The 72089-nt window shown below is 39.6% G+C and overlaps 1 long non-coding RNA gene across 1 annotated transcript; it reads right to left on the reverse strand.

Moving 5' to 3' along the window:
* Nucleotides 1–23818: 23818 nt before the first annotated feature.
* LOC132659995 (uncharacterized) lies at nucleotides 23819–44787 on the reverse strand. The gene is made up of 2 exons (XR_009601125.1): nucleotides 44696–44787; nucleotides 23819–27656 (listed from the first exon to the last, which is right to left on the reverse strand). It is a non-coding gene; the product is annotated as an uncharacterized LOC132659995 (long non-coding RNA).
* Nucleotides 44788–72089: the final 27302 nt, after the last annotated feature.

The following is a 72089-nucleotide window of genomic DNA, read 5'->3' on the forward strand; positions in this document are numbered from 1 at the left end:
ACATTTTACTGTTACCAGTTCTATTTACCAAAACATTTGTTTTAGCTCTTATTGTTCCTCTTCATATTCACATTAGAACATCAGGAACACTGAATAGTCAGATATTTTTTATCATCCTAATATCTGAAGCAATGTCTTACTACATGTATAATTGAACATTTAGAATATTTTTGTTGTGAAACACAAGATTATATAAGCCATCTTATCCATTTTATGGAATAAGAAACCAAGGCCAAGAAACACAAAATATTTAGTACAGACAGTGCTAAATCTCTGGTTTTCCATTGCAGTATTTATTTTTTCATGAGTAATAATCTAAAGCTATATAACAATTTTGTTTCAAGATAATCATAAAGAAAAAAACTTAAAACTAATTCAGACTGAGGAAATTAAGAAAAATATCATAATCATATTTGGACATATTTTCTATAAAATAGGAACATTTCATTAGAGATAGAAAATAGAAACATTTAAACGACATTACTCAGACATTTGCTTTTTCTTTTTAAATGAGATTTCTTTGCAAAAAGTTCCCTATCTTTTCTTATTCTCTCCACTTGTACATATCTTATGTTCCAAGCACAGGAGAAAATGCAAATGATGCCTTATCCATGAAGTCTTCCCAAACACCGCAATTTGTTCTTGCATTACACTCCATATTTTCATCTACTCACACTGTACTATAATTATGTGTTCATATTTCAGTCTTCTCTATCAAAATGTGAGTTCCCCTAGGGAAGGAAACACATCATTCATTTTTGTATCTCTGGTGCCAGCACTATGGTAGGCATTCATTGGTATTTGCTAAGTCACTCAATATACGAATGACTGACCCAGAAATTCCACTCCTGGCCATATATCTGGAGAAAACCATAATTCAAAAAGATACAGGTGCCCAAATGTTCACTGCAGCACTACTTACAATGGCCAGGACATGGAAACAATCTAAATGTCCATCAGCAGAGGAATGGATAAAGAAGATGCAATGTGGTACATATATACATGGAATATTCAGTTCAGTTCAGTTGCTCAGTCGTGTCCGACTCTTTGCGACCCCATGAATCGCAGCACGCCAGGCCTCCCTGTCCATCACCAACTCCCGGAGTTCACTCAGACTCACGTCCATCGAGTCCGTGATGCCATCCAGCCATCTCATCCTCTGTCGTCCCCTTCTCCTCCTGCCCCTAATCCCTCCCAGCATCGGAGTCTTTTCCAATGAGTCAACTCTTCACATAAGGTGGCCAAAGTACTGGAGTTTCAGCTTTAGCATCATTCCTTCCAAAGAAATCCCAGGGCTGATCTCCTTCAGAATGGACTGGTTGGATCTCCTTGCAGTCCAAGGGATTCTCAAGAGTCTTCTCCAACACCACAGTTCAAATGCATCTATTCTTCGGCGCTCAGCCTTCTTCACAGTCCAACTCTCACAAAAAGGAACAAAACTGTGCGATTAGCAGAGACATAGGTGGACCTGGGACTATCATACAGAGTGAAATTAAGTCAGAAAGAGAAAACAAACATCATATATTGATGCATACATGTGGAATTTAGGAAAATGGTATAGATGATCTTAGTTGCAAAGGAGAAAGAGAGACACAGACAGAGAGAACAACCATATGGATACCAAGGGGGAAAGGAGGAGTAGGGTGCATCAGGAGACAAGGGACTGACATATACACACTACTATGTATAAATAGGTGGCAAATGAGATACAATTGTATAGCACTGGGAATTCAAGGCTCTGTGGTGACCCAATGGAAAGGAAAACCAAAAAACGAGGGGATATATATATGTATAGCTGATGTACATGGATGGATGTGAGAGTTGGACTGTGAAAAAAGCTGAGCACCGAAGAATTGATGCTTTTGAACTGCAGTGTTGGAGAAGACTCTTGAGAGTCCTTGAACTGCAAGGAGATCCAACCAGTCCACCTTAAAGGAGACCAGTCCTGGGTGTTCACTGGAAGGAATGATGCTAAAGCTGAAACTCCAGTACTTTGGCCACCACATGTGAAGAGCTGACTCATTGGAAAAGACCCTGATGCTGGGAGGGATTGGGGGCAGGAGGAGAAGGGGACGACAGAGGATGAGATGGCTAGATGGCATCACAGACTCGATGGACGTGAGTCTGAGTGAACTCCGGGAGTTGGTGATGGACAGGGAGGCCTGGCGTGCTGCGATTCATGGGGTCACAAAGAGTTGGACACGACCGAGCGACTGAACTGAACTGAACAGCAGAAACTAACAACACTGCAGAAAAACTACACTCAAATAATGTGTGTATGTGTGTGTGTGAATGGTTGCTTCATAGTAATTTTCCAAAGTATTCTTGAGCTTTTTACATATAGTTTTTTCAAAGCATTCTCAATGTGAATGAATATACTTACTGAAGGTTGTAGAATAATAAACCATCTATTTTCCCTCCCTCGTTCCCTGAGTATAACCCTAATTTCAGCTTCCAAAGAGGATTATTATAAGGCATTCACTTAGTAATTACACTTGAGCAAGCTATGGAATTTCAAATAGAGATATATTTAGGGCCACCACCCCCTTTATTATGCTGTCAAATTATTTCCAGTATGTTTCAAAGCCTAATAAAATGCACTAATTGATATTCTGATGGTTTAAGAGAATGAATGTAGCCCTCACATTTTTAATGAAATACCAGGAGATAATAAAAGTCCAAAGGAATAAAATACAGAATATTAATGATAAGAGCCAACAAAATATTTTATCCAACTGGGATTTCAGAACATAATAGAGATATAAAGAAGTTAGAGTACAAACCCAGGTCATAATACCAGAAGACAAGAAATTAAAAACTGGGATGAAGGAGGAAATTATAAAAATGATAATGATAAAATGGAGAAATATGCCTAGATATTTCCTTTTCCATCCACATATATAAAACTAAAGAATATAATATCAAGAAAAATCATTAAAGGATATAGAATTTACCAGTAAGATTATGGGAGTAGAGTGTTCACTTTTTATTAATTTTTGGAGCTTTCAAAATATCACATAAACATTTATTACTTTTGATTATATGAAAATAAAATACATAACTGACAAATTGTTTAGTACTTATAGGTCTTAAGTATTGAAACATTTTCCTGAAAGAGGTTCTGAAATATCTATCCCTGGAGATTATTAGAAATAAGATAGAGACAGATTAGTTTGGAACAGGTCAAGTAGAACTTGCTTAAATGGTGACCTCTACATCTGCCTTCCATTCATAACGTCTATGATTGATTCTAAGCATTGTTTAAAACAGAAAAATTGCTGTTTTTAAGGAAACATAATCTAGCATGCAATAGAAATAGATTTTTATTTGAGAAACTAGTAAGGTCCATAAATTCATACCTTACTGCATTATCAAATAAAACTTTTTCCTCTTGCTTTCTGAGAGTTCTCTAAATTCCAAATTATCTTTCCTTTTCTCCTTTTCAAAAAATATCTATTTTGAAGAAACTCTGAAAAAATTATAATAAAAACACAAAAATTGATTATGTAATGCAAACCCCTGTGAGGTACAAGTGTAACCAGACAAAGGATAAATGCTCTTAGCCACACATAAACCTACATTTATAGAACACTCAGGATAAGAAACAATATCACGAACCAAAGAAATAGATATTTCCCTCACACCCCCAAACCACTACCTAATGGAAATACAAGAACAAAAAAACGAATCTCTGGTACATACACAGGTGGAATATTTTGGTGTTGTTGATATTTGACTATTTTGACCTAAACAAAAGTCAATTACATGTGACTCAATGCACAGCACGTTTATTTCCAAAAAGCAACAGCAAAATAATTATCATTATACAATATCACATTTCATTAAATAAATGGCATTAGTGTAAAAAATAATCTTAATGGCTGCAGGTGATCTTTCATCAAACCAGGTCTCCTGCATTATAGGCAGATTTTTACCATCTGAGCCACCAGGGAAGCCCTTAACGTAAGAAAACTATTCAGATAGCGACTTTTATAAGAATGTTAACATGCTCTCAGTAGCAACAGAGAAAATCAGCCAGGCAAAAATGTAGGATACATAATACATTTCAACAATAGATTCAAATTCCAAATGAGACTTGCTTAGTTAAGAGCTACTTTTCTAATTATTTTGCGTATTAACATTCAACTATTTTGCTGCATTTTTTTATTTCATAAGGTTGTATTGAAGTTTATAGCTTTAGTTGATAAAAATCCCTAAACCAGAGCACCATAGATATTTCACTCAGGATGAAAAGAACCAACCCTAAAATTATTCAGTTCAGTTCAATTCAGTCACTCAGTCGTGTCCGACTCTTTGCGACCCCATGAATCACCGCATGTCAGGCCTCCCTGTCTATCACCAACTCCAGGGGTTCACTCCAACTCATGTACATTGAGTCGCTGATGCCATCCAGCCATCTCATCCTCTGTCATCCCCTTCTCCTCCTGCTCCCAATCCCTCCCAGAATCAGGGTCTTTTCCAATGAGTCAACTCTTCGCATGATGTGGCCAAAGTATTGGAGTTTCAGCTTTAGCATTAGTCCCCAGCACCACAGTTCAAAAGCATCCATTCTTCAGCACATAGTCCAACTCATCCATACATGACCACTGGAAAAACTATAGCCTTGACTAGATGGACCTTTGTTGGCAAGTAATGTCTCTGCTTTTTAATGCTGTCTAGTTGTCAATGGCTGCAATCACCATCTGCAGTGATTTGGGGCAGGAATCTCTTAGAAGAAATGGAGTAGCCATCATGGTCAACAAGAGAGTCTGAAATGCAGTACTTGGATACAATCTCAAAAATGACAGAATGATCTCCATTCATTTCCAAGGCAAACCATTCAATATCACGGTAATCCAAGCCTATGCCCCAACCAGTAATACTGAAGAAGCTGAAGTTGAACAGTTCTATGAAGACCTACAAGACCTTTTAGAACTAACACCCAAAAAAGATGTCCTTTTCATTATAGGCGACTGGAATGCAAAAGTAGGAAGTCAAGAAACACCTGGAGTAACAGGCAAATTTGGCCTTGGAGTACAGAATGAAGCAGGGCAAAGGCTAATAGAGTTTTGCCAAGAGAACGCACTGGTCATAGCAAACACCCTCTTCCAACGACACAAGAGAAGACTCTACACATGGACATCACCAGATGGCCAACACCGAAATCAGATTGATTCTATTCTTTCTAGCCATAGATGGAGAAGCTCTATACAGTCAGCAAAAACAAGACTGGGAGCTGACTGTGGCTCAGATCATGAACTCCTTATTGCCAAACTCAGACTTAAATTGAAGAAAGTAGGGAAAACCACTAGACCATTCAGGTATGACCTAAAATTATTCGGTAATAAAAAAAATTAAGATTTTTTTAAGAAAATTTCTTAAAATTTCAAAATTTAGAAAAGACTTTTTTAAAGGAAAACTCTGGAAATGTGATGAGAAAATGTAGTTTTAAGTGAATGAATATTTAATATATTTAAAGTATGCAATAGAATCCTTCCTATATGGGGAGCTAGTTTACCTTTGTGGGTACGGCAGAACATACCATATACTCTGCTTTGTAGGAAACTAAAAACCTTCAGAGAGAGTTAAGAGGCTAGAGACAGGCAGTGCTTGTAAATTCACATATTGAGGGGCGCACGCTTTATTTAAAGAGTACTTCTACCTCATCTATCAGAATGCAGTCTGATTTCAGTTATGCTTTATCAGGTTCCTGTGCAATTGTTCTTTCTGCCAAAAGAGTATATCTCAGAACTTTCTGGCAAGATTCAGGCCCTGCCAGCAATTCTCAAACTGAAGTAATAAAGCCACTTGTTGATGTTTAAATCTCCAAAAGCTGAGGGCAGACAGGACACTAAATAAAAACAGAGAAAGAGGATATTGAACACAACACTCTATTTGTTAAGCAACTCACCATTATGACAAAGTTTGAACACTATTCAATATTCATTTTGATTTCTGACCTCTGCTGCTTTATTTTTTCACATATCTAAAAGCAAAACAGAATTTCTCTCCTGCCTGTTCTAAAACCACTTATTCTCATTCCGTTCCTTCTTTTGTAATATTTTTATTCCTGAAAACTTGATACATCCAAAATCTTTTCCCATATGTCCAGAAAGGCTGAAATCAGTCTCCCAACAATTACAGCAAAACAGTCCCCACTTGTGAGCCAGCAACGATCAACCTACCTAATCAAACATGCCTTGAAAGCAGAAAGCAGGAGAGAGAAAAGAGGATGAGGAGGAAAACGAGAAGGAAGAGAGGAAACAAAAATCACTGACAAAGCCCATTAAAACTTCCGCGGGAAACAGGAACAATCTGAGTAATCAAGTCCGACCTTTCTCAGTTCTTTTCATCCACGGTTCTCATGTAGTTTCACTTGTTCATAGGATGCCACTCGCAGATGCCTGGTCGTGGGGTTACAGACCAGGCTCCCCGGGGCCAAATGCCTGCCCCAGACCCGCAGCCCTGGGAGCCGTGGGCAGCAGCGCCGCACCTGCGCTTAACGATGGCGACCCGCCTACGCAGAGGCTGTGGGAACCGCAGTCTTGAGCGGGAGCAACGCGGCTGTGCTGGCCCCGCAACAACTCCTGCAAAGCAGCCCAGTAGCCCACGGCCTGTGCTCTAGCCTGCCGGCTCACACTTCTCCGCTGTGTTATTGAAGAACGACGTTTTCCTTTGCTTTTGAACCAGACTTTGTCTCTTTCTACTGACTGTGACAAGACTAGGCAGAAGGACCGTTGTTGGGGCCCAAATCGAAAAGGTCAGTAACAAAAGGAAATGTTGATAAAGCTGTAGGCAGATTCTTGTTTACTTGGATACCGCCGATCCAAAGTGGTCTAAGATAATTGTGCGGGCCTGCTAAGTCGATTCGATTGTGTCCGACTCTTTGTGACCCTATGGACTGTAATCCTCCAGGCTCCTCTGTTCATGGAATTCTCCAGGCAAGAATACTGGAGTGGGTTGCCATGCCCTCCTTGAGGGGATCTTCCCCACCCAGGGATCGAACCTGCATCTCTGGGGACTCCTCCACTGGCAGGCAGATTCTTTACCCTTGAGCTACCTGGGAATTAGAATCTGCCTGCTAACACAGGAGACACAAGTTCAGTTCAGTTCAGTTCAGTCACACAGTCGTGTCTTGACTCTTTGCGACCCCATGAATCGCAGCAGGCCAGGCCTAACTGTCCATCACCAACTCCCAGAGTTCACCCAAACTCATCTGCATTGAGTCGGTGATGCCATCCAGCCATCTCATCCTCTGTCATCCCCTTCTCCTCCTGACCCCAATCCCTCCCAGCATCAGAGTCTTTTCCAATGAGTCAGCTCTTCACATGAGGTGGCCAAAGTACTGGAGATTCAGCCTCAGCATCATTCCTTCCAATGAACACCCAGGACTGGTCTCCTTTAGGATGGACTGGTTAGATCTCCTTGCAGTCCAAAGGACTCTCAAGAGTCTTCTCCAACACCACAGTTCAAAAGCATCAGTTCTTCAGTGCTCAGCTTTCTCTACCGTCCAACTCTCACATCCATACATGACCACAGGAAAAACCATAGGCTTGACTAGATGGACCTTCGTTGGCAAAGTAATGTCTCCTCTTTTGAATACACTATCTAGTTTGGTCATAACTTTCGTTTCAAGGAGTAAGCATCTTTTAATTTCATGGCTGCAGTCACCATCTGCAGTGATTTTGGAGCCTGAAAAAGTAAAGTCTGACACTGTTTCCACTGTTGCCACATCTATTTCCCATGAAGTGATAGAACAAAATGCCATGACCTTAGTATTCTTAGCTTTAAGCCAACTTTTTCGCTCTCCTCTTTCACTTTCATCAAGAGGCTTTTAGTTCCTCTTCACTTTCTGCCATAAGGGTGGTGTCATCTGCATATCTGAGGTTATTGATATTTCTCCTGACAATCTTGATTCCAGCTTGTGCTTCTTCCAGCCCAGTGTTTCCCATGATGTACTCTGCATTTAAGTTAAATTATCAGGGTGACAATATAGAGCCTTGATGTACTCCTTTTCCTATTTGGAACCAGTCACTTGTTCCATGTCCAGTTCTAACTGTTGCTTCCTGACCTGCATATAGGTTTCTCAAGAGGCAGGTCAGGTGGTCTGTATTCCCATCTCTTTCAGAATTTTCCACAGTTTTTTGTGATCCGCACAGTCAAAGGCTTTGGCATAGTCAATAAAGCAGAAATAGATGTTTTTCTGGAACTCCCTTGCTTTTTCCATGATCCAGCGGATGTTGGCAATTTGATCTCTGGTTCCTCTGCCTTTTCTAAAAGCAGCTTGAACATCAGGGAGTTCACAGTTCACGTATTGCTGAAGCCTGGCTTGGAGAATTTTGAGCATTACTTTACTAGCATGTGAGATGAGTGCAATTGTGCGGTAGTTTGAGCATTCTTTGGCATTGCCTTTCTTTGGGATTGGAATGAAAATTGACCTTTTCCAGTGCTGTGGCCACTGCTGAGTTTTCCAAATTTTCTGGCAAATTTGCTGGTCATAACAAACACCCTCTTCCAACAACACAAGAGAAGACTCTACACATGGACATCACCAGATGGTCAACACCAAAATCAGATTGATGATATTTCTTGCATCCAAAGATGGAGAAGCTCTATACAGTCAGCAAAAACAAGATCAGGAGCTGACTGTGGCTCAATCATGAACTCCTTATTGCCAAACTCAGACTTAAATTGAAGAAAGTAGGGAAAAGCACTAGAACATTCAGGTATCACCTAAATCAAATCCTGAGGCTGTCTGAGGAGGCCTTACAAATAGCTGAAAAGAAGAGAAGACAAAAGCAAAGGAGAAAAGGAAAGATATAAGCATCTGAATGCAGAGTTCCAAAAGAATAGCAAGGAGAGATAAGAAAGCCTTCCTCAGCAATCAATGCAAAGAAATAGAGGAAAACAACAGAATGGGAAAGACTAGAGGTCTCTTCAATAAAATTAGAGATATCAAGGGAACATTTCATGCAAAGATGGGCTCGATAAAGGACAGAAATGGTATCGACCTAACAGAAGCAGAAGATATTAAGAAGAGGTGTCAACAATACACAGAACTGTACAAAAAAGATCTTCACGACCCAGATAATCACAATGGTGTGATCACTCACCTAGAACCAGACATCCTGGAATGTGAAGTCAAGTGGGCCTTAGAAAGCATCACTACAAACAAAACTAGTGGAGGTGATGGAATTCCAGTTCAGCTATTTCAAATTCTGAAAGATGATGCTGTTAAAGTGCTGTACTCAATATGCCAGCAAATTTGGAGACACAAGGGAAGCTCCTAAATTAATTACTTGGAACCAAAACACATTTATACAAAACACAAGGACTTCCTGTGAAGTCATATAAAGTTATAACTTCCCTCTTAACTCTGTCAGTAAAGAATCTGCCTGCAATGCAGGAGACTCTGGTTTGATTCCTAGATCAGGAAGATCCCCTGGAGAAGGAAATGGCAACCCACTCCAGTATTCTTGCCAGGAGAACTCCATGGATAGAGGAGCCTGGCGGGCTACATACAGTCAATGTGGTTGTAAAAGTCAGACACAACTTAGCAACTGAACAACTGACCGTGTAAAACTATACAATAACAACCACAACAAGCAAACACATCATAAAACTTGAAAAGTCTTGTTTGTGGCAGCTACAAGATCAGAAATATTTTAGGCAGACTTTTTATTTATCTCTTGCCAAAGTGAATATTAATACATAATTCATGCAGTTATAGAGCCTGTGAAAGTTTCCTTAGCTCCAGGCTTGTCTTTCTGTGTCGTTCTTTCTCCTTTCCCAGTATTGCAGCCCTCAAGGACCCCAATGGCCTCTCGCTTTTTTACTCTCTCCTGCCCTTCCAGTATCAATTTATAACTGAGGGCACGGCATATTTATGAAGTGACCTGCATTCATGGTAGGATGTTTCATGAGCTAGGCACTTAACATTTGAGCCTTTAACCTCACAGAGACAAAGGACTATCTGCTTGTTTGTTTGTCTCTGCTGATCACCTTTATTTGGAAAAAAAAAAATGAAACAGAACTCTGGTCAGCCTCAGTCTAGGAAGGTAATCATAATCACACTCAGCTGGGCTGAACAGAAAAAAAAAATTTATAATTAGGACTGTTTCTCAAACCACAAATCACCTGGAAGCTTTGTAAAAATGAAGATCCATGAGCCACATTCCATACCCATTAAATCCTAATCTCTGCTGGAGAAGCTCCTCATTGCCCCAAAGTACAGATGATTCTCAACAGCTGAGCCCTGAGAACTACTACTTGAAGACGATGATTCTACGTCTATTCATATGAAAAAGCAGTGCCACAACTGATAGCATTTTTTTCTGAAATAAACTTTTCCTATGATGTGTGCTTAATTTTTTTTCAGTATGCTATTTCTGTTTTACTTTCTGCAATGTATTATTTAGCCTAGAGAGATTGTTATAACAATCCTCTTTAACAAAAAGCCCCCACTGGGCTGGTTTTACAAGTAAAAGATGATGTCACTGACATCCCTTTTAACATCTCTGATCTTAACATGTATTGGAAATTAAATTAATGAAAACAAAAGCCATCAAAGGGATTATAAATTAATTTTCTCTTCACTCAAATGAACAGCAGGAGAAAATAATTTTTGCCATGATTGAAAATGACATCATGCTGTCTTCTACAAAATAGCATCCTCTGAGTAATTTTATTTAATTTTTTTTAATTTAGTTCATTTTAAAACTACAGTAGATTATTTCAAAGAGGTCCCCCCCCCCAAAAAAAAAAAAACGTTAAATACTGTTGGCTACATCATCTTGTGTTTTAAGTTAGAGGAATTAATTGATTATGTGGTTTTTTCTTATACCATTTTTCAGTTTTAGGGTATATCCTCCTGTGTTCGGTCACTCAGTCATGTCTAACTCTTTGCAACCCCATGGGCTGTAGCCCACCAGTTTCTTCTGTCCATGGGATTTTCCAGGGAAGAATGGTGGGTTGCCATTTCCTTCTCCGGGCAATATTCCCAACCCTTCCCAGGGATCGAACCCGTGTCTCCTGCATCTCCTGCATTGGCAGGTGGATTCTTTACCACCGAGCCATCTGGGAAGCCCACTTAGGGTAGATCATTTAACTGCAATTAATGCCATAACCAGGCAAAATCTGGGTTTTGGGAGAGGGTAGGTATTTAGCAAATGTTTATCTAAATCAGATGATATTTGGGCTTCTACTTCTGGTTGACTACAAGAGAATCACATACACACACACACACAAACCCCCCCTGCTTTTACATGAACTGGAAGAGAGTTAAAATTTGCAAATTGCTCTCACTTTATTCTCCAATCATTTGCAAAGTATAAAGTGTTTGGTTATGACTCTGGGGCAGGGAGCCGGGAGGAGAGAGTTGAAGAGGAGAAATAAATGCATCTCTCTTTTTTTTTTTCTCAAAGAAAGAAAATATATTAAAATTTATACACTGAAATGGTTTTCATCTGCTCATTCTATTTATGGTAAAGAAAAAACAAAACAAAACACAAGCCCATCATTTCTTTCTTGAATCAAGTGTGGACAACAGTGGTATCTTAGAGCCATCCAATGTACTTGGAAGTTTAGCAAGATGACCTGAACACGAACTTCCCATATCTCATTAGGGGAGCCATTCTATGCACCCTATAAAGGTTTCCTAGCTGAGACATACATTTCACACACAGAGACTACACAGAGTAAAGTTTTTTTTAACCACTACATTCAACTGCATCATAATGCCACACTCTCCTGTTTTTACAGCTGTCTGATGTTATAATGAATCCTTTCTTTACCTGCTGATCTGGCACAAAGAACCCAAATTCAGAGGGCATCTGCTGCTGCTAAGTCACTTCAGTCGTGTCCAGCTCTGTGCAACCCCATAGACAGCAGCCCACCAGGCTCCCCCGTCCATGGGATTTTCCAGGCAAGAGTACTGGAGTGGGGTGCCATTGCCTTCGCCGCAGAGGGCATCACCCATGGCTTTCAGTTTACTGGGAGTTTTGCTTCCAGGCAGAAGTATGCCCTCTTAGGGAACAAGAACTTCTAGACCTAGAATCTAAAGTAGTAGAGATGGAAGCATAAACTTTCCCAAGTGAGTCGCTGGGAGAGACCTCTCTTCCTTCCACCTCTTGGTCTCGTCCTGAGAACAGCTCTTCTTCCTCCTGAAGTGTCAGCTCCCAACTGGCCCCTCAGCAATGCCTTCAACAGGCTGTTCTGCAACTTGCTAGTCTACTGGATGGTACAGAAGGTGGTAGGAATACTGGAAGCCTGGCCTAGGTCTTTCTCAGTCTAGTTTTTCCCCTTCTGCCCCCGGCCTCTTTATAATAAAATATCCTTGAAACTCAGTCTTTGATTGATTTAGCTATTGTGTTGCTCAGTTATGTCTAACTCTCTGAGACCCCGTGGACTGCAGCACACCAGTCTTCCCTGTCTTTGCCATCTCCTGGAGTTTGCTCAAACTCATTGTCATTGAGTCGGTGATGCCGTCCAGCCATCTCGTGTTTTGTTTTCCCCTTCTCCTCCTGCCTTCAATCTTTCCCAGAATCAGGGTCTTTTCAGAGTTAGCTTTTCCCATCAAGTGGCCAAAGTATTGGAGATTCAGCATCAATCCTTCTAATGAATAATAGTCAGGACTGATTTCCATTACGGTTGACTGGTTTGATCTCCTTGCAGTCCAAGGCAATCTCAAGAGTCTTCTCTAACACCATAGTTCAAAACCATCAATTCTTTGTCATTCAGCCTTCCTTATGGTCCAGCTCTCACATCCATACATGACTACTGGAAAAACCATAGCTTTGACTAAATGGACCTTTGTTGGCAAAGTAATGTCTCTGCTTTTAAATACACTGTCTAGGTTTGTCATAACTTTTCTTCCAAGTAGCAAACATCTTTTAATTTCGTGACTGCAGTCACCATCTGCAGTGAGTTTGGAGCCCAAGAAAATAAAATGTGTCACTGTTTCCATTGTTTCCCCATCTATTTGCCAGAAGTGATGGGACCAGATGCCATGATCTTCGTTTTTTGAATGCTGAGTTTTAAGCCATCCTTTTCCCTCTCCTCTTTCACTTTTATCAAGAGGCTCTTTAGTTCCTCTTCTCTTTCTGCCATAAGGGTGGTGTCATCTGCATATCTGAGAGTATTAATATTTCTCCCAGTCTCATGGTTTAATATACCATGTGCTGGGCTTAGTCGCTCAGTCATGTCTTTGTGACCCCATGGACTGTAGCCCGCCAGGCCCTTCTGTCCATGGGATTTCTCCAGGCAAAAACACTGGAGTGGGTTGCTTTGCCCTCCTTCAGGGGATCGTCCCAACCCAGGATCGAACCCAAGTCTCCCGTATTGCAGGCAAATTCTTTACTGTCTGAGCCACCAGAGAAGCCCTAATATATCATATTCTCTTTCAAAATCCTGTCTCTAGCTCAGACCTTTGCCCTGAATTATACACACATATCTAGGCTTATATATTCAGTCGTGTCCTACTCTTTGCAGCCCTATGGACTGTAGCCCACCAGGCTCCTCTGTCCATGGGGATCCTCCAGGCAAGAATACTGGTATGGGTTGCTGTGCCATCCTCCAGGGGATCTTTCCACCACCATCAACATCAGAAAGGACCCGATTCTCCCATCTCAGTTAACAATAATATTCTTCCAAGTTCCTCAGTGAAAAGATCTTGAGTCCTTTTATTTCTCTTCCTATTACTGTCGCACCTAATTTATCAGCAAACTCAAATGTACCTTCAAAACATACCTAGAGTCTGACCAGCTCCTTTCAAGCCCACTACTACCACTCAGATCCTAGTCACCATGATCTCTCTGGTGGATTATTTGTGTAGGTTTCCAATTAATCCTTCAGTGTTAACCCTTGCTCTTTTTCAGGCTGTTCTCAACACAGACGCCAGAGCGGATCTGTAAACCAGATCATTTTTCTGTTCAGAATGAAATCTAAAGTCCTTTCAATGGTCTATGAGGTTTCACAAAACATGTAACTCAACAATCTTAGATTTTTCATGCTACCACCTACCCTCCACTCATTGCTCAAAAGCCATGCTGGCCTCTGACTATTCCATAACCATGCCTGTCCATGCTCCCAACTTAGAGTTTATGTATTTAGTATTCTTGCTTGGAGAATCCCATGGACAGAGGAGTCTGGCAGGCTATAGTGTACTGATTGCTAGAGTCGGACATGACTTAGTGACTAAACCACCACCACCCCCCCCCCATTTGTCTTTCTCTTAGCCTGGAATGCTCTTCCCACAGATATTCCCACCATTAGCTCCCTTGGTTCCCTTAGATCTTTACTAAAACATCTTCTTAGTGACGTTTTCCCTAACTACCATATTTAAAATAGGAATCACATTTACCTGAATTCCCTCTATCCCTGCTTTATTCTTCCCCAAAGCACTTACCACTACTAACATTTTATATATTTGACTATATACTTACATCTGTGTATTTGTTTCTGGTCTTATTAGAGTATAAATTTCATACGGGCAGGCTATTTGCTTTGTTCCTTTCTATATTCCTTATTCTGAGAAGAGAGCTGTCTAGTAGCTAGCTGTTCAATGTATGTTTGTTGAGTGAAGGAAAAAAAACAGTACCCCCTAGAAATATGATGGTATCAGCTTCTCTCTGATGAAAAGATACTTCACTGCTTTCTACATGTTTGTGCTTAAAAACCCGATGACAGAAATGGTTTCAGAAGGAGAAAAGTGAAAGTGAAAGTTGCTCAGTCGTGTTGCACTCTTTGCAACCCCTTGGATATACCAGGCTCCTCTGTCCATGGGATTCTCCAGGAAAGAACACTGGAGTGGGTAGCCATTCTCTTCTCCAGGGGATCTTTCCAACCCAGGGATCAAACCCAGGTCTCCCACTTTGCAGGCAGATTCGTCACTGACTGAGACACCAGGGAAAGTAGCATAATAAGTCATTAGTATTCTGCTCATACTTCTTTTTAAAAGACAGTGATATGTTAACAAGACCTCACATTTTTACTAAAAGCTGCATCATTTGAAAACATTATTTTGATTATCTTCTAAGATGTGTGAAAGTCAAACATACCTATCAATTACATTCTTAAAATGAACACTGATAATTTTAACAAAAGCTAACTAATCTCACTTTTGCAGGCGGATTCTAATTTAATGCTTCCATTAAATTAGAAGGGCTTTCCTGGTTGCACAGGGGTGAAGAATCCACCTGGAATACAGAAGACACGGGTCAGCGGGTTCAATCCCTGGGTGGGGAAGATTCCCCTGGTGAAGGAAATGACAACCCATTCCAGTGTTCTTGCCTGGAAAATCCCATGTACAGAGGAGCCTGGCAGCTACAGTCCATGGGGTCACAAACAGTTCGACATAACTTATCAACTAAACAACAACACAACTAAATTAGATGAGAGCTCAGTTCTCTTATACTGTCCACCACTACTTCTCTGCTGTCCTCCACCTATAAGTGATACCAATTTTTCATTAGCTCAATGACCACTGCTAATATTATTGTGACTATCTTAATATTGTTATCTGACATTATTTGTAAAAACTCTGGCACTCATATTTTTAATTTTTCAAAGGTTTTTCTTATGATAGTTCATTTGCATAGATTTGGATTTTAATTTGAGGATAAAATACCTTCTCTTGTGTGTCTGGGATATTAATTCAAGAAGGTTTTTTTTAGATTTTTCTCCTACCATCTGCCTTTTCCTTTTTTTATATCAGATCTTTCTGTTTTGATCTCTTTGTCTTGACTGAAGCACCCTTAGACTATATGGTTAACTTTGGCTGACCAGTCATATTTAAAATCAAAGCTTTACAAAGCTGATTGGATGTTCTGTGTCTAGAGGTGGCGACTGTTAATGTAAGGCTTTACTATAAGGTCCTCATGTGACAAGCCATTTTTCTTTTCCCACCTTTTTTTTTAACTTTAAAAAATTCTTCTCTGTCAGTATCTAAAGGTGGTTTTTCTGTGACCATTTATATAAGAAGAATACTTTCTCTCACCCTTGGGGACATAGACTTCATTGCCTGCTCACATTCTAGAATCCGAATAGTAAGAAAAAGAGCTGATGCTTCACCTTGCAGATTGGCCCTTTTTTTCTCTCCATTTATTTATTTACTTTACTTTACAATATTGTATTGGTTTTGCCATACATTGACATGAATCTGCTCCATGGCAGTGTACATGTGTTCCCCATCCTGAACCGCCCCCCACCTCCCTCCCCATCCCCATCCCATCCCTCTGGGTCATCCCAGTGCACCAGCCCCGAGCACCCTGTATCATGCATCAAACCTGGACTGGCAATTCGTTTCACATGTGATAATTTACATGTTTCAATGCCATTCTCCCATATCATCCCACCCTCACCCTCTCCCACAGAGTCCAAAAGACTGTTCTATACATCTGTGTATCACACTTTTTAAAGATGTCACACATATCCATGGCTAATGTTTCCTGACTAGCCAATCTGAAAACAGTCACTCTCAAATTATGTTATCTTTAATCTTCTGCAGAAGATATTAAGAAGATATTAAGAAGAAGTGGCAAGAATACAATGAAGAACTGTACAAAAAAGATCTTCACGACCCAGATAATCATGATGATGTGGTCACTAATCTAGAGCCAGACATCTTGGAATGTGAAGTCAAGTAGGCCTTAGAAAGCATCACTATGAACAAAGCTAGTGGAGGTGATGGAATTCCTGGTGAGCTGTTTCAAATCCTGAAAGATGATGCTGTGAAAGTGCTGCACTCATATGCCCGCAAATTTGGAAAACTCAGCAGTGGCCACAGCACTGGAAAAGGTCAGTTTTCATTCCAATTCCAAAGAAAGGAAATGCCAAAGAATGCTCAAACTACCCCACAATTGCACTCATCTCACATGCTAGTAAAATAATGCTCAAAATTCTCCAAGCCAGGCTTCAGCAATATGTGAACTGTGAACTCCCTGATGTTCAAGGGAAAGGCAGAGGAACCAGAGATCAAATTGCCAACATCTGCTGGATCATGGAAAAAGCAAGAAAGTTGCAGAAGAACATCTATTTCTGCTTTATTGACTATGCCAAAGCCTTTGACTGTGTGGATCACAATAAACTGGAGGAAATTCTGAAAGAGATGGGAATACCAGACCACCTGACCTGCCTCTTGAGAAACCTGTATGCAGGTCAGGAAGCAACAGTTAGAACTGGACGTGGAACAACAGACTGGTTCCAAATAGGAAAAGGAGTACGTCAAGGCTGTATATTGTCACCCTGCTTATTTAACTTATATGTCCTCTTAAAATACTTCAATGACTTTGCATTGCTTTTGAGATAAGGGCCTAACAGCCCTGTTCTTTGTAGAAGAGCCCTGTGCTGCCCAGCCTGCCTCTCTGGTCTCAGCTCTCACAGTTCTGGACAGCTAAGCAGGGCTCTGTATTTTAGGATCTCTCACATGACTTAGCTCTCCCTTGCCATAGACCTTCTGCATAAGCTTTTAGCTCTCCTTCAAAGTTACTCCTTCAGGACATCTTTCCTTGACCTCCCAGACTAAGTAAATTCCTTCTAGTCTCCCACTGAACTGTTGTTTTACGTGTAATAGCACCTAACGTAGCTGTGCAGGAGTGCTAAGTCACTTCAGTCATGTCCAACTCTCTGCGGCTCCATGGACTGTAGCCTGCCAGGCTCCTCTGTCCATGGGATACTCCAGGCAAGAATACTGGGGTGGGTTGCTATGCCTTCCTGCAAGGGATCTTCTCGACCCAGGGATTGAACCCATGTCTCTTATGTCTCCTGCATTGGCAGGCAGGTTCTTTACCACTAGCATCACCTGGGAAGCCCTAACATGGCTGTAGTTAATTTTAAACTTGGCATTATGTTATCAAAACTAGTGAGAGGGAGACAACTGTTAACCTCCCTGAGGTCATTAACATATGTTCACAGCCTAGTCTGGTACTTGGCATGATACAGGTTCTCAAAAAATATTTTCTGAATGAATAAATAAATAAGTGCAATCAAGCACGCAGTTCTAAGAAAAGACAAGAAGAAAGCCCCTACAGAGCACAGAGATCTTTGTCTTTTTGATCCTTACATTGTTTATTGGTGTCTCGTGTGATTATACATCTTGCTCTAGCCTTGGCCGATAGGAGAATTTGGTAGCTTTATATGCAATGTTACCACTGACTGGTATTTTTTTTCTTGACATTCGGTCTTTGATTGTAAATTTAATTCAAAATAGGCACAGGTTTTAAAACTCCAGTACTATATTTGTTCTTTTGTGGGAAGCAACCGCCAAATTAGCCCTAAATCTTCTGAGTTGCTCAATTCTATCATTCCTACTACTATGTATCATTGCACCATTGGTCTCTCAATGAAAGACTTGTTTTAATGATTTCTAAGAATTCAAAACATGGGCCTAAGGTAGTGATTTCAGGTATTCCACAATGGTGAATTAACTCTCATCTTAAAACAAATACAAAATCTACTATTTTATTCCACAATTGGAAACAGAAATCAAGTTTGCCCCACTGTATCATCATAAGAATTCATATCAACAAACAAACAAAAAAGAATTCATCTCATCAAATCAGGCTGTCAACAGTCTCACACTTTGTCTACCAGAATTTGTGAAAAGCACTGATGACTAGAATCCTTATTAAGGTGTGAGCTAATGATCACATTAAAAATTGAACCATGAAAAGCTGAATTTATTTGGGAAAACATAGAAGCAAGCATATGTCACTGTGGCACTGACTTTATGATTTTGTGCCTTTGCTACTGTCAGCCATGTAAGGAAAATAAGCAAAAGGCACTTGCTTGACCCTCTTATGAACAGTGTCTCTCCTTTATCTCATCCTTTAGTGATCCATCCATGACTTAAGTAGGTGAACTCTAAGGAAAAGCCATCGGATGCTCTTCAGGCCATAATTTTGTGGGAAATGCTTCTTTCTTGACAAAGACAGAAATACAGACAAGAAAGAAAATCAGTCCTCAGGCCTGAAATTTCCTCACTGAAGACAGTAGTTTTCTTTCAGTGAAGACTTTAGATGGTCAAGTTGTTTATTGCTATATGAAATGGATGTATAAAATGGAGCCAATAACGGGGGGAAAGGCTTTAATTAGGAAAGTTGTGACAAGGACCCTTGTTTTCTTGGTTTCTACTTTATATCTGCTATTTTCTAAGGAAGAAATGTAATGAATGGGGCATTGAGCTTGCTGAAGAAAACATTTATTTTTAGCTACTTACCTGGTATCTTTAATTGCTAATTACTTTTTCTTTAATTAGCAGGGACATTCTTGAGGTGATTATCTCTAGAATTTTTTTCTGAATTAAAGGGCAATCTTTCTTATGCCTTGACTTGAGGATATCAATGTGTAACTTGTCTTAAGTATAACTCTGAGGTTTATACTTTGCCAATTTCATTAGTCCATAAGAATGCTATTCCTTTGTGAGACAGAATTCTTTCCATTACAAGACCTGTGCTTAATAAATTAATAATAGGGTCACCTGAAATAATATCAATGCTTAAACTTTATATTTTAATCATGTAAATCATATACTTGGCATGTTTGCATGTAATCAGCCTGTAATCAGATAAGAAAAGAACAGACACTTAATTTGAGAGCTCATTTATGTGCCACAGATAGGGGTATTTGTGTAATGCTCTTAGTCTAATCTGAATACCCATCTATGAAATGACAAAAGATCACTGAGGCAGATTTCTTTGTTTAGCCTTGAAATTCTGCAGAACTTATAACCTGGACAATCATAAGAGAAAAATAAACTGATTTCTGAGTTTTATGTTGCAGTTAAAAAGGAACATGGTTCTCAAGTTCTCTAGGGACCTGCAGGGCACTCCATCATTTTCTCTTGCCGTCTGACACCTTAAAGGAAAGATAAAGTGGAGATGAAAGGACTTACTCCAAGGAAAACTCCAAGGTGAGTATCAAATGCTGTCAACTCTCAAGCAGGCTGAAATATTATTTCTACATAGATTTTTTTCTGATAGAATTCTGCCTTTCTAGAAGCACACCACTTAATCAAGGAATCTGAATGCTGGTGTTCCCCTGCAGTGATATTTTACCCAAATGCAGTGCACTGTGAGAAAACTAATTAACTTTGACTTCACTGCACCTATCCCCAGAAGACTCAGCTCTCTTGTCATTTGGGTAGAATAATTAAAGAAAAATAAAATTTCCCCAAGAGAACAACTTTTGGTTCAATACTGTAAAACAGAAATGAAATAAACTGCAAAGAAATGAACTGCAAACTCTTTCTATCTGTCTATTTAGGGAGGAAGTCAAGTGACCTCATCTTCACTGCCACAGACAATTATTAGCTCTTGTGTTCTGACTTCTGCAGCATCAGGCCTTGTTTATCTGTCAACGGCTTCACACACTAGGCCTGGCTGTGCCTATCTTTGCCAAAGGATGGGGAAGTGAAGTACGATGCCCCAGAATGTGGATGATCTATGTCAGCCTCCCAGGCAGCTTTGTTCCATTTTTTAGCTGCTGCTCAGAAAAGGACAGGAGAATTTAAACCTCCAGGGCAAGACCCAATCACTGAATCCCCAGCTCAAAGCCTGAAACGTCATCCCTAATCAATCAGTTGTTAGAGATCACAGAATATTCTTTTAACTTTTATTCTGAAATTGGCTAGAGATTGAATATAATGGGAAGAAACCAGAGATTATCACACATTCCATCAAATTCACTTTTGTGAGATAACCAGTGAATAAACTATGTCATTGGTGGCCAAAGTCTTGTTAATTGGATGGAGCATTTAGATGTTGAGTAGAAGATAAATAATTTTCTAAATTAGAAGCAGTTTTGTAAAAATAAAGTCAACTTTGTAAAAACCTTTGAAAAGCTCAAATCTCTTTTCACCAAGTCCCTAGAATTGCAAGACTTTCTGGAGTTGTTCATTTAAGATAATAGGAAAAGTTTGTGAACCTTCTGTCTTTGATTTACTTTTTAGGCTATAAATAAAATTTATACAAAACAAACTCACCACTCACATTTACAGTGATTGACAAAAGTGAATACAGGAACCAAAGGGATTTCTGAAGGATGAAAAATTACCCTGCTTATTTCAAAAACATTTTTTAAAAACGGTTTTAATTGTTAAGCGTTCTTATTTGAAGGTGGCAATAACTTGTGTTGCTCGGTTTTGAGTTGACAACTGAAAGCAGGTCGGCAAATTTCTGTCTCCACAAACATTCTGAAGCTCATGTGAGATCTCTACATGGTAACCTAAAGTTACACAATTTTGGTAAACTCATAATACTTGAGAATAAGAATAGCGCTTCTGATACTGGTCCTTAAGGTCAGATTACAAGGGAGGCTGACATTAAAATTCTGTTTGAACCGTCTGTCAGCTCTTCCTTCATGGCGTAAAACATGAAACAAGTTTTTGACCTTCAAAGACTCGAAGAAAAACACCATATGTCTTTGACATTTCATGCTCAGTAGACAATGTTTTCTGTTTTTCTGTTCTTAATTTTGGCAACATTATTTGAGGCATGCTGCTCATGGGACAACATTCTTTTGCTTTTGCTCTCCAAACCAAGGACCCAGCTAATTAACACAGAAGATAAAATACAAATTGATGTTGGAAATATATAACTTAAACTCAGTTACAGGAAATGTTAACTTCCAAAGACAAAACCTGAAGAAACGCCATAGAAAGTTTGGCTATCTGCCTCCTTGGAAGATGTGGCAGGGAACCTAACATATATATTATATATGTTAAATATATATAATATATTCCAAATATATTCTTCCATTCAAGGATTTAAATTTAAATTCTGGGCTCTCAAGTAAAACATTTCAAAGGAATGTTCCTGTGGACTCTGGGGTGGACTTTGTCTCACCATATGTTGGGTGTATAACCAGTTCAACAGGGCTCAGAGCAGACACAGCAGCATTATGTCAGCAATGCCGTACACTAGCCAAGGAACTATTTACGGGCCTGGTATATTTCCTCCGTTCACCTAGACGGGAGGGTTCAGTCTGGCCTCTGTGCCCTCAGGAAAGGACCATTAAAGTGATGTACATACAGGTGCAAGGGTGTGGGGGACGGGGAGTGGGGGAGAGTGGGTGGGAGTCAATTTTCAATTTCTGAGTTTCAAAATTAACTCTGGAAATACATTGGAGGCAAGAGTTTCAAAGAAAAGGTTTTTGACTCTCCAAAGGCCAGAGGCTTAAAAAAGAGTTGGGGGTTGGGGGGGGAGGGCAGAGGCTAAGGAATCAAAGTATAAAGTTAATGCCAAAAAGAACATATTTGGAAGACTAGAGAATATACAAGACCAAATTTCTGTTACTCCAGTGATTTTAAAATATCCCTCTGAAGCAGAGGTGAAGGTGAATTTACAAATCAACAGTTTGAGAGAGTGATGTGGGCTCTGAGAAGAGACAGACCTGGGGCAGCAGAAGCCTTGATAGGTTTGAGGCCCGAAAGCAGAAGGGCCTTGTGCTCCGCCTCCCATGATGAGCCCTGGAAGCGGCAGCCTTGCAGGATTCTCACCCACTACCTAGTGTGCAAGTGTTAGCACAGAGATGGCTGGATGGACGGCAGTGCTGGAGACAGAAACGTCTGGCCTGTCAGTCCTAGGATAGTGCGGCAGAGAGGGGCAACATCTCATAAGCCCCTGAAAGCGAAAAGGGAAAGTTGCTCAGTCGTGTCTGCCTCTTTGTGACCCCATGGACTATACAGTCCTTGGAACTCTCCAGGCCAGAATACTGGAGTGGGTAGCCTTTCCCTTCTCCAGGAGATCTTCCCAACCCAGGGATCAAATCCAGTTCTCCCACATTGCAGGGGGATTCTTTACCAGCTGAGCCACAAGGGAAGCCCAAGAATGCTGGAGTGAGTACTCTATCCCTTCTCCAGCAGATCTTCCCAACCCAGGAACAGAACTGGGGTCTCCCGCATCCTCACCAACTGAGCTATCTGAGAAGCCCAAGCCCCCCAAAAGGGGCAGGATTTAGATGAGAAGGGTGGGATGGGGTGGGAGGTGGAAGGGAGGTTCGAGAGGGAGGGGACATATGTACACCTATGACTGATTCATGTTGCTGTATGACAGAAACCAACGCAATATTGTAAAGCAATCACCCTTCAGTAAAAATAAATAAATTTTTAAAAAAGTTTTGGTGAACTCGAAGAGGCCTCAAATGACAAGCGACAAGTCTGTAGAAATAAACACAGCCATGACTACAGACAAGATTGGAAACTGAATGCCCAGCGTGTCAGCATGGAGGGCTGGTAGTGACCAGGAACGGACACTGGACCACAGACCACAGATGCGATTACAGGCACGTGACACGTGAGGACCAGCCTTCACCCACGGGGCTCGGCCTAAGTGCTATGGAGTCACCCAGAGGTGAGATACAACCTGGGAGAGAGGGGAGAGGGAAAATCCTGAATTGCTCAGTGGCCACAGGGTGGATCTTGAAGTGTCAGGAAGATCTGTTACAGAGAATATATTTGTCCTAAAATGGCCATTTTTGCACATGCTTGTGGCCCCATCTCATACTCACTTCACGTATGAAAGACTAATTCGAGTAGATCAGCTGCTCTCTAACTAGATACAGGAAGCAGTCGCAAGTTTCAGGATTACAGAGGTAAAGAGAAAGACCTGAGAAAAGAAGTAACGCCATTTTCCATCAGGTACTGTAGTCTTCTTCATGGCTACTTAACATGTCAATATTTGCATCTCTGACACAGGATTTGGCAATCCATGCCTCCTGAACCAAATCCAAACTGCCGCCTGCCTGTTTTGTTACAGCTTGCCAATTTAAATTGTTTCAATATTTTCAAATGGTTGTAAACAAATCAAAAGAAAATCATATAAAATTGTCAATATCTGGAAATAAAATTTTACTGGAACAGAGTCATACCTACTTGTTTATAAAAGTAGCTTACTACAGCAAAGTTAAGTAGTTACAACACACCATACGACCCTGATGGCCCAATATTTTTGCCATCTATTCATTTACAGAATAAATTTGACAATCCTATATCTAGTAGGAAACTTCCAGGTTGAACATACACAGAACTCAAACTCATCAAACATGTTTACTAGGATTCTTAATATTAAGCAATATTAAACTATTACTTAATTTGAGTGGGTGGCTGTATATAGAGGGCTTCCCTGGTGCTCAGATGGTAAAGCATCTGCTTGCAATGAAGGAGACCCAGGTTCAATCCCTGGGTTGGGAAGATCCCCTGGAGAAGGGAATGGCAAACCAATGCAGATTCCTTGCCTGGAGGATTCCATGGACAGAGGAACCTGGTGGGTCATAGCCCGTGGAGTTGCAAAGAGCTGGACACAACTGAGCAACTAATACACAAAACACTGTATGTAAAGGTCAGGAACAGAGTCTGACATACAGTGAGCACCAGCTAAGTGATAGCTAATCTTCTCATCTGTAATCTTGTATAACTTGAAATTGTACTTTTAGCTGCTGCTAGGATTTACTTCTGATTTCATTATTATTATTTTTTAAACTCAACAAGCCAAGTTTCCATTCAATTTATCAGGTAAAGTAAAAAGTCATCTAAATGTTGCAAGTCAAACCAGTAGAAGTCAATCACCATGCCTTGTTTACTCTGAAATATGTACCTGGATTATGAAAAGATGTCACTATCCCTCCAATACTGTTTCCAATAGAATAATCACGGTAACAGCAGGTAGCTGTTCCTTCCAAATGTCAAGCATTTTAAATGCATATTTTCACTCGCCTCTAATGACATCCCCACAAGGTAGGGCTATTCCCAATCTATAAATGAGAAAAATGGGGCTCAGAAAGACCAAGGAACTTGCTCACAGTTGTGGTTCGTAAGTGGCAGATCCAAGACCCCAATACTCTATAAATCTCAGGTCGCCGCTGTAAACTGTATCACTTTTTCTTTACGGTTTCTGGCTTCAAGTATCATTCACTCCTCTACTCAGTCCTCTTTCGATAAAAACTGCCATTAACAAGCTGGTTAAGGAGATCTACTGGTCCAACTGATGACTGGAAGCAAATTTAATTCTGTCAGACAAGGCCCTTGTGTTAAATTCACAGCCTTGCCCTCTTCAGCGCCCCCTAGTGGCCTCTGTGGGCCCAGCAGCCGGGTTGTCCGTTGGCCTCCTGCGGTGACAGTCTGCACTACAGCAAATGGGCACGCACGTACTGGCTTCTCTTGTGAATAACTGTCATTCAGACATTGCTGTCCTGACCTTTGCTTGTCAGGAAAGTGTCCTGACTGCTGTTCTCTCTAAGAAAGGAGCTTGACTGAAAAGATCAGCGAGCCTCACAGCCCTTGACTTTAACAAGGAAACTGTCTGTTCTTTCCTGGACATTTTGGTTTTCATAACCCCGTTTTTTTGATCCTCAATAAGCATACTCTGGGCATGAGAGGCTTCGGTGTTCTCTTCAAAAGTCCACTCCCTAAAGCCAGAAAGAGAAAAACAAATATCATATAACGTCACTCATATGTAGAATCTAGAAAAATGGTACGGATGAATTATTGACAAAGCAGAAATAGAAACAGAGATGCAGAGAATAAACGTATGGCTACCAAGCGGGGAGGAAAAGTGCGGGATGAATTGGGAGACTGGGGTTGACCTATGCACTATATATAGTAGATATATATATACATATATCGTGCGTGTGCTAAGTCATTTCAGTCCTGGCTGACTCTGCGACCCTACGGACTGTAGCCCTCCAGGCTCTCTGTCCATGGGATTCCCCAGGTAAGAATACGGGAGTGCACTGCCATTTCCTCTTTCAGGGGATCTTCTTGACCCAGGGATAGAACCCACATCTCCTGCATTGGCGGGTGAGTTCTTTACCCCTAGTGCCACCTGGGAGGCCCCATACATGTACATATGACCATGTGCAAACCAGATAACTAATGAGAACCTGTTGTACAGCGCAGGGAACCCGACTCAACGATTTGTGGTGACCTAAATGGGAAGGAAATCTAAAAAAGGCGGGATATATGCATGCCTATAACTGACTCAGTTTGCTGTACAACCAAAATCGACACAGCATTCTGAAGCAACTCTACTTCCATTTTTTTTTAGTTCACTACTTAAAAACAGAAGACAACACAATAGTTTCAACCTAGTTTTCTAAATTAGCTAATTTATTAGCTCATCTGAGAGTATATTCAACTGATAATTGTTTTTTCCCTCACACGTACTGCCTCAAATTGAATTTGCCAGTCTCCGGTGGTGTGTTTGGGACTTTTCTCTCTGCCAAACTAAGATCCTTTTTAATGTGTTGATTAATAAACACCACCATGTTTGAGGCTTTATAAGACCCCATACAATGGTTGCTTAATAGATCTTTCTTGGCAGCCTCAGAACTTTTTTATGATCTTTCCAAATATGTTTAAATAATTTGATTCATTTCAGCATAAGGTTGAACAATAAAGCTATATGCTAAGCAGATACAAAATGAAGACTATATCATCCCTGTCCTGGGGGTGCTTTGCTAGTTAGAATGGTACTAAGCTAAAGACTCAGTGCTTGAACCCAAATACACTGAGCATAAGAGTTCATTGTGCCCCCTCCCTGAAAAAGGTGTGTAAATATCCAAGCTCCTGCTACCTAAACGTGACCCTATTTGCAAATAGTGGTTTTGCAGATGTAATCAATACAAGAAGAAGTCATTAGTATGAACACTAATTCAGTATGACTGGTGTCCTTAAGAGAAGATGGAAGTTTAGACACACACAAACAGGGAGAATGCCATCTAAAGACAGAGGCAGGGATTGAAGTTCTGTTGCCATGAACCAGGGAATAACTGGAGCTGCAAAGCACTGGAAAAGGCAAGGAAGGTCCCGGTCCTGGAGGCTTCGCAGGGAGCATGGCCCTGCTGACCACTTGATTTTACACTTCTAGGCTCCAGATCTGTGAAAGAAAAAGTTTCTGCGGTTTTAAGGCACCCAGTTACGGGCACTTTGTTATGGCAGCCCTAAGAAACCAGTGCTGTGGATACACAAGTCCTATACATAAATGACTATGGCAAAAAGCGAGGGCTCGGAGTCCTGACAGTGATATGAAACGTGAGGAAGGCTCAGAATTGGGAGTCCAGAAAAGTTTCCTGGGACAAAGACACAAGATACAGATATGTAGGGTTGGCAAAGTTCAGACATCTGGAAACAGGGAGCAGGGCTTTCTAGATGGAGGGACAGTCAATTGCATAGATATTGACTAGCAGAAAGGAGAAGCACAGGATGACAAGGTGGAAGGAGAACTGAGGGGGGAAGCTAGACGGACGCTGGGACTAGATGGCGTGAAAGGTCTGAATGCAGCGGTGTTTGCTCTTAGGGAAACAAGGAAACCATTGAAGGCCTTTGAGGAGGTGAGTGATAACACTAGGACTTTGTTTAAAAAAAAAATCACTTTTTTTAGGATAGGTTGAAGAGGAGAAAGATTGGAGACAAGGAGGCCAGTTAATAGGCTATTACAGTAACCCAGGATACAGGCCAATAAGGAATTGACCTAGGATAGTTGTGTGATAATTGAAAGAGAAAGGAATAGGAATATGAGGCATTATACTTGCCTGTCTGTGTCTGCCTTCTTATACGGAGCTGTCTCTCCTTGAGGTCACACACCATACTGCTCTGCAGTCTGAAGGTCTGGGTCCAAATGCCAGCCCCATCCCATACTAGCAAGTTCCTCTCTGGGTGTCTCTGTCTGTAGAAGGGGGATACAAGCAATGTCAGCCACATGGTTTGGTGTGAGAGTGATATAATGATATAATGTGTGAAAAGCCCAAGAAATGTTAATAATGGTTATGATTATGCCACTCTTAATTTTCACTGATACATGTTCTGTGTAGTGCTTACCACATAAAAGATGTTAAGTCTTCTGAATAAATTAATAAATAACAGATGAAATGTATGGAATGAAGTGGGTGCTACTGAAAAGAGATAACAAGGGATCAGTTGATGGAACAGGCACTAAAGAGGCAGAAGGGAATTAAGGGAATCAAAGGAAAAATTGGCCTTGGAAAGATAAAGGACTTTTTGCCTAAGTATGTATACACATTTTGAAAGTCTGAAAATCAAGCGTTTTAACTACTCACACTTGGTAGTTTGGGTTCTTGATCTTATTTTTTGCTGTTTCAATATGACTAAAGGTACACAGAGCACATCAGATGGGACTTTCTCCAGATCAATGAAGATCAAGGAAAACCTACTTGTTACATCCTGAGGGCATGTTGTTTTACTTTCTAAATGTAATGGGGCATAGACAGTATTTATAAAGGTCACAGGGTGTTTCTTAATAAACATGCATCATTTGCAATATAAAGAGAAGAATTAAATCTTTACAGATATTAAAATATTTCCATCTTCTAAAGCTCTACAGTAGATTTCACAAAACACAGAGTATAGTAGCTTTACTTGACATTTAAATTGTCGCTTTCTTGACTTGACAGTTGGGGCACCAGTATATTTATGCCACTATGTAATTGGTCCACATTGCTTACAACAAGATGAGGAGTTAACAGCAATATACTTAATAATGACCCTGCCAGGAATAATTTAATATAGTATATCAACTATTAAAGTATCAGTATCATGTGCTAAGAAGTAGTAGCTAAGATAAATAAATCTAGTTAGCAGCATCCAGGAAAAGAGCTCTGGGAGAATGGAAAGCTATAGTGTATTTTCATAGTCTTCATATTTTAGAATAGGATTCCTATCAGAGTTAAATGTAGGCCATTTCAGAATCAAAAACAATCAAAAGTTAGAGTTGGAAAGGAAATTAAAGACTCCTTTCTCTTCTCTAATGTGTAGCATTAGAGAGGCCAGGAAATTTGCCCAAGAACATGAAAAGGAAGCCGGTAGGACTGTGCTGGCTCACTGTTTGAAGGCTGGCATTGTGAAGGATCTGGTGTTCAGTAAGTTCCTGTGTGTGTGTGTGTGTGTGTGTGTGTGTGTGTGTGTGTGTGTGCTCAGTCGTGTACGACTCTTTGTGACCATATGGACTATAGCCTGCGAGGCTCCTCTATCCATGGAATTTTCCAGGCAAGAACACCGGAGTGTGTTGCTATTTTCTACACCAGAGAATCTTCCTGACCCAGGGATCAAACGGATGTCTCTTGCCTCTCCTGCACTGGCAGGCAGATTCTTCAGCACTTCGTCACCTGGGAAGCCCCTTCAGTAAGGAGTTGCCCTGAGAAAACCAACTAAATACATGCTTGATGGAAACTCTTGTATTCTTACAGCTCAAACATTAAATATAATTATACTTTCCATTTTGAATGAGGAATTACAAAGAATATGTAATGTGCCATCTTTTTAAACAAAAAATTATTTCCCTTTAATAATGCTCTTTAATATTTATCTTAATGTCTAAGAAAAAAACTAAAACAAAAAGTGCAAAAGTGAACTCAAGGATAATTTGAGCTACCAAAAATGATTATTTTAAGTGAGTCACCTATATTGAGAATGAATAATTTTATATTACATTATGTAAAAAGATCAATTATCTTTAACCTTGAAAACTATAACTGTGAATTATGAAAATAAGATGATTTAATTTGTATCTTTAAATTTCTTGTTATAATTGCAATTTTGCACTAATTTTTCATATAATGACTCAACTGTTCATTGATTTGTATAAGAAATACTTATTCCAAAAAAATTGTGTAATGATATATTCTACCCTTCAAATCTGAATTTCATATCACAGAAGCAAAGAGGCTCATTTCTGTTTTCAAGATTCACCTTTTAGCCTTTTGGTTTTCATATCACTCCCTAGGCAAAGCCCATCACATACAAACCATGTTGCTTCTTCCCTCCGACTTGAGTCTCACATTTTATGGGCTGTGTATGAGAGCCAAGTGGTTTTCCCAGGTCACTTTGTAAACCTTGACTCTTGCACTTTCACTCTTCAATCAAACTGAATTGGATAACATAGCAACTGATACTCTTCAAAGCACTGACATTATATGACAAGATGCTGACTGACATCAATACTGGTGTTAAAAAAGGAAGGACATTCCACTGGGCATTAATTTTCTTAGTGCTTAGTTACTAATTCGTATTTTTAATTTTAAAAGAATTTTATATTGAAACATAGTTAATTTACAATGCTGTGTTCGTTTCAGGTAATCACAGCCATGTGATTTGGTTATACATTTGTCCCCCTTAACACAACATGATTGTCTATTTTCAGGTAACAAATAATGGATGATACTTTTGGACACTTACAGAAATCATATGATGTTTTATTTAAAGTTCCAGGGGATGCACTGTTTGTGTTCAAAGTATCACAGATATCACATTCAAATGGAATTTTCTGAAAAGCATTAATTACATTTGAATCATCTTAGAATGATAATCCTGACTCACTTCAATATCCATCAGCAAAACTGTCTAAAGATTATTATCTCTGCTACACCTGACTTCTCCAGATTCACCCATCATATTAGTTTTTACAGAAAGTTTCCACTTTTCCAATTGAATCAAGTTCAGAGTCCATAAGATAAAAGGAATTTAAACTTAAAGAATATGACATTTCTTCCATTAGCCTCTAAGAATAAAGTTCTCCCAACCTATTTTCAGTTTTAATTTCACTTTCTAAAGGCTTAAGAGTGATTTCATGAACAGATACGTACTCCTTGAGATAGCCTTTGGGGGCAAGATGAAAGTTATGCTATGTGGTTTAATATACTAGTATTTGTATAATTTATATAAAATTATTTATATTTGTTTTCTTCCTTAAACTGCACTTTAAAAATGACAGGCTGACTTCTTAATGGCAGGAATTATAAGCCTTCAAATATCCTAAATGACTACATACTACTTGCATATATCTTGATTTAATTTATTATAGCCAAAACAAACAGAGTAAACAAACTTGAATAAAAGTAATTTTGCCACATTTCTTATATAACTTATCTGGTTGTGTAACTTACAGAGAAAGATTACTTTAGAAGAGTCCTAGTTTATGATTTATTCAAATACTAAGAACCACAATCCTAACAGCAAGAAATGCAAACCCCTGTGATTATTCTCCATTCAGTACAGAGAAAAAAATGTTTTCTGACTGGTCTATTTTATATAAATTCTGACAATACAATTTCATTTATCTTTCCACATAAATTTCAAGATAAGTGTTCTGAAAGTCTTTTAAAAATTAGTATACAAATTAGTATATAAAAATGACTTGACACACAACATTGGCAATATTTGATGAGCTTTGCTGTAATTAAGAAGAACCACTCTTTTATTTCAACTTAATTTAGCTGCAATCTAGCAAGTATTTATTAAGCAGCTGCCTCAAAGTAGCAACTGTGGAGATGTGAAAGAGTACAACAGTTACTTCCTCCCTCAGATTATAATCTGTGGAGGAAATAATGCTTACAGATCTGAAACTATCACAGACTTAAGAGACAAATTACAGTTGCCTTAAAATTGAGGGAGCCTCCCCCCCAGACAGCTACCTAGGTGCCCCCAACTCTTTGGTGCCCCCAACTCTTTGGTGCCTCCTTCCTTTTAATATGTAAATACTGTAACTTTACTTTTTCTCATGTGCTATGAAAAACCCAATCACCACTCCACTAGATGGGAATCATTGGTGAAGCATTTCCCCTAGTGTCCTTTGGCTTCAATTTTCTGATTTTTACATTCAACATCTCACTTCTGCAGCTGCTACCCTTGGTCTGCACAGCTTTGCTCCCCGCTGGCCACCGCTTGGATTCCCTCACTCCTTCAGGATACCGCTGACCACAGGACAGAGGTTTCCTTAAGATCTGGCACAGCGGAAGGTGGGGCTTTCGGCACAGGACAGACATTAACTTAAAGCTAATAAGTGTATATATTCTTCAGCCTGTCCCAGGCATGGGTAACATCTCACTGTCCACGCTCCCTTAGCAATATTAGCTACATTTTTTCAGACTCCATGGCATCTCTTCCCCAGTATTTCCAACTTCCTACCCTCTCTCATACACAACCTCAGATAATCCATATTTCTGCTCTTTAATTTGAAGAATTTGGCAATCTTTCAGTAATCTATGCCATAAGGAAGCTTCACTATTCCCAGAGTCAATTAGAGTTTTTCCCCTAAAAAAAGAATCCTCTCCCCTTACATGAAAAAGTAACTTGTCTAGTATATGAAAAGTGATTGTAGTCAATTCCTGCTTTGCATATAAATTTTCATCTTCAGATTTCAAGAGCAAGTGAGGATCAGTAAAAGAGAGTTCTCTGCAAGCTGACTTGTCCATCAGGATTTGTGCAGACCATGGGACCTGGGCCAAATGCAAGGGTCATTAGTATCTGAGTCGATTGAAAAGAGAAAGATACACAGCGGAACAAACAAATATGAAACTGTGCGTGATTCACACAGGAGAGTGAGAGAATTACTTAATGAGAATCGAGAGGTGGTGAATGGCGGAAAATGAACTCAGAGAAGTAGTTTGGTAGCCAATTATAGCATAACTAGAGAGCATGAAAAGAATTTAAACTTGGAATAATAGGAAACAAGAAATAGAGACTTTGTGGGATTCCTTAACACAGTGTGGGTGAAGAAATCTTTGATGTAACAGAGATGGGTTGATGGAATAAAGGCCTCCAGCTGAGACAGTCTATATGATAGAGTGGTAACTGTGAGGGGAGACAGGAAACGCGCCAGCCTGGAGATCCTGGAAGGGAGGACACCTGTGAGAACTGAGAAATAATGCAAAGGGTCCACCTGCCTGGGCTTCAGGCCGCACACAGCTGCACCATCCTGATGCATTTAGCAATGAGCTGGGACAGAGAGGTGGGTACGAGAGAGGAGCTATTTACCCTCCAAACCACAGGGGTTGTTACCAAAGCTACAATTTAATGGTACTTTTCTACTCAGTTTGCCTCTCAAGATTTTTCCTTTGTTCCTCTCTAAACGTATGTAACACGGTTAGCATAATTTAAAATATGTATATATCTTAATCTTTTACAAACTATTTTTGTTGTTTTTTTATTATAACAAAGACAATAAATATGGAATGTAGAAAATGTATAAAAGAAACAAAATAAAAGCATCAATGACCCATCATCTAGAGATACACCTGCTAATATTCCTTCAGTAAATATACTGTATTTTTAACAGGTTAATGCGTTTAATTCTGTCTTCTGCATAGTTCGCTTGTATTGTTTTTTAAACTATGGCTTCTACAAAAGCTTTCTTAAAAAGACAAATTCATTAAGCTTTCTGTCCTTCGGTTTCCCCATTTAAACCAATAAAGAAAAGCACACTTGATATCTTCTGGGTATTGCCGGGGCAGAATGGTTAAAGAAGGGAAAGTGGGAAGACAAGTTTCTGAGAGAGACTTGCAGTGACAGAAATGTGTCTTGGGTTTTGCGATTCCATTCTTTTTGGCCCATGACATTAACCTTCTCAAAAACTTGATGTTTTTAAATGATTCATGTTTAATAAAGAGAAGCAATGGGAAAGTATATGAAGGCAAGAAAAGTTATTTTGTACTTTAAATTTTCACTGACTTCAAGATCTGCAAACGTTTGTTTTTTAGGTACTAGATTCAAAAGAGAGGTTTTCTTCCTGCCTCCTATGGTAGCCAGGAATGAAAAACCATAGTAAAATACACTATTTGAAATCAAAGGCAACAGAATATTCTGGGACATCATTTATTTTATTTAGTAACGCTCTCTATAGAAAACTCAGTAACTCCTAAAGGGACCTATTCTTTAGAATGGAGAACTATTTTCTGTCCATAAATGATGACTTTATTTCTAAAGAAGAATGACTTGCCATTATCTTCTCAGGGTTCTAAACATAGACCAGTTTAAACTCTGCTATAAGCTGTAATTTTTTAAAACAGTATAACCATTGCTTTTCTACTCTCAGTTCTGACAATAAAATATATTTCTTATTTTCAAAAGTTTTATAGACCTTAACTACTTCCTGGAAATAAAGTGTCTAGGAAGAAAGAAGGAGCTACCTTGGTTAAGTATCTTGGAGATTTGAGATGAGATGGTGAAAGTTTGTCAATAACTAGTATATTGACTTTAGGTCATTTAATCTCTCTGTGTTAAGACTTGATTCTAATATGCTTTCAACCAGTCTTCTCATTTAGCTAAGCCATCACTTACACAGAATATTAGGAGAAACAAAAGAAACAATGGTTTTTAAGCACAGAGCCTATAAAAGAGTGGCTATATACAGAAAAGTCAAGTTGTCCAAAGGACCCACGGAATGACTTCACTTCACACATTTGGCAATAAGATGCCTAGTGATCTCAGAGCAAAACAAAATAACCACACTTTTGACCTTTTCAGCATTGCAAAATGCTTAGGAGAAAACAATTTGTTTATTGCTTACAGTAAACATATTACCTCAAAGACATACAATTTCACTTCTTAGAAAGAGGAGACATAGGTCAAAGTCACGCACGTGTAGTTCTGCGTGAATATCCACTGATGCTTTCAGATTAGAGAGAACTTTCAAGTCATAATCCTCAGCCTCCTGTTCACCTTCCCTTCCCTTGAGAGGCTATCACTCTAGAACTTCATGCCATGCAGTGCTTTGATTTCCGTGAGCTGAAAAGGGCACCCATCCCAGAATACACCTAGAACATACCAAGACAAGGAGGGCAGAGGATAGGCAAAAAAAGAACCAGCTACAAATTTGTCATCTGGTCCTGCGACTTCCAGCATAGCCTTGAAATTTTAACTTTATATTCTCAGCAATACCACTTTTCAGAGTTGTGCGCTATCAACTTACAGTTTGAGAAGAGGGCTATTGTTCATGCATTGTGAAAGGAAACAAAAGTTAGGTCACCAGAGGGCAACGGGTTTATTCTTGCTTATTTTCTGATAAGTAACAAACATTTATTCAGTACCCACTATATGCACAGTGCTGTGCTTGGTCCTCCTGGGAAAACATGAAGATACAATAGGTTTCAAGAGCTTTCATTTAATTAAGAGAAGAGATGAAAATACATCACATAGGGGATGCCTGGCAGACAAAATGAGGTCCAGTGGGCCAGCAGCCGCTGGGTCACCTGAAGTTAGTTAGAAATATGGACTGTCAGACTTCCCTGGTGGTCTGCTGGTTGAGAATCCGCCTGCCAATGCAGGGGTCCATCCCTGCATGGACCAGAGTTCCATCCCTGGTCCGGGAGGATTCCAGACGGCACAGGGCAACGAAGCCTAAGCGCCACAACTACTGAGCCTGCGCTCTAGAGCCCACAAGCTTTAACTACTGCGCCTACTCACCCTGGAGCCCAGGCTCCGCAACAGGAAAAGCCACCACGATGAGAAGCCTGCGCAACGCAGCTAGAGGAAGGCTGTGTGCAGCAGTGAAGACCCAGCACAGTCCAGAAAGCTAAACTAAAAATTATAAAGGCATCTCAATGTTGCAGTCACCTCTGGCCTCACTCCCAGCTACTGTCTTGCGTAACTGTAATAAAATATGCATTTTAAAAAAAGAAAACAAATAGGGGCTCGCAGGCCCCACCCCAGCCCGCCTGCATCAGAAGTTGTAGCTGAACAAGATTCCCAGGTGACGCACAAGAGGTGTAAGAGGTGGGGATAAACAGAACAATGCTTTCTCCCCTCACAAATCTATGCCACATTAGAGACGGGCCCTGGTCCAACCCACATGCCAAGAGTGAACATGCATGTTCACGGAGGACAAGGAACCATTTAAATGGAATATGCCGAGAAAGCAGGGCTTCCCTTGTTGCTGGTCAGTAAAGAGTCTGCCTGCAATGCAGGAGCCCCAGAGTCGATCCCTGGGTTGGGAAGAGCCCCTGGAGAAGAAACTGGCAGCCCACTCCAGTGGCCTGGAGAATCCCATGGACAGAGGAGCCTGGCAGGCTACATTCCATGGGGTCACAAGGGTCGGACAGGACTTAAGAGTGTAAACCACCACCATGCCTAGAAAGCAGGAGAGACACAGACAGCCTTAGCAAAGAGGCTGTTGTTTGTTTATTAGTGCCACTGGAGTACAAAAAAACCCTGATTATCTAGCTTGCTATTTGTAAACCTCTAAAAGGTAAAAATTACTTCTTTAAAGTGGGAGAAAAAAAAATCTATTGTCTGAAATTTGTCTACATTACAAAGATAGATAGTATCTGGAGGTTACTCAGTACTGTTCATAAAAAACTGTTTCTGATTTAGTGATTACGATTCTTGTTTCATTTTTTCTGGAATTAGCATATCTCTATATTAACAAAAATATATCAGCTAAGGAAGATTTTACTCAAAGAGCATTTCAGTTTGTATATAAGGGGGAAAACAGTATCAGGGTGAGCTGTGAAAGGCTGAAGTATGTAGTTTAAGTACACCCTAAGCAATATAATGTCAAAGTACTTTCATATTTATTGGAAATCAATAATAGATAATTTTTTTACTCAATAAGGATAAACTTAAAAACCAGTTCAAAAGTGATGACTGACTTTGGCATAAAACATACAACATTTGCTTTATGTCACTGGACCATGAAGGAAACACCTAAGAATTTTCAGTGATTACTAAATTGCTCTTCACAGTACTGATTACACATTGTACTATATTGTGCAATTAGGTCAATGTATAATTATTATACATTACCATTATATTACTATTCTTATACCTTCGTTCTTTATTCTTTCAGATTCGTTAAAGAATCAGCAACACTCCTTGAAGCTAAAATAGATTTCATTTACATTAATGATGATTTTGATTAGTTAATAGAAAATAATTCCATGTAACTTTCTGTACTGAATTACCTCTTACAGTTTTTTCACATGACTCTCTACTCTTTGTTTGATATTAGCATTTGTGATACGAAATACAGTTCAAAGAAGTAAGGTGTTCTTATTCTTTTCTGATTCCATTTAAATGCAGAATTAATCACATTAATCACCAAGTGTGATTTCTGAAAGTCACATTTGGTCATTGAAGGACTATTTTTTCTCCTTCTTTGTGAACCTCAATTCCCAATAGTGATTAAATCTTAATATTAACTAAGAGATGGAAAAAATAGCTGTGATACTAAAATTTAAACTATACTCTCTTCCCAGTATTTTTGTATTAATGAGAACATAAATTTGTAAGAGCCTGGCAAAGGCATTTGCTCCCACTCAAAGTATTTGTCCTGCTTAGCCTGATGCTATGGGATACAGGTTAAGAGAGGCTGAAATACTCTATGTAAATGGCCAGTCCTTTTTCAGTCTGGAGAATGTTTTGTGCTGTTCTTCTATTTGTTTGTTTTTGTCTTTTAATAAGATATCAGCAAAGTATTAGTTGACTCTAAAATGCAAATACTTTGGGAAATAAATATGTAAGTACATATTGGGAAAAATATAAAATATATATAATATACATATATCAGTGTAACATATGAAATGTGTAAATTTATATAAAATGTCAAATATTAAAACTTTTAGTTCCAGATTATAAAGTTTTGGTTTGTCATATACCTTAATTAACACATAAATATTTCTTCTTAATGTATCGTCTAATGTATTCTACAATACATTTATTGTAAAAATACAACTTGGATTTCATGGTCATTATGGTTCACATTTGAGGTACAAAAATTATTTTAAATAGGGTGAGTAGTTTCTATTTTCTCAGACTCTCCAGCACCTATTTCATAATCATATCCCCATAGTTGCAGTTCCCTTCAATTACAAACAAAACTATTTTAACATTTTAAAATATGGAAAAGAACCAATATCTCATTTCTTCAGTATGAGGTAGCCACTTTTGGGGTCTCATACAGACTCATGGAGATGTTGGTGACCAAAATAAGCTTAAATCAACAGTTGACTGATTTTTCAAGTCACATAATAAGAATGAATAAATTAGATAATGTCAATTATGAAAACAGAATAAAATAAAAATCATAAAAGAAAAATCTTACGTAATGAAGCCAGGATCAAGTAAGGAAGAATATTCTTAGAATTATAGACTCCTTGCTAAAGTTATTCTGTTCATTTTCTTAATGTTTGTTGAGGAATCATAGCCAGAGTTTTCCTATACATAATCTATTTGTGAGTGAAAATCTAAATCTTTATGGAAGGTTTACATATTCTTTAAAATAGTACCCTGCCATTAGAAACTTCTATGATGATGGATAAGTATACTGTCATTCTGAAGACATAATGAATACCCATATGGAACCACAAGATGGCCTCATCTGCTTTACAAAACTCAGGGTAAATTCTCTGAAAAACTCTACTTGTAACCAAGAGAATATCACCAACACTCCTGCTCTTTGGTTAAGTGTTTGTGTGAGAATTTACTCAGATACAGGAGAAGAGTGATGTGACTCCACCTTGTCCTATGCTGCGGTGTATAGAAGGTTCTTTCCCAGAATGCAAACTAAATGGCATTTTATATGCAATTCAGTTAATTTCACAACATGTTAGATACAAAGTACCTACTGTGTGAGAAGTGCAAGGCATTGTGTCAGGTCCTGCTGGAGAGAAGGGTGTAACAGAACAAATTTGACACTAGATGAGAAGACTGCCTCTCATAAGATGGAAGGAGCACAGTGACCCTCAGTATTCTTAGCCCCCACCAAAAAATAGTGCCATGAGAAAGATTTCAACAAGGAGTAGGCCCTGGTGGCTCAGATGGTAAAGAGTCTGCCTGCAATGCAGGAGACCCACGTGTGATCCCTGAGTCAGGAAGATCCCCTGGAGAAGGGCATGGCAACCCAGTCCACCATTCTTGCCTGGAGAATCCCGATGGACAGAGAGGCCTGGTGGGCTACAGTCCACAGGGTCGCAAAGAGTCGGACACGACTGAGTGACTTTCCCTTCAGGCAGACATAAAAAAGGACAGATAATTTCTTAATAGAGAATTCTGAGGGAGGAGACATTTGATCTACATACCAGTTATGTTTTCAACTCCCATATTCAATCACACGTTAAAAAAATAACCACCTCCCCTAAACTGTGACCAGCTTAATTTCATGGCTTTTGGTCATCACACAGGCATTTGCTGGAATGTCAAAAATTCCTTCACGGTCTCTCTCTCACCAGTCCAGCACTCACTGTCTACATCACGTCCATTGTTGGGCCTCCTTCATATCTCCTCCATGTGTGAAGGGAACTCTGGACCTCTGCTCTACTTAGACCTGATAAGCTGCCCCTAAGATTCCCAATGAGAAGTGAAAAAAATCATCTTTACACTTCTCCCTCTATTTTTTGGAGTCTCCTCCAAAACGTTCTGCAGTTATTATATATCTCTCCTATGGAGGATACTACTTTGGGGTGGAAAGATTTGATGGCAAAGATCCTTGCAGTGAGCGCAAATGGACAGCTCACTGAGTCATGGCTGTGATTTTGCCACACTGAGATGACAGCATGAAGCAGCCCCTTCAGGCTGCAGATAGGTAATTTACAGAGGTCAGGATGATGTCCGGTTTGTCCAGGTGTGAGGAGAAGGAAGAGGTGGCTCTGTCAACCACTCCACCCAGAATGAAGTTATGATACAGCAACATGATAGAACAGCCATTTTCTCAGTCATTCCTCCATGAACACAGTACATCTAATCTATGTTTTATCCAGGTACTTGTCTCTTTGAGACCAAGCCTGAATCATCTCTAAATTCTTAGCACCTAGCTGAGTCCCTGACTTAATCTAGGTTTTTCATCCATTAACTAATCAGCTAATTACTAAAGAAGTTCAAGAATGTATATTGAATAATGTTACTAAGGGATAAATCACTGAATATTTGGAAGGAATGATTAAAGGAAGGTTACTATGCAGTTCTGATAATGGTGCTTATATACTATTTCATTTTGATAATGTCACCAAAAAATTATTCTAAGTTTTCACACTGGATAAGTTCAAATCACAAAATGGACCCTGACATCACCAATCTTGTGCTTTAAAAAGTATGAAAGCCAGATTATAATATTAAGTCTATGTGAATTAGTAACCAGTAATATTTAAATATATGACAATTTTTCTGGAATTAACAGTGAAAGGGCTGTTTAAAGTTTCACTTATAAATGGCAACCCACTCCAGTAGTCTTGCCTGGAGAATCCCATGGAGGGAGAAGCCTGGTAGGCTACTAGTCCATGGGGTCGCAAAGAGTCGGACACGACTGAGCGACTTCACTTTCACTTTCACTATGGGCACATAGGTGCACCCAACAGTTATTTTTCAAAAAGAAAACTGAACCACTGATAAGTTCATGTGGTTACCTACTCAAAAAGCAACCAGAATTCTCACTGTTTATGAGGCAATTACCAGTGAAGCACTTAGGGACCACTGCTACAGAATGTGACCCAGACTCTTCCACGGCTCCTATACAACATCAGTTCAGTTCAGTCACTCAGTCGTGTCTGACTCTTTGCGACACCATGAACCGCAGCACACCAGACCTCCCTGTCCATCACCAGCTCCTGGAGTTCACTCACACTCATGTCCACTGAGTCGGTGATGCCATCTAACCATTTCATCCTGTCATCCCCTTCTCCTCCTGCCCCTAATCCCTCCCAGCATCAAGGTCTTTTCAAATGAGTCAGCTCTTCACATCAGGTGGCCAAAGTATTGGAGTTTCAGCTTTAGCATCAGTCTTTCCAATGAACACCCAGGACTGATCTCCTTTAGAATGGACTACTTGGATCTCCTTGCAGTCCAAGGGACTCTCAAGAGTCTTCTCCAACACCACAGTTCAAAAGCATCAATTCTTCAGCACTCAGCTTTCTTCACAGTCCAACACTCACATCCATACATGACCACTGGAAAACCGTAGCCTTGACTAGATGTAACTTTGTTGACAAGTAATGTCTCTGCTTTTTAATATGCTGTCTATATTGGTCATAACTTTCCTTCCAAGGAGTAAGCATCTTTTAATTTCATGGCTGCAGTCACCATCTGCAGTGATTTCGGAGCCCCCCGCCCCAAATTCTGTCACTGTTTCCACTGTTTCCCCATCTATTTGCCATGAAGTGATAGGACCGGATGCCATGATCTTCGTTTTCTGAATGTTGAGCTTTAAGCCAACTCTTTCACTCTCCTCTTTCACTTTCATCAAGGCTCTTTAGTTCTTCTTCACTTTCTGCCATAAGAGTGGTGTCATCTGCATATCTGACACACTTTTTGATAAATTGAACACACCTTACACGTTGCATTTTTCCACCTGAGCGTGCTTATACATGGCTCTTCCCTGCTCACATTTCCCTTCATGACATTTAAAAAAACACGCTTGCTCCTTGGAAGAATAGCTATGATGAATCTAGACAGTGTATTAAAAACAGAGACATTACTTTGTCAACAAAGGTCCATATAGTCAAATCTATGGTTTTTCCAGTACTACTCCTAACGGATGTGACAGTTGGACCATAAAGAAGGCTGAGTGCCAAAGAATTGATGCTTTTGAACTGTGGTGCTGGAGAAGACTCTTGAGAGTCCCCTGGATAGCAAGGAGATCAAACCAGTCAATCTTAAAGGAATTAAATCCTAAATATTATTTGGAAGGACTGGTGATGAAGCTGAAGTTCCAATATTCTGGCCACTTGATGCGAAGAGCCAACTCATTGGAAAAGACCCTGAGGCTGGGAAAGATAGGAGGAGAAGGGAGCGACAGAGGACAAGACAGTGGCATTATATCACTGACTCAATGGACATGAGTTTGAGCAAACTCCGGAAGATAGTGAAAGACAGGGAAGCCTGGCATGCTGCAGTTCACGGGGTCACAAAGAGTTGGACACAACTGAACAACAAAGTACATAAATCACTCTGAAGTTTATCTCTTCTCAGGTTCCATCTCTTCCCTTGGACTTTCTCAATTTACTTTTCTTATTATTTTTTCTTCCAGTTTTATTGAGATATAATTGACATATTATATTGTGTAAGTTTAAGGTGTACAGAGCAGGAGACACAAGAGATGCGGGTTTGATCCCTGGGCTGGGAAGATCCCCTGGGGAAGGAAACAGCAACCCACTCTGGTATTCTTGCCTGGAAAATTCCATGGACAAAGGAGCCTGGCAGACTCTAGTCCATGGAGCCTCAGAGAGTTGGACACAAGTGAGTAATTAAGCAACAAGCATTAATCACAATAAAGTTAGTTAATATACCCTTCCCCTCACATCATTTCCATGTTATTGTTGTTACAGTGAGAACATTGAAGTTCTCCTCTCACAGCAGCTTTCAAGTATGGAGCGTTGTTAACTACAGTCACCACGCTTCATAGTTGCTGCTGTTCAGTTGCTTAGTCATGTGCCATTCTTTGCTGTATATTAGGTTCCCAGAACTTATTCATCTCATAACTGAAATTTGTATCCTTTAACCAACACCTCAGGATTTCCATCATCCTTCTGCCCTGCCAACCACCATTCCACTCTGTGTTTCTATGAGTTTGTTTTTTTAACATCACATATACAATGAGATCATACGGTATTTGCTTTTCTCTGACTTATTTCACTTAGAACAATGCCCTCAAGGTCTATTCATGTTGTCTCAAGCAGCAAGATTTCCTTCTTTTTTGTGCCTGAATAATATTCCCAGATGTGTTTGTATGTGTGCATGTGTGTTTCTTTATTTATTCACCCATCAGTGGACAGGTAGGTAGTTTCCTTGTCTTGGCTGTTGTGAGTAATGCTATAATAATGACCCAGTTAATTTTGAATTTCTGCCTTGGTTTGATAAATTTTTAAGGAAACATTGTAAATACATCTGTGCAGAATTCCAAAAGTGCAGACCTTGAAGGGTTATTTGTATAAGTCTTTGTAAAGTTGTACATGCTAGTCCCTTTGTCTAAAAGCCCATCCTTGCATTCTTGTTTTTCAAGATTCAATTCAAATGTCATCTTTCTTAGAAACCAACTCTTATATCCACACCATTTTACTGAAAAGGAGTCATTAATTTTGCCTCTATTTTTCATGCAACAGTTTATACACATCTCAGGTCTTGTATGTATATAGTACCTTCTTATAATCATCTCTTTACAGATTGAATTCCCTTTACTACATTTTAAGATCTGTGAGGTCGAGGCTTATCTCTTTTTAATCCTTACTTCTGTAACTCTTAGCACATTGTCTCTTTGCTTAGCGAGTGAATGGATCATTGCCTAAATCTTAAATAAGGCAAGAACAAAAATACCAGTGCCCTTATTTTGTGTACAAAGAAATCAAGGCTATGATAGAAGGTGTACAGTTTAACAACTCAGTGATGAAATGCAATTCAATTTCTGGGCCCTTAGTCTAGTGAGCTACTACCATCCCCTGCATCAGGCTATCTTCACAGCAAACTAGGAACAGTTACAGGATCATAAAGGCAATTTCATGGAACTACCAGGAAATGACAATTCAGTTACAAGTGGTTTCCCAGGGTTAGAACCCATCCTGTGAGTGCGTGTGGGCTCAGTTGCTTAGTTGTGTCTGACTCTTTGCGACCTCATGGATTGTAGCTCGCCAGGCTTCTCTGTCCGTGGAATTCTCCAGGCAAGAATACTGGAGTGGGTTGCCATTTTGTACTGCAGGGGATCCTTCCAACCCAGGGATCAAACCCGCATTTCCTATATCTCCTGCATTGGCAGGGAAATTCTCACTGAGCCATCTTAGAAGCCCTGAAATCCATCCCATACAAGTGTAACTTTTCTTTATCCAATTTTGATGATAATAATGATTATGTTTATTGAATCCTTGCCATATGCTAAGTAAGTTTTAAGCATTTACATGATTTAATTATCACAATATCTCATTTATTCTGTATTTTTTTAATCCCCATCTTATGGATGTGGAAAACAAAACATATAAATTCTATAATCTACCCATACCAAAACTGGGGTAAGTGACAAAATAAATTATATTACACAGTTTTGAATTAAGCCCAATGTTGTAATTGATTGTTGTTAACAGATTATTTTCACCATAGGAGCTGCCGTGGCCAGGTGTTTGCTCCTCACATACGTGGCACTCATTTGCACTTTCCACCGGAGAGCCCTACTGGATGACAGTGCCAAGGACCTCTGCTCTCAGTTCCTTGCCTTGAGCACACCTAAGTCTCCAAGCCTCTCTGTGACTGAAATGGGAAAAATAGAGCATTGCCTCTCTTAATTAGTCCCATTTTTATGAGAAAAAAAAAAAAAGAGGAAGGATTCTGTGAACTATAAAAGATCATACAAATGTAAATGGTATTATTAAACGCGATTTTCACAACACTGTCTGCAGTTAAGCAAGGACTTTATTGTGAACCTGGTACAGAGAACAGCTTCCCTGAGGCCCAGGGTTGCTTTACGGGCCTCTGCTTGCTCCAAGGGATGAGTCTCGGCTGGACCCGAGATCTGCCCCCCTGCCAGCACCTGTTCCACCACGCCATACTGCCTTTCTGCATGCGGAGTTTTGCTGGTTTCACGTCCATGTGATTCAAGCCTTCACTTTTGAAACAGAAAAAGAGCCTGAAATGTTGTGGTCTAACTTATTGGTCTATGTTTTGGATGCATAACTAAATAAAAATGAGAAACTGCACCATCAACTTGTAAGTGTTGTTTATCCATTAAACAAAAGCCCCACCAACCACAGCTGCGCAAGTCTTCACATGTTACCGTGATGATCAGTTTCAGACCTCTCTATGAAGTGGAAATAGATTTGAAGCTTCATGTTAATTTAAACATTTCTTTCTCTACCGAGACTATCAACAAGGCCACCAGTTGGCATCCTTTTGATTTAGCATTTAAAATAGCTCCTGATAATAGTAAAAGACCCTGCCATTTTCTTTACAGGGGTAGTTTCAATGGTTTCCATTCCAACTCCAGTCATTTACACGTTGTATACCTACCACGGAGCAGCAAATCACTTCCACAGCCTGATTTGATAGATGGACAAACAGATGTATGGGCCTTGGATATGTCCTTGGGACTCCTGAGTTTCTGGAAAATAAAGACAAACACAGTATATACAATTAGATTAATCATAAATATGTTCACATTTTTCATTCTCACACACACAAATATAACATTTAAACATTTTTCACTCAATCAATAAGAAACAAAACAATGTTTGTTAAATGCGTTTTGTCACACTGAGAATCCTAGATTTCTATTCCCTTTCTGGTATATCATTTTCGTGGTAACCATTTTTCTTTCTATAGTTAGAATCTTGCTCTAGTTGCAGTCGTTGTCTTTCTGTGGCATTTGGGTTCCATTCTAAAACATTATTTAAAAGATGACAACCTAGGGATGGTGGGATGGGGTGGGAGAGGAGAGGGGGCTCAGGAGAGAGGGGACCTGTCACTGCTTCGTGTTGATGTGTGTGCGATACAAGTCAACATGACATTGTAGAGCAATTGTCCTCCAATAAAAAAAAAGAATTTTAAGGTGTGTTTTTTTTTTTAAGAGGATTCCCTAGTGGCTCAGATTGTAAAGATCCCTAGTGGCTCAGATTGTAAAGAATCTGCCCACAATGCAGGAGACCTAAGTTCGATCCTTAGGTCAGGAAGATCCCCTGTAGGAGGGCATGGCAGCCCATTCCAGTATTCTTGCCTGGAGAATTCCATGGACAGAGGAGCCTGGTGGGCTACAGTCCATGGGATTGCAAAGAGTCACACATGATTACGCAATTAATACTTTAAAGAATATACTGTTTGACCTGAATTGAAGGCAAATTCAGGCATTAATAAACCTCTCAATAAAATGTTATTTCAGTTAACTTAATAGCTCTATGACCATATAAGCGAACCTTGAAAATTCAATGAGATGTACCATAGATACCTAATAAGATACTATCTATGATGCAGCTTAGTAACTTTAAAAAATAAGATATAGTAACAGCCGTGAGGGTGATACATTCAATTTCCACATTCACCACTAAAGTGATAGAAATACTGTAACTGAGAGGCTGGTGGTAGGTCCTGAATTCCAGACCCTGCTCTTCACTAATTGCAGAGCCATGTTTGCTGTCTTTGGACCCCTCTGGATCTGAGCAGTTCCACTTTAAAGTTGACATCGTGGCCTCTTCCACATGTAAACCTGTTGTGAGCCTATTAAACATCGGAGGATCTACTATACAAATAAGATATGCCAGGGAATACGAAGGTATCATTCCTATCCTCAGAGAGTTACTGACAAACACAATGCAGAACAGATTTAAGAAGTTAAGCAGAGAGACACCGGCAGTGACAAAGCTTAGCTCTTGTATTAGTCAGCTACGGCTGCCAAAACAACCAACCACCCACTGGGTAGCTTAAACAGAGTTTTATTTTCTGGCAGTCCTGGAGACTAGCAGTCCAAGACCGAGGTGCCTTCAGGGTGGTTTCTGGAGCGAGCTCTCTTGCTGGTTTGTAGATCGCCACCTTCCTGCTGCACCCACACATGGGCTTTCCTCTGTGTGTACAGAGAGGGAGCACTCTGGTGTCCCTTCCTCTTCCTCTAAGAGCATCAGTTATGAGAGATTAGGGCCCCATGCTTATGACGTCATTTAACTTTTATTACCTCACCAAAGGCCCCAAGTCCAAATACCACCACACTGGGGACTAAGGCTTCAAAATATGAATTGGGGGGGGGGGTGTAGACACAATTCAGCCCATGACATCTCTCTTTTAGGTCCACCATGTAGAGCTCAATGATTCAGACCAAACTATTTAACTTCAGGTTCTTGTTTTCCTTACAGAGAAAATAATAACCATGCATTCTTCAAGAAGAGTTTATGAGGAGTGAATAAAGATTACAACATACAATGTTAATTATAAAATGATAAAGAAACACCATTCACTAATATTATAAAAATGGGGGGGGGGGCAGTCCCAAGATGGTGGAGGAATAGGACATGGAGACCACATTCTCCACCACAAATTCATCAAAAAATCATCTGAATGCTGAGCAACTTCCACAAAACACATTCTGAACTCTGGTGGAGACATAAGGCACCCAGAAAGGCAGCCCATTCTCTTCAAAAGGAGGTAGGACGAGATATAAAAGACAAAAGGAGAGACAGAAGAGTCAGGGAAGGAGACCAGTCCTGGGGAGGGAGTCGTGAAGGAGGAGAAGTTTCCAAATAGTAGGAAACCCTCTCACAGGCCGGTCTGTGGGGGAATTTTGGAATCTCAGAGGGCAACATAACCAGAAGAGGGCGGGGTGGAACCACAGAATATGTGCCTAACCTCAACTGCCAGCAGAGAAGTAGCCCAGAGGCTGGCATCCACCACCAGGGAGTTGGGGCTGGGCAGGGAGGTGCGGCGGAGAAGGCACTGGCACCCCACTCCAGTACTCTTGCCTGGGAAATCCCACGGACAGAGGAGCCTGGAAGGCTGCAGCCCATAGGGTTGCTGAGGGTCAGGCACGACTGAGAGACTTCAGTTTCACTTTTCACTTTCCTGCGTTGGAGAAGGAAACGGCAACCCACTCCGGTGTTCTTGCCTGGAGAATCCCAGGGATGGGGGAGCCTGGTGGGCTGCCGTCTATGGGGTCACAAAGAGTCAGACATGACTGAAGCGACTTAGCAGCAGCAGCAGAGAGGCACGGGACTGTGTAATCAGTGCTTAGGGTAAGGACCGCCTGAATGCCCTGAGGACGATATGAGGGAGCTAACATGAGACAGCAACCCAAACTTGGATGCCAGAGAGAGAAAAAAGAAAGAACTTTCCCAAGAAAGGCTCTAACGGGCAGCCTGGCCTGCTCACAGAACAAAGGATTGAGCGAATACCAAAGGAGAGCTAGCTGGCTGCATGTAGGCCCCTCCCCACCCCCCTCCGGAGGCAGAGAGGCAGGCATGTGACAGCCAGGGCCAGAAGGCAAGGGGCTGCTGCACTCTCGGCCCCAGAGAGTGGCATCTTCCACCAAACTGCGAGCAGGCTCCCAGTTGCTAACCACGAGCAGGCTCCCAGTTGCTAACCACGTCTTCCTGGGATCCTGGATGGTTGACATCTGCCAGAAGGGTCACAGCCTGAGATCAGCTCCCCAGAGGAGACACACAGCACACCACAGATGTTGCTTTCATGGTGCACCCAGGGAACTGAGCAGCCGGGACCAGGGAGGTGATTAAGATACACAGCTCACCTGGGACAGTGCACTCGCCAAGCACCTGGCCACCTGAGCTGCTCAGACCTGGGAAGGGCACAAAACACATGAGTCTGTGCCCTTGCTGAGTACCCAAGAACCTGAGCGGCTTAGAACTGGGAAGTGCGCAAAACACACACCCAACCGGGCCTGTGCCCTTGCTGAGTACCCGAGCACCTGAGCAGCTTAGGCCTGGGAAGTGCACGAAACACACACCCAACCGGGCCTGTGCCCTTGCTGAGTACCCGAGAACCTGAGCAGCTTAGGCCTGGGAAGTGCGCAAAACACACACCCAACCGGGCCTGTGCCCTTGCTGAGTACCCGAGAACCTGAGCAGCTTAGGCCTGGGAAGTGCGCAAAACACACACCCAACCAGGCCTGTGCCCTTGCTGAGTACCCGAGAACCTGAGCAGCTTAGAACTGGGAAGTGCACGAAATGCAGGGCCCACTTTGGACAGGGCCCCTGCAAAGCACCCGGGAGCCTGAGCACTGTAGACCCGGGAAAAACACACCACCTTGAGCTGGGGAAAACTCAGTGTGGTCCATACACTGTGAGTACTCCCCACACACGCCAGCAATACTTGTTTGCAGTGTCCCTCCCCACAACACAACTGAACAATTGAGCCTTCGTAAGCCTGACACCTTCACCCCCTTGTGTCAGGGCAGAAATTAGACACTGAAGAGACTTGCAAAAAGAGGAAGCCAAAATAAACCAAGAGGGAACCGCTCTGGAAGTGACAGGAGCAACAGGTTAAAACCCTGTAGTTAACAATGACTAAGAACTGGAGGGGGCCTACAGACCTTTAGAACAAGTACAAGCTGGAGCAAGGAACCATCTGAAACTGAACTGACCCCACACTGCCCATAGCAGCTCCAGAGAAATTCCTGGATATAGTTTTACCATTATCACTTTTTAATTTTTTTTAACTTAAGTTCTTTATGACTCCTTTAATTTTCATTTTTATAACCTACTATTACCTTGCAAAAAAGACCCCATTTTTAAAGCAAACTTCAATATATATATTTTATAATTTTTATGATTGATTTTGTTTTGTATTTTTAATATTTTTTGAGAGTCTAACCTCTACTCTAGATTTTTAATCTTTCTTTTTGATATTTGTTATCAGTTTTGTACCTTTAAGAATCTGACCTTCAGTATCCACTTTCACTTGGGGTGTGAATACTGGCTTGATTGCTCTCCCCCTTTTTGACTGTCCTTTTTCTCCCCCAGGTCACCCTTATCTACTCCCTCCCCCTTCTCTTCCCTACTTAATTCTGTGAATCTCTCTGGGTGTTCCAGGCTGTGGAGAGCACGTAGGGAACTGATTACTGGGTAGCCTGCTCTCTCCCCTTTTGACTCCCCCTCTTCTCCTCCTGGTCACCTCTATCTCCCTCCTCCCTCTTCTCTTCTCCATGTAACTCTATGAACCTCTCTGCATGTCCCTCACTGTGGGGAATTGTTTCACCACTAACCTAGATGTTTTATCATCTGTGCTGTATGGATGGAGAAGTCTTGAGGCTACTGTAAGTAAGTATAAGACTGAAAGCCAGAGGCAGGAGGCCTAACTCCAGAACTTGAGAACATCAGAGAACTCCTGCTTCCAGGGAACATTAATCGACAAGAGCTTACCCAAAAGTCTCCATACCTACACTGAAACCAAGCTCCACCCAAGAGCCAAGAAGTTCCAGAGCAAGATGTACCACACTAATTCTCCAGCAATGCAGGAACACAGCCCCAGGCATTAAAAGATAGGCTGCCCAAAGTGATGCCAAACCCATAGACACCCCAAAACTCAATACTGGACACTTCATTGCACTTCAGAGAGAAGACATCCAGCTTCACCTGTCAGAACACAGATGCAAGTTCCCCTTACCAGGAAATATTTACAAGCCACTAGTCCAACCCCATCAACAGGAAGCAGGCTCCACAATAAAGAGAAACCACAAACTGCCAGCCTACAGAAAAGGCACTCCAAACACAGCAATCTAAACAAAATGAAAAAGCAGAGAAATATTTAGCAGGTAAAGGAACATGATAAATGCCCACCAAACCAAACCAAAGAGAAGGAGATGGGGAGTCTACCTGAAATAAAATTCAGAATAATGATAGTCAGTTCAGTTCAGTCAGTCACTCAGTCGTGTCTGACTCTTTGAGACCCCATGAATCACAGCACGCCAGGCCTCCCTGTCCATCACCATCTCCCAGAGTTCACTCAAACTCACATCCATCAAGGCGGTGATGCCATCCAGCCATCTCATCCTCTGTCATCCCCTTCTCCTGCCCCCAATCCCTCCCAGCATCAGAGTCTTTTCCAATGAGTCAACTCTTCACATGAAGTGGCCAAAGTATTGGAGTTTCAGCTTTAGCATCATTCCTTCCAAAAGAACACCCAGGGCTGATCTCCTTTAGAATGGATTGGTTGGATCTCCTTGCAGTCCAAGGGACTCTCAAGAGTCTTCTCCAACACCACAGTTCAAAAGCATCAATTCTTCGGCGCTCAGCTTTCTTCACAGTCCAACTCTCACATCCGCACATGACCACTGGAAAAACCATAACCTTGACTAGACGGATCTTTGTTGGCAAAGTAATGATAGTCAAGATGATCCAAAATCTTGAAAACAAAATGGAGTTACAGATAAATAGAGACAAAGATTGAGAAGATGCAAGAAAAGTTTAACAAGAACCTAGAAGAAATAAAGAAGAGCAAATCAATAATGAATAATGCAATAAATGAAATCAAAAGCACTCTGGAGGAAGCCAACAGTAGAATAACTGAGGCAGAGATAGGGTAATTGAGGTGGAAGATGGAATGGTGCAAATAAATGAAGCAGAGAGGAAAAAAGAAAAAAAGAATTAAAAGAAATGAGGACAACCTCAGGGACCTTTGGAACAAGGTTAAATGCCCCAACATTCGAATCATAGAGTCCCAGAAGAAGATGACAAAAAGAAAGGGCATGAGAAAACATTTGAGGATATAATAGTTGAAAACTTCCCTAAAATGGGAAAGGAAATAGCCACCCAAGTCCAAGAAACCCAGAGAGTCTCAAACAGAATAGACACAAGGCCAAACACCCCAAGACACATATTAATGAAACTAATGAAGATCAAACATAAGGAGCAAATACTGAAAACAGCAAGAGAAACAAAACAACACATAAGGGGATTCCCATAAGGATAAGAGCTGATCTTTCAATAGACACTCTTCAGGCCAGAAGGGAATGGCAGCACACACTTAAAGTGATGAAAGAGAAAAACCTACAACCCAGATTACTGTAGCCAGCAAGGATCTCATTCAAATATGAAGGAGAAATCAAAAGATTACAGACAAGCAAAAGCTGAGAGAATTCAGCACCATCAAACCAGCTCTTCAACAAATGCTAAAGGATCTTCTCTAGACAGGAAACCCAGAAAAGGTTATAAACTTGAACCCAAAACAATAAAGTAAATGGCAATGGGATCATACTTATCAATAATTACCTTAAATGGAAATGGGCTGAATGCACCAACCAAAAGACAAAGACTGGCTGAATGGATGGAAAAACAAGACTCCTTTATATGCTGTCTACAAGTGACCCAGGTCACATACCAGGGACCATACAGACTGAAAGTGAAAGGCTGGAAAAAGATATGTCATGCAAATGGAGACCAAAAGAAAGCAGGAGTAGCAATACTCATATCAGATAGAATAGACTTTGAAATAAAGACCATGAAAAAAGACAAAGAAGGACACTACATAATGATCAAAGGATCAATCCAAGAAGAAGATATAACAATTATAAATATATATGTACCCAACATAGGAGCACTGCAATACATAAGGCAAACACTAACAAGTATGAAAGGGGAAATTTACAGTAATACAATAATAGTGGGAGACTTTAACACCTCACTCATACCTATGGATAGATCAACCAAACAGTAAATTAGCAAGGAAACACAAACTTCAAAGGATACAATGGACCAGTTAGACCACCCCAAAACAATGAATTTCACCCTTTTCTCAAGTGCACACAGAACATTCTCCAGGATAGATCACATCCTGGGCCATAAGTCTAGCCTTGGTAAATTCAAAAAAACTGAAATTATTTCAAGCATCTTTTCTGATCACAATGCAGCAAGATTAGATGTCAACTACAGGGGAAAAAAGAACTATTAAAAATACAAACTTATGGAGGCTAAACAACACACTTCTGAATAACCAACAAATCACAGAAGAAATAAAAAAGAAATCAAAATATGTATAGAAAAAAATGAAAATGAAAACACAACAACCCCAAACCTATGGGATTCAGTAAAAGCAGTGCTAAGGGGATGGCTCATAGCCATACAAGCCTACCTCAAGAAACAAGAGAAAAATCAAATAAATAACCTAACTTTACACCTAAAGCAACTAGAAAAAGAAATGAAGACCCCTGGGTTAGTAGAAGGAAAGAAATCTTAAAAATAAGAGCAGAAATAAATGAAGGGGTGGGGGTGGGAAGAGACTACAGCAAAAATCAACAAAATTGAAAGCTGCTTCTTTGAGAAGATAAATAAAATAGACAAGCCATTTGCCAGACTCATCAAGGAAAAAGAGAAGAATCAAATTAACAAAATTAGAAATGAAATTGGAGAAACTTTGATTAACAGATAACACAGAAATACAAAGGATCATAAGAAATTACTATCAGCAACTATATGCCAATAAAATGGACAACTGGAAGAAATGGACAAATTCTTAGAAAAGTATAACCTTCCAAAACTGAATCAGGAAGAAATAGAAAATCTTAACAGACTCATCACAAGCATGGAAAGCGAAACTAATCAGAAATCTTCCAACAAACAAAAACCCAGGACCAGATGGCTTCACAGGTGAAATTCTGCCAAAAATTTACAGAAGAGCTAACTCATATCCTATGCAAACTCTTCCAGAAAATTTTGAGGAAGGTAAACTCCCAAACTGATTCTATGAGGCCACCATCACCCTAACACCAAAACCATACAAAGATGCCACAAAAAAAGAAAACTACAGGCCAATATCACTGATGAACATAGATGGAAAAATACTCAACAAAATTCTAGCAAACAGAATCCAACAACATATTAAAAAGATAATATCAAGTGGGCTTTATCCCAGGGATGCAAAGATTCTTCATTATTAACAAATCATCAATGTGATACACCACAGTAACAAATTGAAAGATAAAAACCATATGATTATCTCAATAGATGCAGAGAAAGACTTTGACAAATTCCAATACCCATTTATGATTAAAAAAATACTCCAGAAAAGATGCATAGGAGGAACATACCTAAACATAATAAAAGCCATATATGATAAACCCACAGCAAACATTATCCTCAATAGCAAAAAATTGAAAGCATTTCCTATAAAATCAGGAACAAGACAAGGGTGCCCACTCTCACCACTACTATTCAACATAGTTTTGGAAGTTTTAGCCACAGCAATCAGAGAAGAAAAAGAAGTAAAATATTTCCAGATTGGAAAAGAAGTAAAACTCTCACTGTTTGCAGATGACATGATCTTCTACGCAGAAAACCGTAAAGACACCACCAGAAAATTGCTAGAGCTAATCAATGAATACAGTAAAGTTTCAGGATATAAAATTAATACACAGAAATCCCTTGCGTTCCTGTACACTAACAATGAGAAAACAGAAAGAGAAATTAAGAAAACAATTCCATTCACCATTGAGAGAAAAAGAATAGAATACTTAGGAATAAATCTATCTAAAGAAACAAAAGACCTATATATATAAAACTGTAAAACATGATGAAAGAAATCAAAGATGACACAAATAAATGGAGAAATATACCATGTTCGTGGATGAGAAGAATCAATATAGTGAAAATAAGTATACACCCAAACCAATCCATACATTCAGCACAGTCCCTATCAAGCTTTTTCATATTCACCGAGAGCCAGACATCCTAGAATGCAAAGTCAAGTGGGCCTTAGGAAGCATCACTACAAACAAAGCTAGTGAAGGTGATGGAATTCCAGTTGAGCTATTTCAAATCCTAAATGATGAAGCTATGAAAGTGCTGCACTCAATATGCCAGCAAATTTGGAAAACTCAGCAGTGGCCACAGGACTGGAAAAGGTCAGTTTTCATTCCAATCCCAAAGAAAGGCAATGTCAAAGAAGGCTCAAACTACCACACAATTGCACTCATCTCACACACTGGTAAAGTAATGCTCAAAATTCTCCAAGCCAGGCTTCAGCCATATGTGAACCGTGAACTACCAGATGTTCAAGCTGGTTTTAGAAAAGGCAGAGGAACCAGAGATCAAATGGCCAACATCTGCTGGATCATCAAAAAAGCAAGAGAATTCCAGAAAAACATCTATTTCTGCTTTACTGACTATGCCAAAGCCTTTGACTATGTGGATCACAATAAACTGTGGAAAATTCTTCAAGAGATGGGAATACCAGACCACCTGACCTGCCTCTTGAGAAATCTGTATGCAGGTCAGGAAGCAACAGTTAGAAATGGACGTGGAAAAACACATTGGTCCCAAATAGGAAAAGGAGTGCGTCAAGGCTGTATATTGTCACCCTGCTTATTTAACTTATATGCAGAGTACATCATGAGAAACGCTGGACTGGAAGAAGCACAAACTGGAATCAAGATTGCCGGGAGAAATATCAATAACCTCAGGTATGCAGATGACACCACCCTTATGGCAAAAAGTGAGAAGAACTAAAGAACCTCTTGATGAAAGTGAAAGAGGAGAGTGAAAAAGTTGGCTTAAAGCTCAACATTCAGAAAACGAAGATCATGGCATCTGGTCCCATCACTTCATGGCAAATAGATGGGGAAACAGTGGAAACAGTGGCTGACTTTATGTTTAGGGGCTCCAGAAATCACTGCAGATGGTGACTTCAGCCATGAAATTAAAAGACACTTACTCCTTGGAAGGAAAGTTATGACTAACCTAGACAGCATATTAAAAAACAGAGATATTACTTTGTCAACAAAAGTCCATCTAGTCAAGGCTATGGTTTTCCAGTAGTCATGTATGGATGTGAGAGTTGGACTACAAAGAAAGCTGAGTGCCAAAGAATTGATGCTTTTGAACTGTGGTGTTGGAGAAGACTCTTGAGAGTCCCTTGGACTGCAAGGAGATCCAACCAGTCCATCCTAAAGGAGATCAGTCCTGAATATTCATTGGAAGTAATGATGTTGAAGGTGAAACTCCAATACTTTGGCCACCTGTTGTGAAGAGCTGACTCATCTGAAAAGACCCTGATGCTGGGAAAGATTGAGTGCAGGAGCAGAAGGGGATGACAGAGGATGAGATGGTTGTATGACATCACCGACTCAATGGACATGAGTTTGGGTGAACTCCGGGAGTTGGTGATGGACAGGGAGGACTGGCGTGCTGCAGTACATGGGGTCACAGAGTCAGACACAACTGAGCGACTGAACTGAACTGAACTATCAAGATATCAATGGTATTTTTCACAGAACTAGAACAAATAATTTCATAATTTGTCTGGAAACACAAAAAAACCTGGACTAGACAAAGCGATCTTGAGAAAAAAGAAGAGAACTGGAGGAATCAACCTGCCTGACTTCAAACTATACTTCAAAGCCACAGTCATCAAGATACCATGGCACTGGCACAAAGACAGAAATACGGAACAAAATAGAAAGCCTAGAGATAGATCCACGCACCAATGGACACCTGATCTTTGACAAAGGAGGCAAGAATATACAGTGGAGAAAAAACAATATCTTTAACAACTGGTGCTGGGAAAACTGGTCAACCACCTGCAAAAGAATGAAACTAGAACATGAGCTAACACCATACACAGAAATAAACTCAAAATGGATTAAAGATCTAAATGTAAGACCAGAAACTATAAAACTCCTAGAGGAAAACATAGGCAAAACACTCTCTGACATAAACCACAGCAAGATCCTCTATGACCTACCTCCTAGAGTAATGGAAATAAAAGCAAAAACAAACAAATGGGACCTAATTAAACTTAAAAGCTTTTGCACAATGAAAGAAACTATAAGCAAGGTGAAAAGACAACCTTCAGATTGGGAGAAAATAATAGCAAACAAAGCAACTGACAAAGAATCAATCTCCAAAATATACAGGTATCTCATGTAGCTCAATACCAGAAAAATAAACAACCCAATCAAAAAGTGAGCCAAAGAACTAAACAGACCTTTCTCCAAGGAAGACATACAGACGGCTAACAAACACATGAAAAGATGCTCAACATCATTCATTATCAGAGAAATGCAAATCAAAACCACAGTGAGGTACCATCTCACACTGTTTAGAATGGCTGCTCTCAGAAAGTCTACAAACAATAAATGCTGGAGAGGGTGTGGAGAAAGGGGAAACCCTCTTACATTGTTGGTGGTAATGCAAACTGGTACAGCCCCTATGGAGCACAGCGTGGAGATTCCTTAAAATATGGGAAAAAAAAAGACCCTGCCCAATGACCCAGCAGTCCTACTGCTGGGCATACACACCAAGGAAACCTGCACTGAAAGAGACCCGTGTACCCCGATGTTCATCGCAGCACTGTTTACAATAGCCAGGACATGGAAGCAACCCCGATGTCCACTGGCAGACAAAGGGATAAGAAAGTTGTAAGAGATGTGGATTTGATTCTTGGGTTGGGAAGATCCCCTGGAGGAGAGCATGGCAATGCACTCCAGTATTCTTGCCTGGAGAATCCCATGGACAGAGGAGCCTGGTGGGCTATAGTCTATGGGGTTGCAAAGAGTCAGACAGGACTGAAGCAACTTAGCACAGCATGAATAGATAATTGGAGGTGAATCAGGAAAATTGTTCAGAGCTCTGGGCAAAGCAATTGAAATATTGTTAGCTGCATTTTCTATATTCAAGACAATTTTAGATGGTGTAAGTCATTCTTGAGATCGCTATAAAAGAATATTCAGGAGAAACATGTCTGAACTACACAGAAAAAGCAAACTAATGATAAAATCCAAAAGCAAAACAATATGTTTGGTAAAGTCAAGTGGGTTCAAAAACAAATGTTTGAGAACACAATACAGTGTAGTTGTGTGGGAAAATGTATCCATGAAGAAATCCTGCTAAACCTGACATTTCCAATCATAGCACTCTCACAAAGCGTTTTTAACTATGCAGTAGTGGGTAAAGGCAGTAATACAAAAACATGCATTTTTTAAAATCTTTGTTTCTATAGAATTTAGCCAACTAAAGAAATCGACTGCATTCTAAAATATAAGGTAAAATTTACTAAAATTCCCATCAGGAAGTCTGAAGTGTTGTCAGAAAAAAAAAAAAATAATAATCTTTCTCCAAGTAAAACCTCAGCAAAACTATGAACAGGCTCTGTGATCCCATTTAAAATACAGTATTGTAAAGTAAAAAAATTAAAAGATTAAAAAAAGTTTTTTAAAAATAATGACTGACAACAGACTTCCATTTGCCAGCCAGGTAGAAAATGACATCACCTTACAAAATAACCTCAGTACCCATGGCCGGATTTCCAAATAGCTTTTACATTCTTAGGTTGACTTCTTTGTGGCTAAAAGAATCCTTAATTTTATACTTTTTTTCTGCAGGCAAAAGGGTTCTACGTATTTTGTTTAAAGGTTTGGTTCCCTTTGGTTCTTTAAACAGTATACAGGCCCCAAACCCATGAAACTCACAAATCGAGCTTCAGCATTCACGTTCTAAAGAAGCTGCCTTTCTACAAAGTGGCCTTGTGATGTCCGTCTGTCTGGGTTCCGTGCAGGTTCAATTGCTTCATTGAAAGCATAATAAAACTATGGAGAATGGAACTTGGTGACCTTGTTTCACAGTTTTCCAAAGCACAAGAAAAGAATCGAGGGCATTGAAAAGTGAGTCCCAACTTTTATGGTTTTTCTTTGCCCCAGACCTCAGACAACAGCATTGTCACGAAGCAGTAGTATTCCTAAAGGGGAGCCTGGGTATTGATATGCAAATACAGGCTACAAACATCCCATTTGGCTCCTGCATTCCTTCGTCTAGCACTGTCACACAAATAGTTTTTGAATCTGAGCAGTTTATTCAGGACCATAAACGTGTTTCACCCTGTGAGCAAATTCTGTTTGCTCACAGAGCTCGGAAGCAGTGAAATACAAGGTAGGCTATAAACAGCCCCATTGGATAAGATGTGCCTTGAAGCAAAGACACCTTTAAAATGAATCCAGTTTTTACTTACTGCCCAAGACTTTTATGAAAATGTAGCATACCCTAGATAGTAAGTTTTTTAAATTATTATTTTAAGGTAGGTCCTCTGTATTGAAAAATCTTAGTTGCTTTTAAAAAAAGAGAGACATGTAAAACGATTTTAGTTCACGTGACAAAATATTGTTAGTAAAGTCATAAAAGCCTTACTATTGCTTAACAGATCAAGTAGTGAAATGGGGAAAAATAATTTTTAAGACATCTAAGAGGGAGATGGAATGCGGATGGAACCTACTCTGGGAAACAGTGTAAATAAACTTCTACGATAGCTTGAAAAAACATCCCAACCACCAGAATTCTACTTACCTCACAAAATTTGTACCAGCTCTACCCACATTTCCTAGTGCTATTTCCAGCTCCTCCCAACCACCCTTCTTCTTTCTATAACTGCTCCCTCCAAGGTAGCTGCTTGCATGCAGCAGACACACGGGATTCTCCCCATTTCACACTTTACTACAGAACACACATAGGGCAGTTTGAGGCAGAGTACGGGAAAGTCCTCTTTTTTCATGAGCTCCATCTTGATTCTTTAAAGCACTGAACCCACGATTATGTCTATTTTCATGACAAATCGAAGCTGAAAAATGAAAAACTCAAGATTCCAAAGAAAAGCATAAGGCATACATGTCTCTATGGATGAGTCCAACAGGGCACATAACCACACTGCTGTTCCAGGTAAATTCTTCTTCAGATGACTGCAAGACAATGAGCAAATGTAGAGCCTGTAACTGCACCCCACGTAGATGCCTGCATCGACTCACAGGCTATGCGGCTTTCATTTTCAGTATCAGATTATGCGGTTCTTACGCAGAGAATCTCATTCTTGGTTTTCCTTCCCTTGATTCTCTCCATACTTAGGATGAGGACACCAGACATGGATGTGGAAATGGATGAGAACTGAGCCACAGTGGGTGAGGAGAAGGAGAGCTTTCTCAGAGACTCAGGGGAGTCACAACAGGCTACCCTGTTCCTTTGTTTGAAATCCATTATTAAATTATGCAATTTAAAAATTAAAATTCTGTCATTTTGACACATTGCTTTAGATGTTAATCCTTAACAACTACATATTTCATCAAAAGCATTCTAGAACCATAAAATTTCTCTAAACAAATAGCTTTTCTGAGTATTTCTTAAATCTCTTAAGTAGGATGATATAGTAAAGACCTATCTAATGACAAATTAATCATGTTATGTGTTTCAAATCATTAATTTGATCAAATTAAAGTGAGAAAAATTACTATAACATGTTAAAACAATAAGCTATCATACCTCACAAAAATATTAAGAAATGCTACTTTTTAATATGACTTGTGACTTTTAATCAGCTAATAAAATCCATTAAGTTTGGATAAAGCATAAGCTTTCAAATAAAGGAAATGGTGAATCTAAATTAGTTAAGTTGTAAATAGTTAACATCTAAGATAGTCTAGTTTCTTACATTAAGAAAGGAAGGCAGTAAGGGGTTTTAAAAGAAAAACAAGAAAACCAAAAGACATTCAAGAACTTGTGAGTAAACATTTGCTCATTTTTAATTTTAAAAGGAAAGAAAAATTGTTAATCGGTCCATTGGGAAAAAGAACAGAACAATATTCAGGAAGGAGGATGTTATGATTATGAATCGAAGCTTTCAATGCCAAGAAAGCTCTGAACAACGCTGACCTTCCCGAGTTGAGTTTTATCAGTACTGGCTGCCCCTGGCTCTCCTCTCCGCTTCCTCTCTGCCTAATGCACGTCTCTTCATTAGCTGCGAACAGTCAGTAAGCTGCCAGCTGCAATGGAGGCAGAGGACAGCTTAGGAAAAGAAGAAACGCAATAGTCTTTATTCCTTTTTTGATTGTTTTTATAATCTTTTCAGGGAAAACACATCTAAAAAAGGCATCTTGGAACTCATCCTGACCTTAGAGGAAGCTTTTTTGCTGAAATAATCTCCCAGTTTGTGTTACTTTTTTTCTATGTAGTCTTTACTTTCCTAGAATAACTGCAAAGAATTACAAACTGAAAATTTGAAGACATTTTTAGAAAGATAAACATGTCGTTTTATTTTGCATTGAACTGAAGATCTGAATGATTGTGTAATATTCTCTTGGATTTTAATAACATCTGCTTACTTTTAAATGTGGGTTTTTTCTAAATTTAGCCACATGAGTTTTATTTGAGGCACTGGTGGCATCTGCTGGACACAAATACAATTACAGACTCATAAATGCTGTTCTGCCTAAAGTCTTAACAACTATAGACTTTGTTCCTAAATATGTAATCTTTGTAAAAACACTCATTATTCTTTTTAATGTACCTGAAAAATATTTATCTTCAGACCTATGTTTCAATTTGTCATTCTGGGACAGATTACAATGAAAAGTCATCTTGGAATATTTGCCATCACAAATATACTTTTAAAGTATATTCAATGCCATTCTCCCAAATCATCCCACCCTCTCCCTCTCCCTCTCCCTCTCCCACGGAGTCCAAAGGACTGTTTGGACTGTGTTTGACTTGTGTCTCTTTTGCTGTCTCACATACAGGGTTATCGTTACCATCTTTCTAAATTCTATATAATGCATTAGTATGCTGTATTGGTGTTTTTCTTTCTGGCTTATTTCACTCTGTATAATAGGCTCCAGTTTCATCCGCCTCATTAGAACTGATTCAAATGTATTCTCTTTGGCATCGAAACATGTATAATATCATATATGAAACGAATCACCAGCCCAGGTTCGATGCAGGATACTGGATGCTTGGGGCTGGTGCACTGGGACGACCCAGAGGGATGGTACGGGGAGGGAGGTGGGAGGGACGTTCAGGATGGGGAACACGTGTATACCTGTGGCAGATTCATGTTGCTGTATGGCAAAACCAATACAATATTGTAAAGTAATTAACCTCCAATTAAAATAAATAAATTTATATTAAAAATTTTTTAAAAATAAAGTATATTCAACATTCAACAAAGCATGCATTGAGTTTTCTAGGAACACAAGATGTAAAGGACTCAGGGACTGGCCTTCAAGATACCTATACTCTCATGGGTTGATAGGTTTCAATAAATAAATATAATACAATTAAAATGATGTCACAGAATAATTCCATCATTCTTGTGAAAAACCAATGCAAAGATTACCTACTCAAAACAGCATAGAACAAACTAGTTATGGGACTTTAGACAACTGACCAATTTTGCAGCTGGGAAATGTAAGACTAGAACTGTAATACCTTATTAAAATAATATTGCTAGTTGGTGCCAAACCTGAAACCAGAACCCAGATCAACTAGTGATGTTTTCATGATTTCCTCTTTCTACACAATCATTTCTTATTGGTTATTTTACAGATAACAAAGTGAAGGTAAAAATATTAATAAAAGTGAACGCATGTAACAGGCAATAAAGATAATATCCAAAAGAAAACGTGATACATAAGATAGAAAATTATGCAACCACAACAAGTAGAAATCTTGCCATTTTAACAACACTGATGGATCCTGAAGCCATTAACTAAGTCAGACCTAGAATGATAAATACTCATTTACATGTGGAATCTTAAAAAGAGGAAGAACAAAGAAAGATACAAAGAACAGGCTGACAACTGCCAGAGGCAGGGACTGGGAGGTGAGCAGATGAATGAAGGTGGTTAAAAGGTGTGAACTTCTAGTCGTAAAATAAAGAAGTCCTGTGGATGTAATGTAGAGCATGATGAACACAGTTAATAATTCTGTATTTTGAAACTTGTTAGGAGAGTAAATGGTAAAAATTCTTATCACAAGAAAAAAATGTGCAACTATGTGTTGTGATGGATGCTAACTAGATTAATTGTGGTGATCATTTCATAATATACAGGTATACTAAATCATTAAGTTGTACACCTGAAGCTAATATTATGCTATATGTCTATTATATCTTAATTTAAGTAATGATAACATCCAAAGAATAAAAAGCAATAAGAAAAAGTATTTCAAAATCTTCTCACATTTTTTAGTCATACATTTATGTTTGTTGCAACTGATTTAATGTATGCCCTTTTCCATTATATTATAAGCTTACATAGCAGAGCCTAGTATGAATGCCTGGCGAATGCACAGTAGGTCTGTGATGAATGCAGACTGGTGCATATAAAAAGAATGAATAAAAAATTGATACGGTAATAAAGAAGGTTGCCATTTGATCTTATTTTATTCACATATACACTAGAATCCCTAAAGAAAGAAAAAGAAATTAAAGTTGCTCAGTAGTGTCCGACTCTTAGCAACCCCATGGACTGTAGCCTACCAGGCTTCTCAGTCAATGGAATTTTCCAGGCAAGAATACTGGAGTGGGTTGCCATTTCCTGCTCCAGGGGATCTTCCCAACCCAGGGATGGAATCTGCATCTCCTTCATTGGCAGGTGGCTTCTTTACCACTGAGCCACCTGGGAAACCCACACTTGGATATAGTAGATACAAAACTGCACTGTCTGTGTGCTCTTTTCATGTTCACACAGGCTAATATTTCTTGCAATACAAATATATGTTGCAACAAAATTACAAATGACTAGATGCCATGAACCTTGGGAACATTTAATCACACTGAATTAGATCATTTAAGGTTTTGAAAACCATGATAAGTATGCTTCTCTGCATGTTGTACAAAGTCAATTAAGACTTTGAATATTAAAAAGGACAGATATCTGTTGAGATGCAGTCTAAGGAATAGTGTAGTGAATCCCAGCTCAGAAGTACTGGCCTGATTATGCCATCAGTTAACTAGCATCATCAGCAGTAAAACAGACACATTCTGGGTGTTGTTTTTTTCATGCCTCATATGTTTTTAATAAGGACTACTTTGTACTAAAGGCATATGGTGAGTATAAAGTGCTGTTCAATAACAGATGCTTATGTTGATGCTGACAATGGCAGTGATGACTCAAAAACCCAAGTTACTATCATTTTATGAAGACACAGTATTTATTCTTCTTCTATTCATATATGTTATTCTAGAGTCTGAGAAAATGGTAAGTAAATGGGCAAGAACTCAAACTAATGGAAACATGTTTTTAATAAGAAATATTTTGGCATATACTGGGAATCTATTTATTCCCAGATATATCTGAGTTAAGAAATATAAGCACATATAAGGTATATGGAGACCATATTAGATGATATTTTCTTGATTTTTTGGTGATTTTTGTAAAAAGTTTAACAAAAGAAGATAATCCCAAAGTGGTGGAAGTTACAGAAGTTTGCAATTTGTTGATGGGTATGTTCCAAAAGATACAGTATATAGTCTGAATTTTATCTAGACAGAAATCACTAAAGAATTCATTAAAAATAAACAAAACCAAATAAAGTTGGTAATTTAATCAGGTTTGTGGTTTATTTTCCTAAAATTGACTCAAATATGTTAAAAGATAATCCCCTTCAGAGGATTTCCTAGATTTGCATTCTATCCTATAATGAAAAGAGGTAAGGATATTGTGTACACAAACATAAACAAAAATTCTGTGTATACATAAATACATATGCTGTATATACATGTCTTTGAATAGAGGGACTTATTTAGGTGAAATATATCATAGACTTTCGAAAATGTCTTAAAATTTTTTCTTTCCCATAATGAAACACACTAGAAAAATGGCTCATTTTACAAGAGTGTTTCATTGTTGCCATATTTCATCATATTTGAAGAGAAGCAAAAAGTTAATCTTACGGCGATGCCAGACTCTGATAAGCAATGTTACTTGGTTTTCCCAGCAAATGTAGCCACAGATAATGAGACTGCCACTATTCAACTGAATAAAGCAGGTCTACTGACAGTGAGATTGATAACAAAGATATTAAAGCCTTTTGCCAAATATACATACACACAGAGCTAGTTCACAAAGGCATATGAACTTAAGTCGTTCGAGAATGATTTACTAACAACCAACTACTTTGCAAAATACGAAAGAAAAGCTTACACACAGGCTTTGGGAAAATTACCCAAGTCCTGTTTACATTTGAGCAAGTATCTTCAGCTATATTTATATGAAAAAAATTAAGCTGATTTAGAAAGACTCTATGAATTCCAAAGTTTCTCTTTGAAAACTCAGCATTTATTGAAAGTATTTTCTTCCATGGTTTTCACCTCTTCAAATATAAGAAATTACATATGAGGAATTAACAGATCAAAATTAAATTCTTCAAGGTGAGAACTGACTTCATTGAAGATAGAAAATACATAGTTTGAAAGCAGTATTCGAAAATTTCAAAAACTTAGTCATTTCTGACCTTCATTGGGAAAATGAAGTTAAACATACTGGATTGTCCATTTTAATAGAGAATTCACCCCTTAACCACAGAGGAGAAACTGTCCAAAGCAGATGAAACAATCAGTCGTAATTGTGAACAGCTGCACACCTACAGAAACTAAGGAAAAATCCTCATAGAAAAAGGAGAAAGAAGCATTTGTTCTTTTTAAAGCCAAATGATTTCCCACGAGGAACAAAACTTACAATAATTGGTCAAAAATTCTAGTTGCCAAGTGAAAACTCAAGAATAAGAAAAAATACATATGACGGGAAAAATTCAGTTAGGCAGAGCTTAAATTTAATCTGTCAAATGAAAAGGAGTTTCTTACACCCCAGTGTTTAAAGAAGGGCATGCGTCAAAGGTCTGAGAGGACCACCAAGTCCTCTACTGGATTACTAGATCATCGACAATCTGATAAAAAGAGCATTAAGTTGCAATGGCTGAGGGATCGAGTAGCTAAGTGTATCCTCTGGGGACCAAATGTCACTTCCATGGGATCAAATGCCTAGAATGTTCCCTCCATCAATTTGTTGTACTTTTTCAATAATTTTACTACAAATGCCATATGCAGTGTATCCTCATGTGTCTAATTTGGCAGACTCACTCTGGAACAGAACGTAAAGATTTACTATGCCTTTTGTTAATGCCATGGAGAAGGAAATGGTAACCCACTCCACTATTCTTGCCTAGAGAATTCCAATGGCAAAGGAGCCTGGCAGGCTACAGACCATGGGGTCACAAAGAGTTGGACACGACTGAAGCACGATTTAGCACTTTTGTTAATGCCATTGGATTACACATGTTCAAAAATGGAATCCAGTACAAATGACACTGAAAATGAGTTTGGCCATTTATGCAACCTGATTCAGCTTCAGCCTTTCTCTCCTGCATCCTCTAGCCAGATGCTGAATATGAGTTCCAGGGGCCAAGGGAAGTATGGGCATCACGAAGAAGAGTGATCATTAAGAGACAGCCCTAGCCCAGCACATTCTCCATCAGCAATGAGAAGAGTCTACACCAAGCACTAAATATTTCCCACCCCACATCCTGAAAGCTGAATAATCCACCCCCCAACTGGGCCACCTTCTGAAGATCCTGTACCACAGCAAAATTACTTTTGTTTCTTTTCTAAGGAAGTTTGCTTTCTCTTACCTTCATTGCTGTTGAGTGAATATTTGTTGTTGTTCAGTCACTCAGTCGTGTCTGTTTGCAGCCTCGTGGACTGCGTGCAGCACACCAGGCTTCCCTGTCCTTCACTGTCTCTCAGAGTTTGCTCTGATTCATGCCCATTGAGTCACTGATGCCATCTAACCATTTCACCCTCTGCCACCCTGCTCTCCTTTTGCTTTCAATCTGTCCCAGCATTAGGGTCTAATACCATTGTTCAAACGGCAGCTTAACAGAATTACAGCTCAGGTAATATTTTACAAATGTAGAATTTTTAAGCTTGAGTCTTTTTTAAAAATTTGTTTATTTATTTATTTGTTTTTTTACTTTATTTTACTTTACAATACTGTATTGGTTTTGCCATAGATCAACATGAATCCGCCACGGGTGTACACATGTTCCCAGTCCTGAACCTCCCTCCCACCTCCCTCCCCATACCATCTTTCTGGGTCATCCCAGTGCACCAGCCCCAAGCATTCTGTATCCTGCATCGAACCTAGACTGGTGATTCGTTTTAAGAGTAAATTGCTCTGTTTTAAATTTCTTTTGTCTATCTTTTAAAATAATATTTTAAATTTTTTGTTTCACTGACGTTAAGTGAATATGCAGTTGCTTCCGTTGAAACTTGGTAGAATTACAATTCTTGATATTATTTTATAAATATAGATTATTTAAATGCGATTCACGCACAAACTGTTAACACTTTATTCTAGTTCTAGACAGCATACATATAGTATTTTGGTTATCATTTTTAACAAGTCCCCTATAACTTGAACTATAAGTGAAGTCACTCAGTCATGTCTGACTCTTTGTGACCCCATGGACTGTAACCTACCAGGCTCTTCCATCCATGGGATTTTCCAGGCAACAATACTGGAGCGGGTTGCCATTTCCTTCTCCAGGGGATCTTCCCAACCCAGGGATCAAACCCAGGTATCCTGCATTGCAGGCAGATGCTTTACTCTCTGAACTATAGAACAACCGAATATGTGAGAATTAAGGGTCATGTCTGCATTCCAGGGACTGTATTTACTCTGTTTATAAAACAAAAAAAGAGAGCTTGATATCTGTATGACCAAATTTTAATTCATTTTAAAAAGTAACTGTTAATTGCTCCTTACTATCATATGTGGGCTTCCCAGTGGCTCAGTGGTAAAGAATCTGTCTGCCAATGCAGGAGACGTGTTCAATCCCAGGGTTGGGAAGATCTCCTGGAGAAAGAAATGGCAACCCACTCCAGTGTTCTTGCCTGGGAAATCCTGCGGATGGAGAAGCCTGGCAGGCTTCAGTGTACGGGGTCACAAAGAGTCAGACAGGACTTAGCGACTAAAAAAAAAAACAACAAGAACAATTATATGTAATCCTCTGTTCTGCCCTCTAGAGTATATATATAAAATGAGTAGTCTATGCCCTTAGGGAGTTTACAACAAAAAGTAACCATTTAAAATTTTCTAGTTAAAATTAAAGTTTAAATTTTGTATCCTTATCTCCAAGAGCGCACATGCAGCTTCCACCTTACTGTAAGAAATGGCATCCATTTGTCCTGATGAAACATTCCTTCTCAGCAGGGACCACCGTGCAGATCAGAATCTGCGAATACAGTAGGCCTACAAACATTGCACATTGATTGATGATCTGATATGAACCTATTACCCATTCACACAGCACCTGTGTCGTGTAAAATTTAGTCATAAGTACTTTATGATAACTAAGCATTCTCCTGAGGTAAATACTATTACTACCTCTTATTTAAATATGGGGAAACTGAGTTACAGGGACAATAAGTAACTTATCCAAGGACACACTGTTCTCGGTGACACAGCTAGGGTTCGAATCCAGGTGATGTGAGATCATGAGTCCACCTATTTAAACCCCGTACCATTCTGCCTTGGATGAGCAGCAGCAGCATCCAGTGATTAAATTTTACCTTCTCCCAGTCTAAATTCTTTTTGATCTAGGTAATTTCTTTGACTCTCTGAGACTCTAACATTTCACTAATTGTTTATACATTGACATAGAGATGTGCCAACAATTAGTAGTTTAATAATTGAAAAGTAGCTATATGAAATGTTTTATCTAATGTGGATGCAGTCATTTATGCAATGTCCTTTTCCCTGGAAGAAAAGTCCATTTTCTGCCACATCTTTAGAGGTATGCTCAAATGGTTCGCTTTTCTAATAAAATTATTCCTCAGAAGTAGTTTCTGACTTCCCAAAAATGAACTAAATACTCAAGGAAAATAAGGTCTCTGAGAAAGAGAGAGTTTACCCTAAAAGAAAAAGAATGTATAACAAACATTCTAGGATAACAGTATGTAATAAATCTAAGAAAATTTTGCACTGTCCTCACCATAAAATGCTAAGGTTATCACAGAAATTATCAAAAGCTTTTATCCCTCAAAGAGACAATGCTGCCTACTTGGAACTGAGCAGAGGGCCCTGGACTGCTGCAAAAACTGTTCAATATGCATAATTGTAAGTAGTTCAACCCTGTCTGGGACAAATATTCAGATGACAAAGGGCTCCTGTCTTTCCCCTTGTTACTGAGGTTCTCACTTAATTTCCTTTTTATGACAAATGACTTGTTAGTCCATAAAATCACATAATTTTGGCAACTATTGTATAATTCTGTCAGCATTTGAAGTTAGACTTGAAGGTGGTCAGGAAGGAAGGCTCTAGCCAGCCCCAAGGTCAGAGGCATTGTTCTTGGGGGGAACTGGAAAGAGAACAGAAGACGTTCTGTTAAGTATCCACTGTTAAGTATCCCATGGAGCCAGAAGCTGAATCAGTCACTGGTTTCTTTTGGAAATGTAGTTGAATTAGCCCCTATTCTCAGAAAGATTTTTTTTAAAAAAAGGTGCAATAAGATAGCCAGATTACATGCTGCTGCTGCTAAGTCGCTTCTGTCATGTCCAACTCTGTGAGACCCCACAGACGGCAGCCCACCAGGCTGCCACCGTCCCTGGGATTCTCCAGGCAAGAACACTGGAGTGGGTTGCCATTTCCTTCTCCAATGCAGGAAAGTAAAAGTGAAAGTGAAGTCGCTCAGTCATGTCTGACTCTTAGCGACGCTATGGACTGCAGCCCACTAGGCTCCTCTGTCCATGGGATTTTCCAGGCAAGAGTACTGGAGTGGGGGGCCACTGCCTTCTCCAGCCAGATTACACAGTGATGCACTAAAGATTAAAAATGGTGTCAATAATAACCACATGCGACAAAAGGTAACACGTATGTTGATTTTAGTTTGAAAAGAAAGCCAACTAAAATAATAAAGTCAGAAGTCAATGAATACAAGTTTCACTACTAAAATATTTAATAATACAGCTATTCCGGAAGGTAGAATAAATGTATTTAGTTTTAAAAAAAAAAACTGAAAATAAAGTGTAGATTCCAAAGATATTTTTCATTGAAATAATTTAGAAAGTAGAAAACAAAACTAATTTTTTTAATTCCTGTTCACTAACTAAGATAAATATCTAACATCGCAAAAAAAGCTGGTCATAACCTTGTAAAATCATCTACAAGCCTTTAGACTAAAGGCAGATCTTGAGAGATAAATAGATATAGATAGATAGACAGATGATAGATGGGGATAGTCTATTCTAAGAGGAAAAGTGAAAGTGAAAGTCGCTCAGTCGTGTCCGCTCTTTGTGACCCCGTGGACTATACAGCCCGTGACATTCACCAGGCCAGAATACCAGAGAGGACATAGTTCTCTATGCTTTCCCTTCTCCGGGGGATCTTCCCAACCCAGGGATCGAACGCTGGTCTCCTGCTGAGCTGTCAGGGAAGCCCATTCTAAGAGGAAAGCTGCTAATAAATAATGAAATTCATAACTTTATTGAAATATAGCTGATTCACAACGTTGTTTCATTCCTGGTATACAACCAAGTGGTTCAGTGATGCGCACATATTCTTTCCATATTCTTTTAGGTTATGAATTATTACAGGATTTTGAATATAGTTCTCTGTGCTCTACAGTAGGACCTTGCTGTTTTCCTATTCCCAACTGAATAGTTTCCATCTACTAATTCCAAATTTCCAATCCAATACTCCCTCACTGCCCCCTCCCTCTTGGCAACCATAACTCTGTTCTCTATAGCTGAGCTGACTTCTGTTTCATAGTTAAGTTCATTTGTGTCATATTCTATATTCCACACATGAGTGATATCATATGGTATTTGTTTTTCTCTTTCTGACTTCCTTTGCTTAAGTATTCTGATCTCTAGGTCCATGCATATTGCTGCAAGTGGCTTTTTGTTTTCGGTCTGAGTAATGTTCCATTGTGTATATGCAGCACAGTATTGTTACCCATTCATCTGCTGGTACTCGTGCCTGGAAAATTCCATGGATGGAGGAGCCTGGAAGGCTGCAGTCCATGGGGCCGCTGAGGGTCAGACACAACTGAGCGACTTCACTTTCACTTTTCCCGTTCATGCATTGGAGAAGGAAATGGCAACCCACTCCAGTGTTCTTGCCTAGACAATCCCAGGGACGGGGGAGCCTGGTGGGCTGCCGTCTATGGGGTCACACAGAGTCGGACACGACTGAAGTGACTTAGCAGCAGCAGCAGCAGCAGCATCTGCTGGTGGGCATTTCGGTTGTTTCCATTTCTTTGCTATTACAAATAGTGCTGCTGTGAACATTAGGGTGCATGTTTCTCTTTGAATTATAGTTTTGTCTGGATGTATGCCCAGGGGTGGGATTGCTGGGTTATAAGGTAACTTCATTTTTAGTCTTCTGAGGAACCTCCATACCTTTCTCTATAGTGGCTGCACTAATTTACATTCCCACCAACACTTTGGGAGGGTTTCCTTTTCTCTACAACCGCTCCAGCATTTGAAATTTATAGCTTTTGTCTTATAAATACTTACTGTAGATGTTCAATCACAAAACTTATAGATTATGAGCCAGTCATGTCAATGCAGTTAAAAATATATATATAAACACACACACACACATATCTGAAGTTGGAGGCAGCATAGAATAGAAGAAAGCACATAGGTTTGGAGAAAGAAGGACCTTTTTCTAAACTGATTTTCTGCTACTTACTAACTCTATGATATTCAGAATATATGTTAATGGGCAACATGCTAAGTGATCATCAAAAGTAGTCTGCTTATAACTACTCTTCTAAGATCTTAAACAACTAACCATAAGCATTGAATAAACAAATGAGACCTAAAGATATAACTAAGAAAACAAATAATTATTACTATTTACTGAGTTTCAATAAACAAAACTAGTTTCAATAGTCAAAGCTATGGTGTTTCCACTAGTCATGTATGGATGTGAGAGTTGGACTATAAAGAAAGCTGAGTGCTGAAGAATTGATGGTTTTGAACTGTGGTGTTGGAGAAGACTCTTGAGAATCCCTTGGACATCAAGGAGATCGAAACAATAAATCCTAAAGGAAATCAAGCCTGAATATTCATTGGAAGGACTGATGTTGAAGGTGAAACTCCAATACTTTGGCCACCTGATACGAAGAACTGACTCGTTGGAAAAGCCCCTAATGCTGGGAAAGACTGAAAGCAGGAGGAGAAGGGGACGACAGAGGATGAGATGGTTGGATGGCATCTCTGACTCAATGGACATGAGTTTGAACAAGCTCTGGGAGTTGGTAATGGACAGGGAGGCCTGGCATGCTGCAGTGCATGGGGTCTCAAAGAGTCAGACATGACTGAGCGACTGAACGGAACTGAGTTTCAACCCTTGTAATAGGCACAATAGGTAGGTGCTTTTAGGTATAATACTTAATCTTTCCAGCAGAGCTGTCAGACATTTTATTGTTCTTTTTCAGATGAGGCAGTTGAGATTTAGAGAAAGCAAGAAAGTTACCTGAGCCCAATGAGCTAGCAAATGATACAGCTGGCAATCAAACCCCATCTTTCAGTAGCCAAAGCTACTATAAACTCTTAAAATGTATCAGCCCATTTTGGGTGGTTGTAGACCCACTGAATCTCTGAAAAAGTCCTCAGAAAATCTTTAGAAAATTTTCTCAAAATGTCACTTCATATATGGCACCATTCATGGATAGCACATAACTGAGACCATAGTGGCCTCTGGGGCTTTTTAGCTAAGTTCACTGTGAGAAGATGCACCAATGGTAAGAAACAACCATATCTGAGATGGCTCAACATAGTAAATCCAATTCCAGAAAATATATTTTTATGCAAGAAAATAATAAAGTAGTTTCATGGAAAAATTTTGCAGTAGAAATTGAAAAATCTCTGGAAAATTCTAGGTTTCTTTATTTTTGAATTAAGCATGTAGTATAATGTCCATACTTTATACTGAGTGAAATAAATGTCAAAGATAAGCAGAATTCTTTCCTATGATATCACTCCACCAAAAATGTTTAACCTGCATACCAGACAAATCAAAGTTAGGTAAGATTTCTAAAAATCTTTTTATGGGTTCATGCCCTACTGGTATTACATACTAATTTTCCAAATCTGTAATTCTAAAAAGACATATTTCCAAGAAGACCCACAAATTCCCAGAAAATAATATTTCAAACTC

This window comes from Ovis aries, chromosome 6, assembly GCF_016772045.2.
Source record: "Ovis aries strain OAR_USU_Benz2616 breed Rambouillet chromosome 6, ARS-UI_Ramb_v3.0, whole genome shotgun sequence".
Lineage (NCBI taxonomy): Eukaryota > Metazoa > Chordata > Mammalia > Artiodactyla > Bovidae > Ovis > Ovis aries.